The sequence below is a fragment of the Canis lupus genome, chromosome 27 (genome assembly GCF_011100685.1).
Source record: "Canis lupus familiaris isolate Mischka breed German Shepherd chromosome 27, alternate assembly UU_Cfam_GSD_1.0, whole genome shotgun sequence".
Taxonomy (NCBI): Eukaryota; Metazoa; Chordata; class Mammalia; order Carnivora; family Canidae; genus Canis; species Canis lupus.
In genome coordinates, this window is record NC_049248.1 from 11074545 (window position 1) to 11146633 (window position 72089).

A 72089-nucleotide genomic window follows, 5' to 3' on the forward strand; every position below is an offset into this window, starting at 1 on the left:
CCCGGGCTGCCCCTGAGTTAGTTATATTTACAGCACAACATTGTTCCCGCACACCTGGAACGCTCTACATCGGCTATTGCTGCCACAAGCCTTTGCCCCACAATTATGTGCAGATATAGGTTACAATTCTCAGCCAGTGAAATATAATTCTCTGGTGCCATCCCTGGGTGTGACCTTGACAGAGTAACACCCAAAGGATTATGGCCTATTAGAGTGGAGGGAAGGCTAAGGATAATTCTGAAATGATTTCACTCTGACCACCAGTTGAAACCACCAAATCACACAACTCCTTTCCTTTCAGGCAAAGACACTGAGATCATGATGTTGAGTGGGTAGCTGGAGGTTAAAAATTGTGAGAGCTTTGGACTTGAGCCTAGACCTACTCATTTCCAGGCTTTTCTCTCTGTGGTCTCCATTTCTGTGGGTTTGAGCCTTATAATAAATTTATGTGACCTGGATCCATGACACCTTTACTTACTAAATGGCAACAAAAGGTGCTAGGGAGGGCAGCCTGGGTGGCTCAGCAGTTTAGCGCCGCCTTCAGCTCAGGGCATGATTCTGGGGACTCAGGATCGAGTCCCACGTCTGGCTCCCTGCATGGAGCCTGCTTTACCTTCTGCCTGTGTTTGTGTGTGTGTGTCTCTCTCTCATGAATAAATAAAATCTTAAAAAAAAAAAAAAAAAAGGTGCTGGGGAGCAGATACCTAACTACTGGCTCAGTCGGTAGAGCACATGACCTTTTTTTAAATCTTATTTATTTATTCATGAGAGACAGAGAGGGAGGGGCACAGGCACAGGCAGAGGGAGAAGCAGGCTCTATGCAGGGAGCCTGACGTGGGACTCGATCCTGGATCTACCAGGATCTAGCCCTGAGCTGAAGGCGGCACTAAACCGCTGAGCCACCCCGGCTGCCCTAGAGCACATGACTCTTGATATCAGGATCATGAGTGCAAGCCCCATGTGAGTTCCGGAGCCTACCCTAGAATGATGCCACAATTGTTGTGAAGATCTAAAACAATGAGAACATTGGTACTTAACATATTCTTCATTTGCACCAGAAACTTTAAAGTTTCTAAGTTAGCGGCACTTGTATGGTTCAGATGATTAAGCATCTGCCTTCAGTTCAGGTCATGATCTCAAGGTTCTGGGATTAAGCCCCACATTGGGCTCCCTGCTTGGCAGGGAGTCTACTTCTTTCACTCCTTCTACTCCTCTACCTGCTAATGTTCTGTCTTGGTATCTCTGTCTCAAATGAATAAATAAAATCTTTAAAATAAAATTGTTTCTAAGTTAATGATACCATAATTTCTTTTTTTTCCACAAAATTTTTATAATCTCGTATTTCGTCCCACCCAATTCCTTAAACTTTTGAAGGCGTTAACAGAGGTTCAAGTTAGGTCTACATGAGTCCACAATAGAGGTTTCAAAGTAGGAGAGGTGCTAAGCCTGTGCCCTTACTTCACAAGGGCTGGCTCAAACTAGGTCTTTTGACAAACTCAGTATAGAGCCCCAGATTTCTTCCATACCCCCCAAACTCAGCAGTATCATGTTCATGGAGCAGAGACCACTGGGCCCAGACAGTTAATTAGATGCTCCCTCAGTGTAAGAATATAGAAAAACTTAACACCACCATCAATCAACAGGATCTAATTGACATTTATAGAACACTCCACTCAAAAATAACAAAATTATTCTTAGAAACCCATAAAATATTCACTGACTATACCCTAGACCATAAACCAAAATAATACTCAACATATTTTAAAGTATTAAAATCCCACAGTTCTCTGACTATAATGGGTAAAATTAGAAATTAATATCAGAAATAAAATGGGGAAAAAAATCACTAAACACTTAGAAATTAAATCCCACTCTTCTAAATGGATCAATGAGAAAGTCCCAAGAGAAATTTAAAAATACATTGAACTGATTGAAAATGTAAATATATTTGAGATTTGTGAAGTACAGGTAAAGCAGTGCTAAGAAGGAAATTTATAGCAGTAAATGCTTATATTAAAATTGTAAAAAATTTAAAAATTAAAATAATAAAATAAAATTGAAAAGGGGTGACTGAGTGGCTCAGTTGGTTAAGCATCTGACTCTTAATCTCAGCTCAGAAAAAAAAAAAATCTCAGCTCAGGTCTTGATCCCAGGGTCGTGAGTTCAAGCCCCACACTGGGCTTCATACTGGGTACAGAGTCTACATTAAAAAAAAAAAAAAAAAGGATAAAAGTCTCAAATCAATAATCTGAAGAAATTAGATAAAGAACAAAGCAAATCCAAAGCAATCCAAAAGAAGAAAACAATATGGAGTAAAAGTGGAGGTCAATAAAATAAAAAATAGAAAACCAGGGGAAAAAAATCAATGAAACAAAAGCTGGTTTTTGAAAAGATCATTAAAGTTGAAAACCTCTGATGAGACTGACAAAAAAAGAGACAAGAAAATTATAAATATCAGGAATGAAACATCAGTACCATTTCTGCAGATACCAGACAATAAAGAAATAACTTAATAACTCTTCATACATACATTTGATGATTTAGATAAAATAGAGCAATTCTTCAAAAAGCACAAACTACCACAATTCACCCAATATGAAGTAATTTGGATAGGCCCATAACTATTCAATTAAATTTAGAGTTCAAATTTCTCAAAAAAGAAATCTCTAGAATCAGGTGGTTTCACTGAGGAATTCTACCAAATATTTGAAGAAAAATGAAGAATTCTATGCTGTCTTTCAGAAAATAAAAGGAGCCCTTCCCAGATCATTTTACAAGTCCCATGTTATCTTGATAGCACAACCAGAGGAATAACACAAAAAGAAAACTACATACCAATATCCCTGATGCACAGAGATGTAAAAATCTTCAACAAAATACTAGCAAATCACATCTAATAATATGCTTAAAAATTTATGCAGTATGAAAGTCTAGTCTGTTCAGAATCCTATTGCAAAATACCCCAAACTGGGTAGCTTAGAAGTCGATTTCCAACAGTTCTGGAGGCTGAGAGTTCAAGATTGATATGCCCATAGTGTCAAGTTCTGGTGAAGGCCCTCTTCCTGGCTTTTGGCCCACATCTTCTTCTCAGTATGTCCTCATACCAGGTAATAGGCAAGAGATCTCTGAGGCCTCTTTTTAGAAGAACATGAATCACATTCATAAAGGCTCCACCGTCATGACCAAAGCAGCTCCCAGTCTCCACTTCCTAATACCATTACATTGGCATTAGCATTTCAACATATTACTTTTGCAGGGGACACAAACATTTAGACCACAGCAATGACTGAGTGCATTTATTTTAGGAATAATACGCTGGTTTGAAAAGCAATCAATGTCATGCCCTATATTCATGGGCTAAAGAGACAGAATCATGATCAACTGATGCAAAAAAAGTATTAGACAAGATTCAACACCCAATCAGAATAAAAACTCCCAGCAAACTAGAAATAGAGCAATCTTCCTCAATTTGAGAGTGTCTAAAAAAATGGTACCATGACAAATTGAACTCCAATAAAAAAATACAATAAATAAAATTTTAAAACGCTACCAAAAATAAATAAAAATTTTAAAACTCTACCACTAACATGATACTTAATGTTCAACAACTGAATGCTCTCCCCCACTAATATTAGAAACAAGGCAAGAATATTCACTCTAACCATTCTTAGCCAATATAGTATTGGAAGTCCTAGCTAGCCAGTACAGTAAGGCAAGAAAAGGAAATAAAGGGGTACAGGTTAGAACGAAAGAAATAAAGTCCTGTTTTTGCAAATAACATAATAAAAATCTTGTTCCTAACTACATAGAAAATCCCAAAGAATCTACCAAAATAAACAAACAAACCCTGGAACTGACAAGTTCACTGAATTTGTAGGATAAAAAGTCTGCATCTAAAAATATATTGTGTTTCTATATACTAGTGATGAGGAAGAGAAAGCTGATAATAAGAACGATACTATTTGCAATTGCTAAAAACAAAATGAAACCCTTTGATACAGATCTAACAAAGCATGTACAGGACTTGTATGCTAAAATCTAAAATACTGACGAAAGAATCAAAGATCTGAAGCAATTAGACACATACCATGTTTATGGATTAGAAGACTCAATGTCAATCCTCTTCTTTTTTTTTTTTAAATCAGTGAAATTTTTTTTTTAAGATTTTATTTATTTATTCATAGACACACAGAGAGAGAGGCAGAGACACAGGCATAGGGAGAAGCAGGCTCCATGCAGGGAACCCAATGTGGGACTCGATCCCGGGTCTCCAGGATCACACCCCAGGCTGCAGGCGGTGCCAAACTGCTGCGCCACTGGGGCTGCCCTGTCAAATTGATCTATAGATGACAAAACTAATATAGTTTATCCACCTCTGCTGGATAAGACTACCTAATTTTTAGAGATTTATATCAGCCAGTCTCTTTCTAGATTTCTCCTATTAAACAAGAAAGACACTTATGGCATGATTTACAAAATCAGTCCTCTGGAGTCAAGAGATTACATTTATTTTCTCCTCAACTGAAACCAAGTACTAGCTCCCAGAAGTTTCAATCTGCATCAGCTCTACGATTTAAAGAACTTTATTACTTCAAAATCTCAAAGTATTGGTCTGTCTGAATACATTTTTCACTCATATGTGGAATATAAGAAATAGTGAAAGGGATTATAAGGGAAAGGAGGGAAACTGAGTGGAAAAAATTTAGCGAGGGAGACAAACCATGAGACTCTGGGAAACAAAGGGTTGTGGAAGGGGAGGTTGGGGTAACTGGGTGACAGGCACTAAGGATGGTACTTGATGGGATGAGCACTAGGTGTTATACTATATGTTGGCGAATTGAATTTAAATTTTAAAAATTAAAAAATACATATATACATACACACATTTTTCCATTCCACTGAGAGCAAAAGTACTTTCAAACATTGCACCTTTGCAATAAATGCAGAAGTTCCTTAGAATACTGTGCCAATTAAGCTATTTTGTGATCGAAAAGCAGAGCATCAAAAAAAAGAAAGAAAGAAAAGCAGAGCACCACTCTTGGCAAATAGTGGGCCTGCAAATATTTCCAGTTGTGTGGGGTTTTCTCTACAGGTGCTGTTCCGTCAGATATGCTGACTCATGAGCTTGCTACCAATCACAGCTAATATGTGATCATGGAACGACAGCCTTCTAGTTAATCTCTGGCTATGTTCCCATCCAGATAGCCTTTGTTTCTTGATACAGCAATTGAAGTCCCTGATCTCTTGCTGTAAAAAACAAAACAAACAAACAAAAAAAAACCAAGAACTTATTTCAGGCCCATCCTCACATCAATCCAACTCCTATTCTTTCTTGTGTACCTTCAATGAGTGTTTTAGGGTTGTACTTACACCCACTATCAAAGATTTTTTCCAACGCTTTGCATTTCATTGTTACATTGTTTTTTCTCTTCAAATAGATGAACTGTAAACCCAAAATAAGATAGAATTTAAAGGTAAGGATGTTGGCACTATAACATAAAGTGCTTCTAACTGCAATTTTTTAAAAGCCTCAATATCCAATAAAAGGGCTGACAAAATTATTGATAGCTATAAAATGGAAATGTTGTATAGTCAGTACCAATGATAAAGAGGATTCTACCTATGCTGGATAATTAGATGGACAAAAAATGTCTGCCAAGAAGTGTATGGTCTTAAGATATTTAAAAAATGTTTGAAAAACTTCACAAAAAAATTGTTTAAAATGAGCAGGGAAGAGGAAGGGGGGCAATTAGAGCACCAGCTGAGCAGTAAACCTACCTACAGGATTTTAAAATCAGATATAATGTTTGTTGTTAGAATAACAACAATTAAAACCTCTCCCCCACCTCCCCAAATTGCATGTTTGCCAAACACACACACACACACACACACACATATACCCAGGAACATAAAAGATCTGAAATACTTAAACAAACAAACAAACAAACCTGGTTGCCTTGAGGGAATCAGAACTAAGATGACATTTCTTCACAAAATACTTTATACCTTTGAATATTTTTGCCTTGTGTATATTACCAACTTTGTGTTTTTTTAAACTTGCAAGGCAATACAGGGTTCTTGAACAATCCATTTTCCCTTGCTTGCCATTTCTTGAACAGGCCAAGTACACTCCCTCCCTGCAGCAGTCTTTGCATCTGCTCTCTCTGCCTGGAATGTTCTTCTCTCTAGCTATTCAAATGATTCTGAACTTCCACCTCATGAATCCATTTATTTATTGTTATCATTTAGAGACCCCCTCCCATTTAAAATGAACATATAAAAATAAATAAATAAAATAAAATGAACATATCTCTTACAATTATGCCCATCTTTATCCCTTTACCATGTTTTCTTTGTAATACTTATTGACATTTGACATTAAACTTCACATTTGTTTATTCTCGATATTCATTCACTAAAATGCAAGCTCATTGGGACTAGAATCCTTTGTTGGTTTGTTCCCTCCCAGCCACTAGAATAATGCTTGGCACAGACCCAGGGGTCAGTATGTACCTGATTTCAAGGATAAATAAATCTGAAAGGTGCAGTGCATCTGAGAAGTGACTACATAGCACTGACATATACTATAACATTTCTCAATTTGAGGGCACCATCTTCCCTGGCGAAAGAAATCTGTAGTGCAGTTGGAAAGGGGCCCCCCGCTTTCTTTTCTGAAAGACACACATGTAAACATACAAAACGGCAGTTGGTGTTGAAAATGTCAGGTTGGAAGTTCAAGAAGGTCAGAACTCCTAACTCCTTCATTTATATAAAGAAAACTGTTCATCTGAAGGCCATTGAGTCACCTCAGCGAAGATTATTCAAGAGATACAGAGTACCCAACAAAGCACACCTACTGACAAACTCAGACAAGCGCTTGGCTCATTCCCTCTTCCAAGAGGAATCCCACGGTCTCAAACTCATCTGCCTGCATTTATCAAAGAGCACAAATGCACCTTTACAACATTTGGCTCTGAGTTTACTTTTTATGTGAATAAAATGATGCGAAAAGACAAACCATATACTAAGATAGGAAAACATACTCCACAGTTATACACCTCTTCCTTTCAAGGGTAAAAATTTTATTTTTGAGGAACTTCATACTGCACATTTTTAAAGAGTCACATAAGAAAGCAAAAATGTTATCCTCCCCTCATCCTAGAAATAAATAAGAAGGGCATAAAATTTCTTTTTAAATCACGACACTTGGAAGTTTAGCACCAGCATCCAAAATGAACAAAAAAGGAAAAAAAAGCATTTACTATATATTTCAGGTTTCTTTGGTTGGGGTTCTCCCCATGTGGTATTAATATTTCTTTTTTCAATTCATATTACCAAAACAGTAAAAACCAGGAAAAAAATATAAACCTAGTGGTTGCTGAAACTGGGGAGGTTGCTCTCTTGTCTTTTGTGCAGGCATTCCCGGGATCTCAGCTTGCTAGAAATATTGGCTGACATTTTTCTTTTGTAGTTGTCTGTTTCATAAAGAATAATAGTAAACATTCTAATGTCCACATCTTGGTTATTAGTCTTCCACATTATTGCTTGGATGTTTCTTTGGTGTTGGTAAGGTCATGGTCTGCTTTATGCTTTATCTTTTCTAATGGTCATTAATTCTTTAGGTCACCTGGAAAAAAATTAAAACCAAACTTAGAATGACAAAATGACAAAGAGTTAAAGAATAAAAAGGCAAAAATATAATTCAAGAAGCTCTAAACAGAAATCTATAGATTTGTAAACTATACATTTAATAAAACATTTTTATAAACCAGAACATTTAGTACATGGTAGTATAAACTTTATAAAATTATATGAAAGAAAATTACCATCACTGAAGCCTTTTCAAATAAATGATACTACAGAATCAATAATTCTTCATATCATTTTAGTGGCTGCACAGTATCTCCTAATATGAATATACCCCCAAATTAAGCCCTTTCCCAATGTTAGAGTCTAAGTAGTAGAATATTTGTTTCTCTGCATTTTAGATTCTTTCCTTAGAAGACCTAGAAATAATACTACTAAGTAGAAGGTTACAGCCAAATGATGGAAACACAATTCTAAATCCGTTAATGCAAGCAGATTTAAAAGAGGGAGTTTAATTCTATGCCATATATTGTCCATGCAACCCAGAGATAAAATACAATATTCCTAGCACAGCAAATATGTCTACCTGATGGAAGGCTATGAATCTTCAACCTCTTTTAACTAAAACCGAATTATTTATTTAATGAAAAGGGCAAAAAAAAAAAAAAAAAAAAAAGAAAAGGGCAACAACCCAAGAAATACTCAAAAATTTTAAGTCCTAAAAAAAAAAAAATATTTTTAAGTCCTGGGGAAGCCCCTGTGGCTCAGCGGTTTAGCGCTGCCTTCAGCCCAGGGCCTTACCCTGGAGACCCAGGATCGAGTCCCATGTCGGGCTCCCTGCATGGAGCTTGCTTCTCCCTCTGCCTGTGTCTCTGCCTCTCTCTCGCTCTCTCTCTCTGTCTCTTATGCATAAATAAATAAAATCTTAAAAAAAAAAAAATTTAAGTCCTGGAAGTTACTAGGTAAAAAACTCAGAATGAAAACAACTATGCACTTCAAAATTCCTTCAAGAGTGGCTTCACAACTGGGCCAGTCTTTCTAGTTTGATTTCTGCCTACATAAAATGCCCACGGTCTACACTGAGAAAAGACAGCAGGAAACACCAATGAAGACGGCAAGCAAATTTACCATGCCCTGTTCAAGCGCTTCACACCTGTTCTTTCACTAAATCTCTACAACCCTAGTGAGTAAATCTAGGCAGTATCCCTGTCTTATCAGCAGCAGACACGGCTGAGGCAGGGGATACAAACTGCAGTATCACCCAGCAAGTGTGGAGTAGCAGGTCCTGCACTGAGTATATAAACCTCTTGGTTCCCACTTATACTGCCCTGCCTCAAAATAAATTATACTGGTTATCAAAGGGAAGAAAACAATCTCTGAATTTATTCTGTAGATCAGTCTCCTGTTCAAACTGGCCACTGGGTGTCACAGAAGTAAAACCTTCAAAGTTTTCTTAAGAGATACTAGTATTACAAATTATGTCTAGAAAGGGATGCCTAGGTGGCTGAGTGGTTGAGCATCTGTCTGCCTTCGGCTCAGAGTGTGGGTCCTGGGATCAAGTCCCCCATCAGGCTCCCTATGAGGAGCCTGCTTCTCCCTCTACCTGTGTCTCTCCCTTTCTGTCTCTCATGAATAAATAAAATCTTTAAAAAAAATTATGTCTAGAAAAAAAATGACTATCATTAACTGTCAAATGTTTACACTCTGAAAGCCTAGAAAAATAAGGTCAAATCCCATTTTTAACCACTAAAACTACTCTTTCTCCAGAATTCTAAAGGAGATGAGGGGTCGGCCCAGATGAATCACAAAACCAGTTCAGGCTAGAAGTTAACAATACTTAAGAGAAAATATCAACTTCGGCCTAGGGAGCTCTTACCTGGTGATGGTAAAGGTGCCTGGGGAGCCTGGTGTTACTCAGCACTGCTCTGCTCGGTGGCTGGAGCGGGGTTCTCAGATGGAACTTCACCTGCCTTGGTCTAAAACATGAAACAACACCATAAATCAGAAATTATTTCAGAGGACAATGGAATGTTCAAGACCAAAAGGTCTCAAAAGTTGGAATCTTGCTGCTTATGAAGGTAAATTACTGTGCAAAATTAACTATTCTGAAGCAGGAGTCAAAAATTGGTACCACAGAAGAAAGGCCCATAAATGGCAACTCAACACCACCCACCACTCTCCATAACAAAAAGTCTCCGATACCCAACTGCTTTCAGCACATGCTTAGTTAGAGAAAGGAACCTCTCTAAATGCCATCCTTTGTTCGGGGAGCACTAAACATTTTAATTCTGAATCCTTATTAGTATGCATAATTCTTTCAGAGAATGCTTTTTAGCTGAATTCGAAGATTTGGTTTGTGTTATGTATAGGCTATTCTCTCTCCCCATAATATATATCTAGTATTAGATATATAATATTATAGAATATATATTAAAACATTATCTTTCATATGCAATATATAATATTAGGTATAAAATACTTATAAATGTTATTATAAATAACACTTTATACAGAATGCTATATAACTGACAGTTACCAGGTTATCAAGCCACTCTTAGGACGAAGTATTAAATAAAGTCTGAGATGATTAAGGATGACCTGGCAACAACATTCCCTCTGGCTGTTTGGATTTACCTCTTTGCCATCTTGTGAAGGAGCATTAGGGGGGCGGGGGCGACGCCGATAGTTGTATGGGCGCCGGTATCCACGGCGAGCAGATGGCTGGTTTGGACCATTGGCTGCTTGTTGGTTCTCTTTATCTTCAGCCTCACCAACAGCTGGGGCAGGTCGGGGGCGAGGAGGGCCTCTAGAGCAGAGAACATGAAAGAGAACAACTGCAATGGGACAGGAGGCCTCAAGAATAATCTTTATTTTTGAAGACTAAGTTAAGTCAAGTGATCAGTATTTATTGCCAGGATTATACACAGGCTAATGCAGCAAATGGAACAGAGATTTTGTTAAAAAGACAAACAAAAAAAGCCCTATTTTCCCACCATTTACCCCCCTTCATCTGAACACCTATTTGTTGTGAATAAACCTACACTAGACACACTATGATCCTGACAGGCACCTGACAGGCAACAAGGACAGGAAAATTTCAAAAGAAAAGCGATGCCTGGTATCTGCCCTCCATGAACAGTTTAGTGGAGGCAACGGGGGTTAAAAGTGGCGGAAAACTAACATTACTTTGTGCCAGAGCCTGCACTGCCACATTTGTGTTAAATACTTAATTTCAATTTCAGTGCTAAATCTGGGAGTTGGATTTATAGTGAGAAAACCCGAGAGATGTGGTAGAGAGGGCAAGTATTGGTTGGACCATAGGGAATGCTGCTTTTTTATAGTTCGAAAAAGGTAAAATGTAGTTTTCCAAAGACTGCACAGCCAGGGATTGTCAGGGCTGGAATTTACATATACCACTGTCTCCTTTCTGTTTTCATTAAAGCATTTCTATGAAGTCTCTTATTTTAAAGGTCCTCAGTAATTGATCATTAGGAGTGATTATGTCGGGCAGCCCCGGTGGCACGTGGTTTAGCACCACCTGCAGCCCGGGGCGTGATCCTGGAGACCCTGGATCGAGTCCCACCTCGGGCTCTCTGCCATGGAGCCTGCTTCGCCCTCTGTCTGTGTCTCTGCCTCTCTCTCTGTCTCTCTGTGACTCCATGAATAGATAAATAAAAAATCTTAAAAAAAAAAAAAAGGAGTGATTATGTCTAAAACTGGAATGAATTTTTGTGAGGAATAAAGGATACAGAGTGGTACAATCCTTTCCCAAAATAAATATACCTCCTCTCTATTCAGGAAACCCATAGTGGCCAACCTAAATGTGGAAGAAATGTCAATCAGGAGTGAAGGTCTACTTTTTTCATTTACATCAAGGGAACAGGTGAAGGAACAGGAGGTTTATGATATAAAGAGCTTAAGATAAGGATCTTAAGAATTGTAGTCCAATTCAGCTTTCACAAGGGATAAAGCACAAATAACTTACTCCTTCAACTATATGAACATCACTGGTGTACTACTGCCTCGTACTTACTGAGGGCTTACTATGCCAGGGACCATTATCTCAGATCCATTAGTACTTTTAAAAATTATAAAATATTCCTTAACGTCCATCTTAGAAGAAACCTGAGAACTAAGTCTTAAGAATCCAGGAACCGGGATCCCTGGGTGGCTCAGCGGTTTAGTGCCTGCCTTTGGCCCAGGGCACGATCCTGGAGACCCGGGATCGAATCCCACGTCGGGCTCCCGGTGCATGGAGCCTGCTTCTCCCTCTGCCTATGTCTCTGCCTCTCTCTCTCTCTGTGACTACCATAAATAAATAAAAATTAAAAAAAAAAAAAAAAGAATCCAGGAACCTTCAAAAGGAGACACAGGTACTAACTGGAAGGTGGGAATTTAAAGACAACTTCATCTGTAGCCTGACTTAACATCTAAATTGCCTTGGTTATCAGAATATTCACTATCCCAAATACTCTCTCGGTGCTCACTTCTTCCTCCAGTTATTTGTAGCACCACTACCGAATTACCCATCAACTAATTTACTGTTTATTTCATTAAATATAATTTCAAATTAAGTATTAATTCATACCATATGAGAGCTAACAAATAACAATAGTTTGGTACAGAGATACCTAAATATTTTGTTAAGTAGGGGGGAAATGTCACATGGCCATCTGAAGACATACTGCAGAGTTCCCCCAAAACTTAGACATGTGGTCAAAGCAGCCACTTCTTCCAGTTACATAACAGATCCATCAAACAAACCCACAAGGGTCTCATCCACTATACTCTTGCTCACAAGCTCTGCAACTGGTCGTTAGTGAAAAACATCACATACCTCCGGTACCTTGGGCGGTAAGTTGGATTTCGATGAACCGGTCCCTGCAGCTGTGTCCCCTCTGGGACTCCCTCCTTCATCTCTCCAATCTCACCGGCCTACAAGAAGGCAGTGAGAGCTGAAAATGAATGTCATACTACCAGATATAAGAGACATAGAGCCCACAGTTGCATTCAGAAATTTTTTTTAAAGTAAAATAAAAAGAGGCTTTGTTATGAAGCCAAGAACCGTCAACTTTAACTGTTTACTGATTTAGATCTTCACAAGTGATAGCAAAGAAAAACTGATTTCCATTTGAACAGTCTTTTTGCCTATCACAGAGCACGTAATTTTATTTTTTAATACTAACTTAACCTTTTGAAGTGTTCCACTCATCTCTTACAAAACAGAACGAAACAAAGCCCCTACATTGCAAAACGAAATAAAATGAATGATACACATTTGAGCCAATAGGAATCTTTTCCACTTTTCAAACTCAGACCCACTAATTCTACAGAGTATCCATTCAACCATTAATGGTTTCTACATTCAAAGGTTTTCCCGGGATCCCTGGGTGGCGCAGCGGTTTGGCGCCTGCCTTTGGCCCAGGGCGTGATCCTGGAGACCCGGGATCGAATCCCACGTCGGGCTCCCGGTGCATGGAGCCTGCTTCTCCCTCTGCCTGTGTCTCTGCCTCTCTCTCTCTCTGTATGACTATCATAAATAAACAAAAATAAATTTTAAAAAATATCAAAGGTTTTCCTATACCTCTTAACCACACTTTCACCTCTGATTGCTTCCTCTCATCTCTTTGCATTATTTAATTATAATCTTTAAAGAAATCAAATTATACTTTCTTGATGATCAGTTTATTTTAAGCTGGGGGTATAAAATTCGTTTACTGTGGAGCCCCCAGAAAAAGAAACGACTAAAGACTAACAAGACAACCCACCAGACATCTCTGAAATTCTTTATATACAGCTGCATCTCAACCTTCTTTTTCAAAATACTAACATCCCTTGCCTCTCTGTATTTCACTAAGAAAAGAGAAGCAACTAGCAAAGAATTTCCACGTTCCTTCACTCAAAATCTGCCCCTGTACTGTACTCGTGTTTGCTGTCATTTTCTCCCCTCTCCTAACCCTGGGTGTGAGTGGTCCATGCTCCTATCCAAAGCCAACTCCTCTCTTACCTCCTAGAAGGCATCGACTCCCTATCCCTCCTCCCCATTTCACTGTATCCCCCCCTTCTCTAATCCCTCATTTCCATCCAGGCATATAAACATGCTGAAATACCATCCGTCCTTTGCAATTCTAAAAAAAAAAATCACAAATTTACATAAAGTTTGGAAATCCAGAACTTAATCCACAGTCCCCGTTCAAACATCACTTGTTCCACTAATGTCCTTGACAGCCAGAAGCCCCATTCAGAACCATGCACACCCTGAATTTAGCGGTCTCTTTGCCTGAAAAAGTTCTTCAATCTTTATACTTGGCTTGCATGACTGTGACACTTTTAAAGATTACAGGCCAGGCATTTTATAAAATATCCTTCAGTTTAGGGTTGTTTGGGGTTTCCCCATGATTTAGCTTATGCATCTTTGGCAGAGAAGCCAAAGTCGCACTGCATTCTTCTCATTGCATCCTGTTGGATGGCATATGGTTTCAATTTGTATCCTTACTGACAATGTTCACTTTCAGAAGTAGTTAAGGTGGTGTCTGCCAAGGTTGCTCAGCTGTAAATTTACTCTCTCCCTCTTTGTAATTAGTGAGGAATTTGAGAAGTACTCTCAAAGTCTCTAAGTATTTCATTCCTCATCAAATTCTCAATATATTCATTTCTGTATTTATATCTGTACAGATTCATGGTTTTCTATTTTATTCAATGAGTTATAATCTGTTACTATCCTTACTGGCCAATGGGAGTCCTTTCAAGCTGGCTCATGTCCCTCTGACATGTCTCCAACATTCTTTGAGTACTTTCTTGCTTTTTGGCACAACAAGATGTTCTGGGCTCATATTGTACTTTCTCTGGCCCAGCTCTGAAATCAGCCATTTATCCAAGAGTTTTTTCTTATTGGAGAATGGTATTAGGAAATGAAAAATTGCAGACCAGATATGCCCAATGTTATTAAGGAGCCCCTGTTTCCAGGCTATTTGTACAGACAGACATAAGAAACACATACACATCCTAATACCTATATATATACATACACACATACACACACATGTATACGGTATGAGTTACACATATATAAATGTGTGTATGTGTGTGCGAATGTATAGCATATTTGACTTGCCCCTCTATAATGGCTTTAGGAGTAAGTCGTTGGTGAGGGAACGGTTAGGGAGGCCAGGAGAGAACTCACTAAATGTAAAAACAAAATCAAAGCAAACAAAAAATCCTTCCCTGATCCTGATCCTATATCCTCCTCCATTTCTCTGACGTCTTCTACAGACATACAGACTAAATGAAAACCACTCGCACCACCACAGAAACCTCAAGGGAGAATCTTTTCTTCCTTGTCCTTTGCTGTCTTAAATTAACTCTAACCAGACTTTTGCCGTTACCAGAACCCTAACCTCAAGTTAGCAAACCCAGTAATCAATTCACAGCTCAACTTCCTCTGCTTAACAGCATCTAAAGCAGCATTTCCTTTTTGAAATATATTCTCCCTATCTGGTCCTTTATCTTCCTCATCTTGCACTGTCAGTGTGCCCCAGGACTCAGTCCTAGGATCAATTTTTCAACCTACACTCACTTTATAGTTAACACCATCTGTGCCAGGGCTTTTATTATGTCCTTATGGCTCCAAAGTTCGACATAGTATCATCTCTCTGCCTCGGACTCCCTTCAGCCAGTCCCTGACATTCCGTCTGCTGTTCCTGGCCTTTCCTGGTACCTAAATAACTCACTCCCTTCATTTCATTTAGGTCTCTCCTCAAATATGACCCCAAAGACTTTGTCAACTACCTTATCTAAAATGACACCTTCCTAACTCAAGCCATGTTCTCCCTCTCAACTGTGCTTTATTTTTCTGCCTAGTTCACATCTCCACTTGGAGATAAAATTTAATGTGAAGGAGGTGGAGGGAGAAAAGATCTCCAGATGATTTCCAACTTTCCTCCAAACCCAATCTTTCTTCAGTCTTCCTGTATTTGTTCAAATCAGAAATCACAGGGGTATCCTTTACTCTTCACACCACACATTCACTCCATTATCAAATGCTGTCACTTCTAGATTTAAAATATTTTCTAAATCTGGCCACTGAGCACACCTCCACTGCTAGCATTCTCATCCATGCCATGACTAACTCTACACAGGAAGATTATAGCAGCTGGTCTCCCTACGTCCACTTTCACCTCCTGTGGTCTAGCTTCCATAAATAGTCCAATGAGCTCCTTAATATGTGTCTTCCCTGTTTATATCCCTTTACTGGCTTTTCATCACATTTAGAGTAGGTCAGCAGTCCTTATCAGTCTACCAGGCAGGCTGGATATGCTCTAAGATACCGCCCTAGGGGCACCTGGGTGGCTCAGTGATTGAACGTCTGCCTTTGGCTCATGTGATCCCAGGCTCCTGGGAATGAGTCCCATAGCAGGCTCCCTGGAAGGAGCCTGTTGCTCCCTCTGCCTGTGTCTCTGCCTTTCTCTGGGTCTCTCATGAATAAATAAATAAATCTTAAAAAAAAAAAAAAGATCTCACCCTAATCTCATCTCTGACCCCTTACAGCCTCACTCTCACTGTCCAACCACAGGAGCCTTCCTTGAGTTCTCTAATAAGCCAAGCTCTTTCTTTCTTAGGGAACTTTGATGCACAAAAAGCAGAAAGAAACAGCAATTAACATGTATGAAGGATTAGAATTTACTAGAATGATAGGATGGGAAGAACGTCTGCAGAAACGGAGTTTAAATCAAGCTCTACAACTTCTTGCCCACACAACCTTAAGTAAAAGCCGCCAATTTTTAAAAATAATCAAATCTCTTCATTTATAACAACACCAACAAAAATACGGAAGCCATGCCAATTTTAAAAAGCTACAGAAGACAGAATGAGAGTTGATTTCAAACATCTGTCACTTAGTCAAAGCCAAATAATTTATACTCCCTTTCTCCATCATATAGCTCTTTTCTCAAAGACTGCAAATAGTAGCTATTAGCTCAGTAACCAGTTCTACTTAATTACCAAGTGAAAATTAAAGTTAAGCTAGAATATTATCTTTAAAAAAATAAAAGTCATTTGGTCACTGATGTACCATGCTATATTATGTCCTTTGTATATAAGGAAAAGACTATTGGCCTGTATATTATCATTTTTTCCCCTCTTGGTCCAATAATCTTCAATTTTTATGTAGTGGAAAATGTTTGCAAAGACTTTTCTATTTGACTTCAATAATTTTAACATCCTAGAGATCTCTCTATACTTTTATGCCGTTACACTAACAACTTTGAAGTAGCCTAGCTATATGAAAGAGTTTTAGGGATTTTCATTTGATGCAGTCAACTGTCTTAAGCAGACTTCTTTAGTCAATGAACATCCAAACATGGTATGTATTAGAAAGATAGTAAGGAAAAAATGTTGAAGGAAATCTAACGATAGCTTTTATTTCACATATGGAATGGGTAAGAAGTTCAGCTCAAGTTGGAACACCTCCGTGCAATTATCAGAATAAGCACATGTTTCTCAAAATCAGTTTTCAACCAGCTTGTGCAAATGTTGTTCTACATAGCATGGAAGAATCATCTTGCTCTGAACCTTCAATTCCTAAAATGAAACATACTTTATTCTAAACAATGTAAAAAAGAATCAAGTTCTCAAAAAAATGATACATATAGATGTGCTGGCTAAATACTAAGAAAGATTATTTCAGGAAAGCACAACTAATGCCCTAAAAATAAATGTGTATTACAACCTCACTGACTCTTCCTGTTCTCCACTTCCTAGAAGCCCAGAATGCTGCCCTAAAGAAACCTACTATGCCTCATGTACCCAATCTCTCCATATATGCAAGTCTACTCGTTATTTTTAGCACATTCGTCAGGGACAGCTGGTAAAGAGTGGAGGGGAAATAACAAACAGCAATGTAGAAAGAACATAGTCATGCATGATGGGACAGGAGAAGGGTAGCAAAGAACAGACCGAACATAGTGTTCAGTCAAAACACTTAGTGGAAAAACAGAAAACAAAAACCAAGGACACCAAGAGGAAAAAGTTGTAGCTAGTGATAACAAAAAAGATATCCTATCCGAAGTCTTCCAAGTTTCTTTGGAGCTGCCAAGGTAGTACAAAGTTTATTAATTATAGGTCAAGTTTGCAAAGGCTCTATCGGTATTTCTCAATGAAAAGGGAGAATCAATAACTAATCAACAATCTCCACATCTACATTAGGTTTTCTTAATAATCAAGGCCATCTCATTTAAATGAAGGACATAGATAGATAGATAGATAGATAGATAGATAGATAGATAGATAAAATGAAGGACTTTACTTAGAAATTTTATCTATCCTGAGGCAGTGTGCTACAATCTTCACCTTTGATTTAATCATCAGAAACCCATGGGAGAGGCACCATACTATTATCCCCATTTATGGATGAGGATTAAATTGGTTATCTTGAGAGCTCACAGATTCAAGCCGCAGAAACAAGATTCAAATCCAGGTCTGCTGACTTCAGAGTTCAAGCTCTTAATGCATAACCATCCATCTCTCTATTTTAAAATATACCCTGTTCACCAGGGTGCCCAACTAGAGGCACGCTTCTGTGGTTATGCTTTTGGTACTGCTACTAGAATGGCTGCTCTGAAAAAGCACACTCGAGGCCTTGCCTCAGCTTTTGCAGCATCAGGAAGCCACAAGCAAGATTTGATTCCCGGCGGCTGGTGTTGGAGGAGGAGGAGGAAGAGGAGGCAGAGGAAGGATGGAGGGGTGAGGACTGCTGAAGACAAGTCCCAGGTGCAATTTTACCTGCATTCTGTTGGGATGGGGAAAGACCCGTGAGCGACGGTCAAAGGTCTGTCCCACGTGGTAAGGCGGGAACCGCCTCCGGTACTGAGGGCGATACTGGGGGCGGCGCAGCTGACTCCGGGCCCCAGAGAACTGCCCGTCAGTGGCAGGGGGGTCAAATCCTTCACTGCTGCCGCTCCCTTCCTCCTCCTCCTCCCCAGCGTACTAGCAAGCAAAGAAACAGAGATTCAGAAGAAGTTTCAGCAAGAACAGAACCAAAGAATACCGCTTAGGATGAGTATCACCAAAAGAAAAAAAAAAAAAAAAACTCCCCCAAAAGAATAATCCCTTCTATTATACAGACAGAATGCATTTAACCCAGGGAATCATGTGATTACCTGGGATAAACTACATTGAGATCAAAGTAGATCTGTGCAGATAAAATATCAAAAAGCAGAAAGCAAAAGCAATCAACCAATTATGAATTTAGTAGCATCTAATTAGAATTAGTGACTCTCACATATCAACCACCCCCCCAAAAAAAAACAACTACAAGGCTGGTAATAGTTAGCTCTGCCTGCTGTGTGTGTCTCAATGTTTGTCATCCACTGGGGCGAAGTCAGGGCAGAGCAAGAAAAAAAAATATTTTGTGGAGTTCAACAGGTTTGTCCTAGGAGTCCTACCTTCCTGCAGCAGTTCCCAAAGTATGGACTAGGTCTCTGAAAACCTTTCAGGGTTGGGGGGAGATGGATACAGAATTCAAACATTCTTATATAACACTACTAGAACACTATTTGCCTTTTCCCCTCTTATTCTCTCATGGGTATGTGGAGGGTCATCAAAAAGTTACAATGACATAATAGCCTCTAAGCTTACTGAATGCAGAATGAGAGATAAAAATCCAGAAGGCTTCTATCAAACCAAGTATGAGAGATTTGCAAAAATATATAGCAACATCATTCTTCTCACTCAATTGAAAAACATAGTTTTCATAAAAATGGTGTTTATGTGTAAGGAGCTTATTTTAAATCAATTAAATATGTTTTAAATGGCTGCTCTAATTGTTAATACAGTATTAATAATAGATATAAACATACAAAAAAAATTCTGGGGTCATCAATAATATTTAAGCATACAAATGAGTCCAAAAACCAAAAAGTTTGAGAACCACTGATTCATGGAATGATTCTCCATACATGTTTTGGAATAAAGTATTTACTGCACTTTTATAGTAGTAAGTAATAGAAACAGTTTCTAAATATAGGCCTTAATAACAGCAGAAACTATTGACCTACATTTTTTCCTATATTTAAACTACCATATCACATACTAATATTTTATATTAAAAAACAAACAGCCAAAAATCCCTCAAGGAATTTATTTCAAATCTTAAAGGATATAGATATGCAAATACCAAAGATAGTCAAGAGAAATAATTATAGTTTTCAAAAATGAATAAATTTAAAACTAATAAAATAATAACCCATTTATTTTGGAGGTGAGTATATTTAAGATTTAGAACCCTCCAGGACCAGCCACATGGGCAACTAAATTCTGAAAGAGAACTTTCAACTATTGCCTCGACTAGTCTAATTTCAGAAAAATCAAGCCATTCTACATTTCATAAAACCTGTATGAGACACAATTTCCAACTATATAAAAACATATTAGCATAGAAAATATACACCAACTGTATAAATTATTCTTCCTTTTGGGCTTTTTTGCTTTTTTTGAGTTTTATATAGCCAAATCTTCCATTAAGAGTTTTACAAAATAAGAATAATGGTCCTGCCATTGCCAAACATGCTCTTTCCAGCTAAGGAGAAAAGTCTTTCAATAAAATTTCTCACTAAAGTTTTTCTACCATTTATACTTCTAAATTAACCTAGTAAAGTATAGTTGGCCCTTGAACAATATGAAGGTTCAGGATGCCAACCCCCATGCAGTCAAAAATCCATGTGTAACTTCTAACTTCTCAAAAACTTAACTAAAAGGCTATTGTTGAGACTCTTGGGTGGACCATCGGTTTAGCACCTTCAACTCAGGGCGTGATCCTGGAGTCCCGGATCGAGTCCCACATCAGGCTCCCTGCTTGGAGCCTGCTTCTCCCTCTGCCAATGTCTCTGCTTCTCTCTCTGTGTGTCTCTCATGAATAAATAAGCAGAATGTTTAAAATAATTTTTTTTAAAAAGCTTATTGTTGCCTGGAAGCCTAACAATAACATAGTCAATAAACACCCAGTTTCTATGTTATATATATGATATACTGCATTCTTACACTAAAGTAAGCTACAGAAAAGATAATGTTTTTAAGAAAATCATAATGGAAATACATTTACATTACAGTACTATATTCACCAAAAAATATCTGCAATTCAAACATGTGTTATCCAAGGGTCAACTGCCATCATAACTAGAGTTCCATGAATCTGATGAACTTGAAAAAGTTAACTTGGTATAATAAATGTTATAGTAGCTCATTCCTACTCCTCACCCCCTGCACAGGTTTTCATTAAAAATTGAATAGGATTGGGATGCCTGGGTTGCTCAGTGGTTGAGCATCTGCCTTTGGCTCAGGGCATGATCCCGGGATCCGGGATCGAGTCCCACATAGGGCGGGCTCCTTGCATGGAGCCTACTACTCCCTCTGCCTAGGTCTCTACCTCTCTCTCTCTCTCTCTCATGACTAAATAAATAAATAAAATCTTTTAAAGAAATTGAATAGGATGCCACTATATGGGAAAGAAAAATACAAAACTAGGGGATGGGGGTTGGGGGATAGGAGGGGGAAGATGGGTAAGATAGGTGATGGGGATTAAGGAGTGCGCACCTGTCATGTTGAATGCTGGGTGACATATGGAAGTGCTGAATCACTGTATTATGAAATAATGCATCTGAAACCAATATAATACTGTCTGTATGTTAACTAACTGGAATTAAAAAAATTTTTTAATTTTTTAAAAATAAAATAGACCAGTAAAATTTTTTAAAAAGAGAAAAGAAAAATGCAGAAACAGAAAAATAAGATGTCATCAGGTATCTGATAAAAATAAATTTGGGCAGAGTGTTAAGATAACAAAATGAAGAGGGAAAGCATTAAGGTAAGCAGAAAGATACAAACCTATCAAAGCAGAGGGATAAATCATTCTCATTCTGCAGACATATTATTCTGGTGAGATTTTTCAAAAGGTTTCCTTGGATAATAAACACAGCCACAATCTAGTGTGCACAAAGCATCTTCAGTTTTATCCTATAGTGCCAATCCCAAGGACTAATTCTAGAAACATCAAAAAATGACTCAAATTTAATGGGATCCTCATGAACACAAATAAATGGGATTCTCTTTGGATGCCTTGTGAGTAATTTAAATTGAGCCTTCTAAGTAAGCTGCAGACAATAGTCTTGGTTGTAAACCATTTCACTTTGGTAACCAATCTAAAGAACTAAAAATCTGGAGAATTACTTACTGCTTCTATATTTTAAAAAAAATGGGAAAATGCTATGCTAAATAAAATAGTTACTTAGTCAAGGTAAATTAATACTTCAGTGGTAGTACTGTTTTTTGCCTATTCCCAAGCTATTCCTCATTCTCCCTTGCCATCCAAACACTTATCTTCTTAGAGGTCAACAGTGTTAGTGCCAAGAGATGAATAACAGGTTTATACCAATCATGGAAATCCCATTCCCCTTTGCCAGTGCATGCCACATGACTAGGTTACGGCCAGATAAAAGAGCCAAATAAAGAGAAAGCCCTTTTGACAATCCTGGCACAGACTATCTTAATTAAGCCTTCTTGTTAAAAGATAATTGTCTGTTACTTGCAGCCAAATTTGTACAAACTGATACAACTTCTGAATGGCAAGTTTCCAAAGAGACCTTTGGCTATGGATAAATGCTGGGCACTAAAAATTTCTCATCAAAAAAAAAAGAAAAATCATTTTGTGCCTCCAAGAGAAAATATATCTACTTGCTCCAAGTGTGTACACTTAATTTAGATGTGAGAATTTTTTCAGTCACCGTTTAGGAAGAGAGCATACATTACGGGGAGGTCCACGGCGTCTGCCATAGTAACCACGTCTGTATCGACGCCGATCAGCAGCGTAACGGCTCCCTTCTACAGGAACTCCGTCTGGTCCAGTCACATTGGCTGCTTCTGCACCCTGAGAAAGAAAATTAACAAAGATGGCCACAAAAGCTGAACTAACCCTCCCCACCTCCAAAAAAAAGTGAGCCTTGTACAGTCAGAATGTTAAAGACAGGCAGAATGTACTCACGAATTCCTATGGTGACCTCCACAACACACCCAGGTATTAATAAGATGAGCAGGGTGCTTGGTGTACGGATTAAAATGTAGTTTCTTTGCTCACACAACCTAAACCTTTCCTTCTTGCTTGGTTATACTAAGTTCAAGAGCAGGATGTACTTCTTTAAGAACATAAACTAGTAAATGTAACACAATTATAAAAGAAGTAATAGTAGACCAGGAAGAATGTTCCTCAATGGAAAATAACTGAGGCCTTATCTTCTTAGGAAAATGTTGAAACCTGGCGCCTGGGTGGCTCAGTCAGTTAAGAGTCTGCCTTCAGCTCAGGTCATGACCCCGGAGTCCTGGGATGGAGCCCCACCTCCGGCTCCCTGCCTAGCAGGGAGCCTTTTCTCCCTCTACCTCTCCCCACTCCCCGTTTCTGTGGGGGTGCACGCTCTCTCAGTCAAATAAATAGTCCTTAAAAAAAATAAAAAGAAAAACGTTGAGACCTGTGTGATTCTAAGAGGCACTAGGGAATAGCGATTCACAGTCTCAAATGGCTCTGTCCAGCACTGAGTTATTATTGAGAGGGAAAACTTCTCTCCATCTTGGCAGCAACAGAAAAGATGGGTCCTTAACTTAGCCAAGATCTAGGTTCCACTAATGTAGTGCCACATTAGACTTTCTCATTACCCTTGAAACAGACTTAGCGTTCTTATTCTCAGATGGACAGATAAATAGTGCTCCAAAAATATAAACAATTCAGACAAAAGAGATTCGAAAGAGTCTATTTCACACTTTACGTCAATTTGTAGAATCTCCAGTTCTGAAAACATACACAGGTAAAAAGAGCTTGGCAATGCAAAATTTTAAGAGTTCGATGGGATGATAGAGATCATTACATATCAGCATTACATATCAGCATTTGATAATGTGAAACTCCAGATTTGCAACACAGCCTATGGATCACACTGGTAGAGAAACCATTTCAATCTCCCTATTAAATGTAGTAACCTTTCTTCTTTCAACAAAACAGTTGACAAACTCTTCAGAATGTGGACCATGGAATGGTGTATATGTATATGGAAAGAGCACGTGCATAGTAGTTAACTAGTCATTCACTCAGTGTATAACTCAGCTGCCACAATTAGCTACCATGGCAATTGTACCATATATGGTTTTTAAATGATTTTATTTTTATTCCATATTGTTTTAGTGATGTCTATAATAGACTACCGATTTTTTAAAAAGCATAAAAGGCATTACTAATATTGGAATAAATATATAATAGCATAAAAAGAGTTCTATAAATATAGTTCAAGATGATCCATTAGCTCCTTGCTGTTCTTCATCTGAACAAAGTTGTTACACAGTCTTTGAAGATGTCTCTGGCTTTCCAAAATCAAAGCCAAAGAGAAAACAAAATGATTATATTAAATTTGAATTTTTTTTTTTTTTGAATGCCTGGGTGGCTCAGTTAAGCGTCTGACTCAATTTCGGCTCTGGACACAATCTCAGGATTATGAGATTGAGCCCCACAATGGGCTCCATGCTCAGCAGGGAGTCTGCTTGACAATCTCTCTCTTTCCCTCTCTGCCCTCTGCTCCTTTGTACACTTGCTCTCTCTTTTTTTTTTAAAACATTTTTTTAATTTTTATTTATTTATGATAGTCACAGAGAGATAGAGGCAGAGACATAGGCAGAGGGAGAAGCAGGCTCCATGCACCGAGAGCCCGACGTGGGACTCGATCCCGGGTCTCCAGGATCGCGCCCTGGGCCAAAGGCAGGCGCCAAACCCCTGCGCCACCCAGGGATCCCACTTGCTCTCTCTCAAACACATGTATCTTTTAAAAATTTTTGAATCTTCTTGGAATACCTAGGTGGCTTAGTAGGGTAAACATCTGCCTTCAGCTCAGGTCATGCATGATCCCAGGATCCTGGGATCCAGTCCCACATGGAGCTCCCTACTTGGGAAGGAGTCTGCTTCTCTCTCTCCCTCTAGCCCTCCCACCCAACTCATGCTCTGTCTCTACGATTTCTATTAAATAAATAAATAAATAAATAAATAAATAAATAAATAAATAAATAAAATCTTCAAATAAATGAAATTCAAAAATCTGAATCTTCTATTGAGATTAAAACATTCTTTCTGTGTATTATTTGTCCAGAAGTGCTTACAAACCACAGCATGAAAACTTTATCCTTATAAAAGAACTCTTTTTCCCAAAGCAACTTTTATTTTTAATACTATGAAAGTTATGGGGCGTATGGTTGGTACAGCTTGTAGAGCATGCAACTCAATCTTGGGGTTTTGAGTTTGAGCCCCATGTTGGGTACAGAGATTACTTAAAAAAATACTATAAAAGTTAATTTTTTTTTAAAGATTTTATTTATTTGACAGAGAGAGAGCGCAAGTAGGGGAGTGACAGGGAGCAGCAGACTCCATGCTGAACAGGGAACCTAACTCAGGATTTGAAACAGGACCCTCAGATCATGACCTGAGCTGAAAGCAAACACAAAATAACTGACTGAGCCACCCAGGCACCGCTATAAAAGTTAAATTTTAATCTACGTTTAAATGTACATTTGGTGCCAAAATAAAATATGTCCTGTAAGTTTTAAAAAATTATCTTCTCCCTCCATACAAAGGGTTCATCATTTATTAAATGAGAAATTAAAATGTCCTTTTATAACAAGCCAAAGAATGTTTATAATGATATTTAATAATCCAAAATTTTCTACTTAAATGTCACTCCTTCCCATCAAAAAGGCAAGTTAATTCATAAGAGGCTGGGGACCATTTATTATGCAAGAAAACTATGTGCCTGCACACTTTGAGACCCACCACTATATTCCCTCACCTTCTCTCCTTCAACCACATCAAATTCTACAGTTTCTCCATCTCCTACACTGCGCAGGTATTTCCGTGGGTTATTCTTCTTGATGGCAGTCTGTCAAGAGAACAGAAAGTTCTAAATGAAGCAACATCAACAGTGGCCACAGATTTCATCTTTCAAGTTTGCCTGTATTATTACTTTTTTACATTATCATTCTCCCACTAACCTGGATCTCCAAAACAGTAACAAAACAAACAAACAAAAAAACACTGTAAATCTCTGTTCCACATCATTTTCTTGATTCAGGCTACCTTTGATAATTCTCCTTCATAGGTGGATTAAACAGAATGTTTGGTTACTTGATACTTCTGTTACAGCCTGAGGATGATATTCGATACTATTAGTTCCCTCAAACTATTCAGTATCTAAGATTCTGACTGTACCTCTATCACTGGTAGGGCAGTGGTGATGCTTTGATGAATTTTTGTAGAAACACACAAATACACATCTCAGGTAGAGATGTTTCTATAGACAAGAGAAACTGCTAACCTCAAAAAGAATTGTAAACTATGTGGAGGAGAGGAGGGATGATGAAAAATGGAAAAAGGGAATTTAAAAATGCCAGTCAGATAAATATTTCTGACGGGAATACACAAAATTACCTCAGGAATGAAACATTACTGATAATCATAATCTGGCCTCTTCCCCTTGACACCCCATTTTATGGATAAGGAAACATGCGGCTGGTAAGTGATTTAGCTGAAAATCTAAAGAAACAGTCTGGAAGTACATGGGGAATGGGTAAGGGAAATTCATCTCCCTGCAGTGTTATCTATGATTATTTATTCAGTATTTGCCCCATCACACCATTCATATCTCACTCATCCCTACACATTCCCTGATGACGCATTAAAAGGTTAATGAATGAAGATATTAGGCTGCATGAGACACCTGCACCTGAAGATATGCCTTCTCAGTCAGTGTGAGGCAGAGAATAATTTCTGCAATGAATTTCCATTTCTTTCCTTGGTCACTCTAAACAGTTAAAGGGGCTCTGAGTTTCTGTGGAACTAGGTCAACCTTATTTTATAAAGCGATTAGGCATGTGTAATCCAGCCCTTCCCTTACTCTGAGGAGGAGGGAAGAGGGAGGAGGGGAAAAAAATGAGCCAATAGGCCAGAGACCTCACCCACAGAGGAAGAAAGGCAGCTCGGGACAGGATATACACGCTGCAGTTAGAACATTGAGCCATTCCAAAAACAGCCCCTCCCTGCCGACTCCTTCCCTTTTTCCTGTGAAACTGGGCAGGCCTCAACACAGTGAGGTGACTCACCACACAGCCTCATGGGGGCTGGAATCAGGTCACAGACTTACAGGCTGATGATGCTGGCCACCGGTACCGAAACTTGTGAGGTCCTTTAACTCAGGCAGGCAACAAACCCAGAGTTCCCAATCCAAAAGGTCTATTAACCTCTAGCTATTATAAGCAACATTCTTTTTCAGTCTGTTACGACTTGAAAAGTCTCTGTATCCCAACAAAAAAAATCTATCCGGATTATCGAGGTACAACTGAATTATATCCAGTCTAGCGGAAACGTAAACAATAGAAACCACAACTAGAGAGTTTCATCTTAACTATCACTAGCTCATCACACCCACCCCAAAATCTTAACTTATCACTAGCTCATCACACCCACCCCAAAATCACACATACCCCTAAACATAAGGAAACCAAAGCACAGAAAACCAGATGCTTGACAGAACTCTGCAGGTAGGGGAGCCTTGATGGCGCAGCGGTTTAGTGCCGCCTGCAGCCCGGGGCCTGATCCTGGAGGCCCAGGATCGAGTCCCATGTCGGGCTCTCTGCATGGAGCCTGCTTCTCCCTGCCTGTGTCTCTGCCCCCCACCCCCTCTCTGTGTCTCTATGAATAAATAAATAAATAATCTTAAAAAAAAAAAAAAATCTCTGCAAGTAAATGTCCTAGTGTTAGTACCTGGCTCTAGACTTCTCCTGTTTACACTAAGAGCTACCCGCATATTGGAAACAATTTGCTGAAAAATAAATATACAAAAAGAACAAGAGGAGGCATTTCTTTTTTTAACCTAGAATGCGAAACAAGTCCAGGATACACAATGAAATAAATAGCATCCCAGGCCAGAGTTTAAAGAAAGACAGAGACACTGGTAGTAGAGAAGCCCATGTTTCCCATATTGTACCCATTTTCTACATTTCCTTCAAATCCAAGGGAATATGTACCTTTTGACCTGGACATGGTGCTCACTATGCCTCATTTTAATAGCAGTGAGGACCATCCTGGGAGTCAGGCCATTTTCTCATGCCTTGGACACACACATCCTGACCATCTGCTTCACTGTGCTTGACTTACTTCAAGTCAGAACTACTCTGCTAGAGGGCCCTTCACCAAAACCCACCCAGGCAAAAGCCAGATCAGTTCCAGCCAAATGTTAAGGAGGAACCACAAAGTCAGGAAAATAAGATGCTAACATGGAAACAAAGTCCTGTTAAGGACTCAAGGCTTTAAAAATTAGAAACTGGTGAACGGAATATTACTCCACCCAACTGCAAACCTAAAAGCAGTTAATATGAAGGGACAGAAGAGTTTATCTGCCAATCTTAGAATGTGGAAGTGAGATCCCTTGCCAAAATAAAAATCACAGGAAGAGTTTAGAGTAGAGTAATAGCTTACAGGACTTCATTTTGGAAAAGAGACAACCTGAGATTACAGAACAAATGTAACACATTTAGTATCCTTCTTACCTGATGTACAAATACATCTTCTTTGGTGTCATTTCTGTTGGAAGACAAAAAAGTTCATAAATAAAAAGTACTGGCTATACGGAAAAACTTAAAAGAACAGATGTTTTATGAGTTTAGATCCCAAGACTTCAAAAAGACAACACAAATTTTTGTTTATCCTCTCCACTTCATGCAGATGCCTACAATCAGTCCTTGTGAAAAACTTCCAAAGCTGTCCTACTCCTCCATATTATTAGAGTGCTTAGATCCAAGTGTATAGATTCTACAGAAATGGTCCCTCTCATCCCCTTCCCTCTCAACTCTTCCTAAATCACGTGGAATGTAATCAGAGCCCTAGATTTCCCTCCCAGTAAAAGCAAAGCAAGACAGTTAAAAGGACAGGGCACAGCTGTGAACTAGGCTCTCCTTACACTGAAACCTAAAACAGCACCCCCCCATCCTGCCCTAACTCACCCCCCCCACCCCACCAAATCAGATAAGGAAGAAATTAAAAGTATTTTTAAGGCACGGGGATGGGGGAGAGGCAAAGAAAATGACAATATATCATCATACTCCCAAGAGCCGATAGTTGTGTTCTTGTTTCTATTCAATTAGAAGTTATCGTCGTTTAAAGAAAACACTACACTTTCTACATGGGACTTGGGCCAGACCTTACAGATCCAGCTCAATTACTCACTAGTTGTGTGACCTTAGGAAAGTTGCTTAACCAGTCTAAGACTCCATTTCTCCATCTGTGAAATCATGGATATGGTCCCAATTATCCAAAGGCCCTTCCCATTTCTCATTTATCTCCCTCACCTTTTTTTTCTTTTAATGATTGAATTCTATAAAATACGTTACTTATCGGTATTCTGGAAATGTATTTTAATTAATATTTAATCAGCAGTAGCTTAGAAATAAGAATGTTTGCAGTGCTTATAACCTTAAAACTTACTCCAGCCATCAATTAAAAACAAAACAAAACAATAAACTTGCATAAGCCATTTAAAAAGCATAGTAAAGGATTTATGAACTGCTGGTGCCATAAAGCAAGCATGCATTTCAAACATGTACAGAGATACACACACATACCGATTTATAAATCCATATCCATTTCTGACGTTGAACCATTTGACAGTGCCAAGGACTTTGGTGGCTAAAATAAGATTAAGCAGATAAATTAGTATCTGACCTACAAAGAGATAAAGCTCATATCACTAAGGTCTTGATAGCATTATATAAAGCCTAAACATACCTGAGGAAGCCATTAAAGGCTTAATTCTAAAACACAGGAAAAGAACGTGGTACAAGGGAAGATCTCATAGGAAAATATTTTTCAGAAGGGTAAACCTCTCTTGTTAAACTTTTCAGTAAAGTCATAAGATAACCAGTGGTCATAAGTCTATACAAGTCTGCAATAATTAAAATTGGCAAACATTGTTTAAAGGAAAAAGACACACACACACACACACACAAATACTCTTTAAGATGAAGCTTTAATGCTGAAAAATTATAAGTGCAAAAGAAGGGTCACAGTGAAAGAGAAGGTAGATAGATAAACAAGGTTAAGTCCCAATGACCCTAACACATCACTCTCACACTTTGACACCTTAAGCAAACTTTACTAGTGAAACAGCAGCTCCTACAAAGCTACTGTTTTGTAGCTAATCTACAAAGACATAAAGTAACTTGTCTAGTTGCCAGATGGGGGCCCATCAGAGGAGTCAAGAGTAATAATAGAACTGATGCTGTCTCAATCCCAGTCTGTACTCACCACCCCGAGACATGATGTAACAGGCCTTTCCAAACCATAGTGATGAATCTGGGCTTCTGTTTCATTGTTTACCCTATCTATCTCCACAGTTGGGGAGAGTCAAACTCAGCATTTTTTTTTTTTTTTTTTTTTTACAAAATCCCCCTCTTACACCTGATTGTCTCGACTTTCTATCAAGAATAGGACAATCTCTGTACAACACCACACTTCACCAGAATTCAACAGAAAGAATCTAAATAATATAGTCATATAACCTCAACTTCATAGATGCATATTTCAGCCATCAAGGATGATTTGAGAAGACTCCTTTGAATCAATTCTGAGTGCTAAATTCAGAACCTCTAGGAAAGGCCTACATCTAAGTTCAGGAAATGCATAAAACAATTAAAGACTCAATGAAACAGGAAATATGACAGTAAGTATACCTTAAAAAAAAAAAGGCACAGCAAGAGAAGGAAAGTAACAACGTTAATCCATGTTCTAGGAGAGATGCAAAGTCTGTAACTTCCAAGGATAAACAGTAAGGATTCAGTTTTTAAATTCAAGACTAAAATATTAATTAGGACAGCTTTGTTGTGGGCATAGTTCTGAGTTTTGCTATACTGATATGTTTAAGGAAATATTCTAGCTCTCTTTGTAAGAAGAAAAATAAGAACAACTCGTTATGCCTCCAAAATCATTCACCCCACCACTGACTGAGCAATCTCCAGCTCTATGGCCCAGTAACAAAGATCTCTCTACTGAAGACACTGAACCATTGGAATCTTAATTTTAGGCCACTGTCATCAGAGCAGGTCAAGAAAGAAAAACAAAAAACAAAAAACAAAAAACAAAAAACAAAAAACACCACCACCTTTTAGATCTAAAGGTACACAGAAGACACTCATTTTCCATAAACCTTACTTTTAAGTCACATGTTATTTCAAAGGGTAGGTTTTATTTTGTTTTAATTTTATTTAAATACAATTTGCCAACATAAAGTAGCTCATCGTGTGTCAAAGGATAGGCTTTTTGAAAAAAAAAAAAAAAAAAAAAGGATAGGCTTTTTGTGCCACCGTTTGTTTGCCCCAAAATTAATGAAAATATAAAGACAGGAAATCTTTGATTCATTGTCACATAGATAATGTCAAACAAATAATCTTGATTAGAAAGGCAACACTGATATAACAGAAACAAAGCTGAAAATTAACTTTTTATAAATTTATTTTTTATTGGTGTTCAATTTGCCAACATATAGAATAACACCCAGTGCTCATCCATCAAGTGCCCCCCTCAGTGCCCATCACCCAGTCACCCCCACTCCCCACCCACCTCCCTTTCCACCACCCCTAGTTCGTTTCCCAGAGTTAGGAGTCCCTCATGTTCTGTCTTCCTCTCTGACATTTCCCACTCATTTTTCTCCTTTTCCCTTTATTCCTTTTCACTTGAAAATTACTTTCAAGTCTAACTTCATCCCAGGCTGAAGTTACTCCCCAACGTAGTATTTTTTTTTAAATTTCCCGATTCCACAAATATTCCCAACGATGTATGATCAAACATTCACACACACACCTCTTGCTTTAAAACCAGACTCAGAGGAGGAAGTGAGAAGGTGCAGGAGGAAGACCACGTAGAAGCAGGAGGCTTCCACCGGGCTTCTTGGGAGAGTTTTCTTTCACTTAGGTCAACTACTCCCCTGGCCCAGGGCTACCCACTCAAGTCAAAGGTTGTGTGAAGGAAGGAGAATGGGAGAACCCAAGAGCAGAATTCCATTTCAGTCAGCACTGTGCCTGGCCCATCTGAGGCACCCGTGTGTTTGTCTGGCAAAGGAGAGGAGATAGCAGGACACACTGGACAGGGACAAGCAGTATTGAAATGTCATGGAGAAGGTCGTCCTCCATTTAAGAGTTGGAGTTACAGCAGGGAGATGAAAGACCTCCCAAATCCTCTCCTGCAATGAGGTAGAGGCTTAACAGCACCATGGAAATGTTAAGGAAATGTTAAGGAAATTTATCTGCTCCCTTCATCTTTCAAGAAACCTGCGTTTCAGTTTACAATCCAGCAGTCTGGGCACCGGGGTGGGGGTGGGGGGGGGTGCTCAGGGGCTGAGCCTCTGCCCTCTGCCCAGGGGGTGATCCTGGAGTCCCAGGATGGAGTCCCATATAGGGCTCCCTGCATGGGGCCTGCTTCCTCCAAGTCTCTGCCTTTCTGTCTCTCATGAATAAATAAATAAAATCATAAATAAATAAATAAATAAAATCATAAATAAATAAATAAATAAATGCCAGTTTAGTTTAGATCCAGAAGGGTCCAAGGATCAAGTGAAAACATGCAAACACTCCTGTATACAAGAACAAGTCAGCATCAAGAATATACCCTAACGGGATCCCTGGGTGGCGCAGCGGTTTGGCGCCTGCCTTTGGCCCAGGGCGCGATCCTGGAGACCCGGGATCGAATCCCACATCGGGCTCCCGGTGCATGGAGCCTGCTTCTCCCTCTGCCTGTGTCTCTGGCCTCTCTCTCTCTCTCTCTGTAACTATCATAAATGAATAAAAATTAAAAAAAAAAATTAAAAAAAAAAAAAAAAAGAATATACCCTAACACTGCTCTGGAAAACCCAAGGTGGTCTCTCTCCCACCTCTCCCTTGGTGGTGTTCCAAGACACACTTGTTGGAAACAGGCTCACAAGACAACACTGACCTGACTTAAGTAACTTCTAGTCCAGCAAAATGAGGGCAATTTTGTTTCCAAACCTACGCAGGTTCCACTTAGCATGTTGCCCTCCTCAAAGAACTCAGCAAAAGCCAAGAAAACAGGCCTCTCCCGGTGGGGAACATGGAATCGTTTTATACTTTGTTCACATTCTCTCTTCACTTTTTCTTCCTAGGAAATTGGGGAGGCAAGGCTCAGAGAGCTCAAACATGCCCCACCCAAAGTACTGGAAATTGTTCAGAAGCATCCTCCACCACCTCCTAACTTTCCTATTTAAAAAAAAAAAAAAAAAAAGAGTGAATGCCTTAGACACCCTTCAGAATGTTTATTCACCGCCCACCTGCTTCGCAAACCCGCTCCACGCCTCCCCGAGGGCGTTGCTTCTGCCCGCCCCGCGCTCCAACAGGCGACAAAACCCACAGGGACCCCAGGGACCCCAGGGACCCTTTCTGCTGCTCCGCCCCGCACCCCTGAGCGGCTCCGGTTCCCGCGTGTCTCCCGAAGTTGCAAGTCCCAGAGGAGGAGGAGGCTTCGAACCGGCGTCACTCGCACGCACCCGACCCACCAAGGTTTTTCAGCCGCTGCGCCAGGCGCGCTCCCGCAGCCCGGGAAGAGGGACGCGCGTACGCGGTGGGAAGGCACCGCCTGGCTCTTCGCGGCCGCGGGCACCGGGAGCGCAGGACGTGGGACCCACATCCAAGTTCCCGGACGGGATTGCAACACCTCCCGGCCGGCATGTGGCCGCCAGGGCATGGCGTCTTTCCCGTGCCCATGCGGGAAGGGCGTCCGGGACAGACACCTGAGCCTGCTCCGCCTCGCCCTCCCGGCGCCCGGCCCCCCCCCCCCCCGACTGCTCCCCGAGGGCACTGCTCTGCTCGCCCGGACCCCAGGCGAGGGCTCGACGGTGCCCGTCCCACGTGTCCGTCCCCCCACCCCGGCCCGCCGCTCGCTCCTCTCCCCTTGGGGCCGAGGTGTTCGCCACTCCTGGGACGCGGGACAGTGCCCGCGCGGGGGGACCGGGGCGAGGAGGAGCCCAGCCCGCCGACCCGGGAGCGGGAGCCGGAGCGGGAGCCGGAGCCGGAGCCGGAGCCGGAGCGGAGCCGCGCGCGCGGGGCAGCCCGGAGCGCAGGGCTGCGCGCGCCCGGGAGCCTCCGCAGGGCGGGCTGGGGACCCCGACTGTCACTCTGCGGCCCCGGGGGTCCCGCACCGCAGCTGCCCGCACGTGCTCGGCCGCCCCCGCCCCCGCCCCCGCCCCCGCCCGCCGCCGGACTCACCGAGAACTTTCTTCTCCGCGTCCTCACCGCCGGCGGGGGCCGAAGAGGCGGGGGCCGCGGTGCCCGTGGCTGCGGGGGCCGCGTCCCCACCGGGGTTTCCCGCGGCGAGCGCGGCGGGCGGCGGGGCCGCGGCCTGGGGCGCGCCGCTGCCCCCCGGGCTCTTGGGCGCGGGGTCCTGGGGCGCCGCGGGGGCCGCCTCCGCCGGAGCCTGCGGGAGGCTGCTGCTGCTGCTGCTGGTGGTGCCGGTGGCCTCGCCCGCCTCGCTCATGCCGCCTCGTCTGCTCTCGCTCGGGCGCTCGGTGGCGGTTGGTGGGCGGTTAGCGCGGCTGGCGGTCGCGGCTCCGGGGCTCGCTCTCGGGAGGCCGGTGCGGATCGCGCGGCGCAGGCGGCGGCCGGGGGCGTCTCGCGGCGGAGGCGGCTCGAGCTCTCGGGCTGCGCGCTCGCTCTTGGGCTCCTCGCTCGATCTTACTGCCCCAAAAATGGCCCCGCACAAGTTTTTCTAGGCGGCGCACCGGCCCGGGAGGGAAGGGCGGGCGAGGGAAGAGGGTGGGGAAACTTGGCTTCGGAGCTGGGCACGGCGCTCATTAGCATTTAAAGGCGCCCGAAGCCCTTTCCGAGCCGCCGGGGCGGGGGCCTGGAGCGCAGGGGCCCGGGCGGAGGTCGGGGAAAGCGGCGCCTGGGCCGTGCCCCGCGGCCTGGAGCTTCCCGGGCAGCCCGCGCTGCGCGTCCTTTGTTGCAGGGGCGGCGGGGCTCCCTCCTCGCGACCTCGTGACCCCCGACGCCGACCTGGGGGCGAAGCAACCGAGGGGAGCCCCGTTACGTGGCGCTTCTCTCTCCCAAAGCCCTATGTAGTCTTCCGACGAGTAAGAAGTACCAGAAACTTTTTTTTTTTTAAGATTTTATTTATTTATTCATGAGAGACGCACACAGAGAGAGAGAGAGAGAGGGAGAAGCAGGCTCCATGCAGGGAGCCCGATGTGGGACTCGATCCCGGGTCTCCAGCATCACACCCCGTACCCCCCCCCCCCCCCCCCCGGCTGAGGGCGGCGCTAAACCGCTGAGCCACCCGGGCTGCCCACCAGAAGCTGTTTTTGACACAATTACAAATGAGACAAAAATCTAACCTCTAACTTGGCTGCTTATTCCTAGGAGGTAAACTTACGGATGATTTCATCTATAACTCACAGGTAAGGAAACTGAGGTGCAAACGTCAGAGGATCCATGTAAATACCAGACTGTACGCCAAGTTCACGGTGCCAGCTAATGGGCTGTTAATGTGTATTAAATGCTGTACTTGGGGAAGAAAACTGGATAACTTCACATCCTCCCTTCTGCCTCAGTTGCATTGCTCAGCTGATAAAACCTTAAGCAACTGAGCCCTCTTAACCTCAGAGATGAGAGGTGCAGAGAAACAGATCACCCAATAGACGATATTCCCAGTTTGAAGGGTCCACGTGGCCTTTACAGAGTGCACTGGATTATGCTAGACGCACATGGCCAGAGGGGCTGCTTAGGACCCTTACCCAGTGGCTATTTGGAATTTAGGAGTATTCGGTATTCTTTGCCTAAACGGTCCAGACAGACCTAGGTATAAATTCTAGTATTGTTGTTTATTGAGGGAGTTTATTTAAGCTAAGTGTGCAATGTCAGGGAGAGTGTTTCCTCTTTTATTTTTTATTTATTTTTATTTTTATTTTTTTATTTTTTGTTTCCTCTTTTATGAGAGTTTCTCAAAGGTGCTATGGAAAGGAGATGAGATTGTCATATGTAACGTCAGGGTCTGGTCCAGCCAAAGCTCATTTTCTTCTTGTCCTAGACTCCTGAATCATTTACCTATTTTCTTCCCCTGGAATTGTCCGTTTTGTAGCTGCCTCCAGTGGGATGCCATCAAGTGTATCTCATCATTGTATCCCCACTGGCTAACACACTACCTAGCATAGACCTAGAACACAGTAAATGTTTACTAAATTGAAACAAATCAACAAAAAGGCCAAAATTTTCCAAACTTATCAACACATTCGTTATCAATAATTATGAAACTATCCAGCCTTATTACTTACTCCAATCATGAAAAAATATTAGTTAAAGAAAGTAAGTTCTCAGGCACCCGGGCTGGCTCAAGGGCTTAGCGCCACCTCCAGCCCAGGGCCTGATCCCAAGGGATTGAGTCCCACATTGGGCTCCCGGCATGGAGCCTGCTTCTCCCTCTGCCTGTGTCTCTGCCTCTCTTTCTCTCTCTCTCTCTCTGTCTTTCTTGAATAAATAAAATCTTAAAAAAAAAAAAAAAAAGATTTTAAGAAAGTAAGTTCTCAGAAAAAAATAACCAAATATGGATTTTTTTCCTTTTCCATGTGCTTCTGTATTTTAAAAATTACAAACATCTATCTTTAAAAAAAATTACAAACATCTAAATGTTAGGTTTATATTTTAGTTTGACTTCAATATGGAGAGTGTGGTAATGTTCATGTGCATATATTTTAAAATCCTGGTCAAATACTAAGCACGATTAATATATTTCTTGATTTTTTTTTAATTTTTATTTATTTATGATAGTTACACAGAGAGAGAGAGAGAGGCAGAGACACAGGCAGAGGGAGAAGCAGGCTCCATGCACCGGGAGCCCGACGTGGGACTCGATCCTGGGTCTCCAGGATCATGCCCTGGGCCAAAGGCAGGCGCTAAACCGCTGCGCCACCCAGGGATCCCCTATTTCTTGATTTTAAAGATTCTAGTCTTTAAGTTATAAGCATGATTGATTCTGGTATGAACTGGTCATTGACTTTCTTATCCAACAAAATGATTATCACTGCTGTTTACCATGTAGAATTGGATTGCAAGAAAAAAGATGAGAGGGCTTGAACTCTTCAAATTCCAATCTAATTAATACTCAAGCCCTTTATAAAAATATATGCAGGTACCCCTCTGCTTTTCAACAGTTCTTGTCAAGCCATTTCACTTTCACAAAAGACCTACATTAGTACCTGTTTTCACCTAACAGAAAGAAATTGAGAGAGGATTTCGCTTCTATGAAAAATGCAGGGGGAAAAAAAGTGTTCAGCATTTGTTTGGGAGCAAGTCCTTGGAGAGCAGTGTGCACCCGGAGCAGTGAGAGTGGCCCTGCCAAGCTCCTGCCCCAGGAAGCACACTCAGCATCTCAGTTTGGATCTGCCATAGTTTTGAACTGTGTCTGTGAGCATCTGTGTTTTATCTTGATTTATTTTGTGCATCTGTTAGCAAGATGTATCCTAAGGTATCATAAAAGCCCAAGAGAGGTTATTTTTTGGGTCTGGGAATGCTCAGAAATGTTTCCATATAAATAAATGATAATTGTGTCTTGCTACCACTTTAGGTTCGTGGAAACACTCTACATTCCAATAGCAAGGGAAACCTGTGTATATATTCACCCTTGGAAAATATTTCCTAATTAACAGGTGTGGTCTCCAACCTCTGGAAGATCCTAAAATACTTACAGATGCATCCTGGGATTTCCTAGAATTTTGTGCTGGAATGGCTCCCAAAGCTACTCATCATTTTCATCCAAGAAAAAAGCAGTGAGCAGCTGGTAATTCTTGGTATTGTGCTAAATAAATCCAGAGATAATTAGTTAGAACAAACAAAATCTATGTTGTTTTATTTTTTTAAGATTTTTATTTATTTATTTTAGAGAGAGAGAGTGCATAGGCGCATGTGAGTGCACAGGCATGCAAGAGGGGAAGGAAGGTCAGAGGGAGAGGGAGAGAGAGAATCTCAGGCCGACTCCACCCTGAGCACAGAGCCCAACACAGGCTCTATCTCACCTCCCTGAGACCATGACCAGAGCTGAAATAAAGAGTTGGATGTTTAACCCACTGAGTCACCCAGGCAGCCTAAGGTCTTAATTATCATAACTAGAGAGCAACTTGGATAGGAACATAGAAAGTCTTTTTCATTCACTCACTAACTCACACACCCACTTAGCAGGTATTTACCAAGCGCACACTATGTGCCAAAATGCTATACTATGAGTTTCCAGTGTGTACTAAACTGAAGTTTGCACTACGATTTTCTTTTTTTTTTCATGTGATGTTAAATAAATTTTTTCACTATCATTTCCATTGTAAAAGAATGTCATTAAAAAAAAAAAAGAAAAAGAGGGGCAGCCCCGGTTGTTCAACAGTTTAGCACCGCTTTCAGCCCAGGGCCTGATCCTGGAGACCTGGGATCAAGTCCCATGTCAGGCTCCCTGCATGGAGCCTGCTTCTCCCTCTCCCTGTGTCTCTGCCTCTCTCTGTGTGTCTCTCATGAGTAAATAAATAAAAATCTTTAAATAAACAAACAAACAAATAAATAAATAAATAAATAAGTTATTTCCTAACTTTGAGATTAAATGCAACAACAAAAAATGAGTTGTAACCTGATTGTTGGCAGAAATCATTTTTTTACGGATTTTATTTATTTATTCATGAGACACACAGAGAGAGAGAGAGAGAGAGAGAGAGAGAGAGACAGGCCAAGGACTAAGCAGACTCCTTGCAAGGAGCCCGATGTGGGACTCGATCCCGGATCCCAGGATCATGTCCTGAGCCGAAGGCAGATGCTCAACTACTGAGCCACCCAGGCATCCCTGGATCAATCATTTTTAAGCAATGATTGACTCCATTATGAAAGTAAAAGCCACTCTTCCTAGTGTGAAGGGACTTAGAGCTTCTACAACTTCCAGAAGGTCTGTAGTGGGGTGGGGGTGAGAGAGAAAAATCCAAGAGGACCATTGAAGATCTTGGAATCCAGCTCCAGAGCCAGTGGTTCTCGAGAACTCTCCCAAAGCCACCAGAGTCACAGGATCTCTCTAGGAGGCTCTCAACCATTCAAAGCTACAGCCTGGTTTAGGGAGACTTAAAGCTTATGTAATTTACATAGCTCTCTTTAAGAAAAAAATAATGAGGGGCAGACCGGGTGGCTCAGCGGTTTAGCGCCTGCCTTCAGCCCAGAGTGTGTGATCCTGGAGACCTGGGATTGAGTCCCACGTCGGGCTCCCTGCATGGAACCTGCTTCTCCCTCTGCCTGTGTCTCTGACTCTCTCTCTGTGTGTGTCTCTCATGAATAAATAAAATCTTTAAAAAAAAAAAAGAAAGAAAGAAAGAAAGAAAGAAAGAAAGAAAGAAAGAAAGAAAAAATGAATACAAAATTGTCAAGTCACTTTCCCAGTCTTAGAAGTCAAGAAAGGAGCCCTTAAATCACGACTTTATTAGCTTCAACATATCACCCATATCAGCTATCTTAATGAGCAACATGGATGCTAGAATTCCTCAAGAAGTTTATCTGTACGCAGCTTTGAACCTTCATCTGTCCATGCGTCTTCCAGTAACTAACTCTGGAAAACAATGACATCCTTCTCTTCTGCCTTCTAAATCTTGAACTAGTTTCGTTGACAGAATCCAACCTGGAATCCTACAGGGAAGGAGATTCTGGAAGTACAGTTCCTGCCTTTAAAGAGGTTAAGGATGATGCTGAGTTGTCAAGAGACTATCCAGCATATCACATTAGGGAGGAAAATACAATTAATTGACTGAAGGAGATTAAGGGGAGTTTAAGCCATTCATGGAACTAGATCTTTAAAGTAAGCAAGCATTGCTATATTAGCATATCTGAGACTGAAAATCGGCACTCATCTAAACCTGATTGATCCTAAAACAACAGAGGGGGGGAAATGGGCAGTTTGGGATTGAAAAAAAAACAAACAAACTGGAAAAATAAGAGAGCAAAGATTTATCATTGTCTACAGGAATGTTCTTCTCCTTCCAGGGGAGGAGATAACCTGACTATAAGTCTGTCATTGGTATTCAGTAATTATGCCAACACTTTTATTGGCCATTCAAATTAGATGCTAAAGATATCATGCATATCAAGACCAGAATGGTCCCTGCATTAAAGGAACTTTTGGTCTAGACAAGCACTGTATAACCAAAATATAACTAGAGCCCCAAATATGAGACATATGTATATAATTTTAACATTTGTGGCAGCCATAATAAGCAAGGAAAAAGAAATGGATTAAATAATTGATTTTAATGTTTTCCTTAACCTGATATATCCAAAATATGTATTATCATTTCAATATTTAACCAATATAAAGTTACTAATTATCTATTTTACATTCTCTCTTATTTCCTTTGGTAATGTCTTTAAACTCTGGTGTTTATTTTAAGCTTACAGCACCTCTTAATTTGGACTTGCTGCACTTAAAGTGCTCAGTGTGGCAAGTGGCTACCACATTGAGTCGTACAAATCCTCTTGACAATTCTGGTTGAAAAAAATCCCCATTGCTCTGACATTTAATCTAGCAGTGTTTCAACTCTCCTCTTTGATTAAGCACATAAGAATTGGAATCTGGTAAAATGTAAGAAACATGCATAGAAATCTGTGAACACTCTGAAACTCACCTCAGATTAAAATCAGCTGATGGGACACCTAGCTGGCTCAATTGGTAGTGCATTCAACTCTTGAACTCACCCCTTCTAAGTTGAAGGAAGAAGAAGAAGGAGAAGGAGAAGAAAGAAGAAGAAGAAGAAGAATCCACTGAGCAAGACCCTCTAGCCACTAGAAGATGTTCATGTTTCCAGTGAGGACCCCTGGAGAGGAAATCAAACAGCTGTGTGCAATTTTAGTTTATAGCATTTGGAACTAATTCTCTAAAACAATGCATAACATATATTCTCTTCTTCCTGAAAAAGCTTTCCTCTGTCTCTTTCTACACAGATTAATTCTCTTGTTTTTTTCTTGTTCTAATCCACTGTCTATATTCCTTTTCATCTTCATTACCTCCCTTTATATCTTTACTTGGTCAAAAATTAAATATAATTGGATCTCTAATCTAAACTCTTGTCTGGGAGATCTAATGCCTTACGAGTTTGTTTGTTTGTTTGTTTGTTTGTTTGTTTTGGAGGGGGGCAGGTAGATAAGCTATTCTGCGAAATAATTCCTCAACCCACAAAAGAAAAAAGAGAAAGCATTCAAGAGATCTCTTGTCAGGGATCCCTGGGTGGCTAAGCGGTTGAGTGCCTGCCTTCAACCTGGGGCGTGATCCTGGAGACCTAGGATCGAGTCCCATGTCGGGCTCCCTGCGTGGAGCCTGCTTCTCCCTCTGCCTGTGTCTCTCATGAATAAATAAATAGTATCTTTTAAAAAAGATCTCTTGTCAATTTTTGCTCTTCAAAATTCTTTCTCCTCTCCTCCCCCCCCCCCCCATCTGAGAGATGAGCTTTATTAGCATCTCTAACTGCTCTCTGTAGTCATCTATTTTGTTTTTGGAGACACATGTTTACTTTGTGATACTCCCCCAACAGGGGAACTTTGGAGTAGAAACTGAGAATGAGAAAATTTGTGAGGGTAAGGAGAAAACTAGCTCATAATAAAACCACAGGAGGGAAAGATTAGTTAAGTACCATCAGGATTTTGACTTCCATATGATAAATTCACAATGTCAAAGAAAAACATTATTATGAAGTAGCAAATTTTTCTAGTGTAGTATGAGAGTGTACCTAATTTGATACTATGAATTAAAAGTAAACAAGGGGAGTAATAGCTACCTCTTTCTGTTGTGCCCAAGATTGCGAATCTGAGAAACCACCAAGGAGCCGACACCGATGCAAGCACACGAGGGTTTATTAGCAAGCTCGAGCTTGGGACCAAGTATACCGGACACAGCGGAGCAGGGACTTGGACCCCGAAGTGGGTTACAGCTGGGTTTTTTATAGGCTGGTCTAGGAGATTTTCAGAAGGGATGGAGGAATTTCTCAAGTTCTGTGTACATTTTGATATGGGGCTTTCAAGGGCATTGAGCTCTGTTCTCATTCTAATATGGAACTTTCTACCACGGATGTGTGGTCTGTTGTCTTTCTGATATGGGATTCCCTGCGAGGACATTGAGGACATTCAGCAGTTTTTCCTATAAAGTTCAGCTCTTATTCATAGGGGCCTAAGATGGCTGTACTTGTGCTAATGCTAAACTTGAGGTGGAATGGCCTTAATTTTTCTCGGCCTCCAGACTTTCAAGTGTTTAGATCTCTAGAACTCACTGCACTCTGAGCAAACTATTTCTAGTCCTCTTTTTTTTTTTTTTGAAGGTAACCTCTACACCCAATGTGGGGCTCACACTCTCAGCCCCAAGATCAAGAGTTACATGCTCTACCAACTAAGCCAGCCAGGTGCCCCACATAGTCCTCTTTTTGTTTGTTTGTTTTTTTAAAGATTTTATTTATATATTCATGACAGACAAAGAGAGGCAGAGACACAGGCAGAGGAAGAAGCAGGCCCCATGCAAGGAGCCCGATGTGGGACTGGATCCTGCAACTCCAGGATCATGCCCTGAGGGGAAGGCAGACACTCAACTACTGAGCTACCCAGGCATCCCCCTAGTCCTCTTCTTTTTATTAGGCGTTTACCTGAATCCTTTGTTCCAATTGGTCTTGGTCTTCTAATAGACTGTTGAAGAATTTGAATTTGAATGATAACAAAGAGTTGAGTGATGGAATGAAGTATGTAACACCCTCCAGAGCAGACTTCTGCTCCTGTCAAATCCGGATAATAGAATACCAATTAAGCACATCCCTCTAAGCCTTTCACAGTAAGTCAAGAGTATCCCACACCAACTTCCTGCCCACAAAGATTGTCTTTAGAACCTTCCCAAATAGGGATACCTCAAAGTCATTTTGTCACATGATTGAATTTAAACAAAAATAAGTATTATGTGTCCTAACTAGATTGTATTTTACTACAATTTATAATTACATATAAATGTGTTGCAAATTTCCACAAATACATCCACCTAATACTGTTTGCTTTGAGACATGAAATATATTTTCAAAAATTGTTTTAGTAAAATAATCTTTCCTTTAATTGCAATCCTGGTTAGGCATCTTACAGTGATTTTCAACATCTTGACTCTCCCAGCCAATTTTTTCTTCTTTGACTTATTATGCTATTCATCCTGAAAAGGAGTCAATTATAAAAGAGTAGTCTCACCGGTAAAAATGGAACGAATTTAGTCTTGGTCTCAAAGGCAGAAAGGAGATGATGAAGGGGATGTCATCACTTGGAAAGCATCACAATAAGGCACCCTAGTTGTGTCACTGCTGTGGCTCTAAGGCCTATTGCCTTCAGAAGTTGATCTGTGGCAAATGTGGCTAAAATACCACTGGGATTGATGAAATGAAGCACCTAAAAATTGTATACCGCAGATTCAGGCCTGCATTCCATGAAGGAACAACACCTAAACCCAAGAGGGCAGCTGTTGCAACATCTGGTTTATCTGAAGGATTTCAAGGATTAGTCACACGATAAATATTCTGTTTTTTTTTTTTTTTAATGGAACAGTTCTAGAGTTCTTTAAAAAATTTTTTGAAGATTTTATTTATTTATTTATTTATTTATTTATTTATTTATTTATTTATTTTGTGAGGGAGAAAGAGAGAGAGCATATGGGGAGCAGGGGGAGGTGCAGAGGGAGAGAGAGAATCTCAAGCAGACTCCCCACTGAGCAGGAGCTGACCAAGGGGCTTGATCTCATGGCCCTGAGATCATGATCTGAGCCCAAATCAAGAGTTGGCTACTTAACTGTCTGAGCCACCCAAGTGCCCTGCTCTTTTAGAATTTTTAAAGATGACAGCAGGGATGCCTTGGTAGCTCAGTGGTTGAGTGTCTGCCTTCAGCTCAGGCGTGATCCCAGGTCCGGGGATTGAGTCCTGCATAGGGCTCCCTGCAAAGAGCCTACCTCTCCCTCTCCCTATGTCTCTGCCTCTGTCTGTGTCTCTCATGAACAAATCTTAAACATCTTAAAAAAATAATAATAAAAAGTAAAGATGAAAGCAGAAATTTTTAAATTTAGAGTATTACCATCCTAGGAGTCTGCACAATGAGAGTTTACATGGAAAATGAAAAAAAAACTCAGAGTTATGAAATATTAGCAGGAAAAACTTAAATTCAGATAGGCTAATTTTTAAAGCCAAATTGAAAGAATGAAGTAGAATGGTTTCATTTGTATTCTGAGGAGGTTACTTTGTTTTTGTTTTAGTAGTCGTTGAGGGTCATGATTTGTGTGTGTATGAGGGTAAATGTATTAAAATTATTATTATTCTGCCATTGTGGGAAAAAAAAACCCACTAAGCTAAAAACATCTCTTTGTGATGATTGTCAAGGTGAAGAAGTATGTTATAATAAAGGTATATGTTATGCTGTTTAGCTATGGCTACTCCTATTCTCCTGTATCTTAATGCTAGGAGTTTCTATTCAATCTCAATCTCCCCTCTGCTATTGTACCCAATACAATTTAAATTTCCAATATGATTTATGTAAGTCAGGCTATGTTACTTATGTGGCAATAGAAGAACCAGAATTCTGAACAACTGGTTTTTTCCTGTGATTTTCTTCTTCCTTGTTCCAAGATTTTGGTGGTTAGTAGTTGGCAAGACTGGCAACAAAAGCTGCTCAAGAAGCCCTCTCTTATATTATAAAGACCCAAATCCAGGGTGCCTGGGCAGCTCAGTCAGTTAAGCATCCTTCTCTTGATTTTGGCTCAGGTCATAATCTCAGGGTCCTGGGATCTAGCTCTGGATCAGGCTCTATGCTCAACAGGGAGTCGGCTTTTCCCTCTCCTTACTCTCTCAACCTCTCTCTCCCACTCTCTCTCCTCTCTCTTTTTCCCTAAAATAAATAAATTAAAAAATATATATATTTTAAAAAGCCTCACAAATCCACTAAAGATAATATGTGGGGATCCCTGGGTGGCGCAGCGGTTTGGCGCCTGCCTTTGGCCCAGGGCGCGATCCTGGAGACCCGGGATCGAATCCCACGTGGGGCTCCCGGTGCATGGAGTCTGCTTCTCCCTCTGCCTGTGTCTCTGCCTCTCTCTCTCTCTCTCTCTCTGTGTGACTATCATAAATAAATTTTAAAAATTAAAAAAAAAAGATAATATGTGAAGATGTTTTGAGTGGAAGGGGAGAAGACCTAGTGTCCTTGTAAAAAGATATGTAAAAGCAGGAGCCAACACAAGATTCTCAAGACTGGGAAGAGGACAGTAGTGAACTATGGATAACTGGGACTGGGACCTGCTCCCTCTAGAGCCCCCTGGAAGGACTTCATAGTGTGGAAGCTGTCTGGATGGTGGGCATATGTGGGTAGCATCATGTCCCTCTGTGTTCTCAACTCTGGTAAAAACTGCCATGAATTCCATAATTCAATCACAGAAGTTGGACTTTCTTGCAAGCTTGGATAATGCCCATCTCAGCAGCAATCATGAATACAGTGTAGACTAGTTTACTCTAATAAAGGTCTTAGATGGATGGGACATGGGTGAGAAGAGAAAGCAGATTAATGTATGAACTTCTGTATGAGTTCCACTAGTGACTGAACTTCTTACAACTTTGATGGGATAGGTTCTTCAAATAATATTACTTGTATTTGTGTTTGTCTCTTAGATCCATTCTCCACCTTTTTCTTCCCTGTTCTGTACCACAGGGGGCTAACCTTTCTGGGAAGCTTCTGCAGACTTCTTTGCCCCTGGATTCCACTTGTATCCAGCCAATAGGAGGCCCTGGCAGGAGATCAGAAGAAGGGAGATCAGAGGAGATTGAATTGGGGCATTTATTTCCAAGGATCTTTTCTTATGGGTTGACTGGGTCACTTTACTAAAGGCAGCAGATCCTATCTAGTGGCCCTGACTTATAGCTAATCCCTCTAGGTTGAGTTCTGGTAACCATTTCTTCTCTTTACCTCCTCAAGCCCAAGATGTTTAGAAATTTCCCCATTCTTCTTAGCCCGAGGTGAATGCAGGGGTGGGGGTAAAGTGAGAGGGTACTGAACTATTTCTAGTTGATTTCCCTTAATCCTATCTATTCCTTTTAAGAAGTTTCTAGTTAGGTCCTCCTCAATTAATTATTTTTTATCATGCCATATTTTTCCTACCAGGACCCTTAATAATGCATCATATTACTTTTCCCCCTTATACCTAAATATGGACTCATAATCCTTGTATGTTGCTCCACCTCCCACCCCCTCCCAAATTACCTTTTGTGGCCCAAATCAGATCTGTGGTATATTATAATTCCTAGCACTGAAACCAGATTATTTTAATATTTTAGCAGTGGAAGTCCCACATTCTGAGAAATACCTCAGTACCAGGCAATCAGATGGTTGATCAACCTAGGTATTACTCTGGTGTACAGTTGGGTGAGCAATCTCAGAAGTCCCTGGTGATTTGTGTCTAGTGGACTAGAATGAGACAGTTTGAAAATTACATGTAAGATTGTCCAGAAGGAGATGAAAGAAACATACAACTCTGTTCAACAATCATTTGAAGAATATTCTTTGGTGGGTCTTGAATATAAGACTTTCATTTCAGAAAAAAAGTGTGAAAATTAAAGCACTTCTTGAAGATGGAGGAGCAGTATTGTCAGAATCTTGGATACAAGGTTAAAATTATTCTCCAAACCTGGACCTGCCATCTGAGCCATTGTTTAACATGTTAGAGTAGGTGATAGAGCTAAGGAATGGCCATTTAGCTAGTGATGGAAATAATTACCAGAAAATGAGAGTGTTTTTAGGAGATACAATTTTGATCCCAAGAGGAAAGACAATTCTATCCTTCACAAAACTAATATTAAGATGTCAGGGAACTGAGAACAAGAACATAATCTACGGAATGTCTGAGGAGGTCACTAGTGCTCGCAATTAAATGTGTCAGGTGGCTGTGGTTGAAGGTGCTTGAGAGTTGGTTCCAGGGGCTTAAATACAGAGACTATAGTAGGCAAACCACCTAAGTATTGCCAGAAAGTTAGGGAAAGCCGACTATATTTATACTAAGTTTATAGACTTTGTTATAAAGATCTGCCCTGAAACCCTGAGGAAAAGTAAAACTGACCTACTTAGCATAAGAGTGGTCAGAAGAAAAGATGAGCATTTCTCCCTGTGCAAAGCTTAACCTGACTGAACTCAATGACTCTCCAAACTTCTCCCAAATAGTGAAGCTAGTGAAAAAGGAGAAATAAGAAAAAGCTTTTTGCCTCCACAGCAGGGAGGTAGAGTTCAGGAAGACATGCCCTTTTCAGTTGACTTGCCCAAACCAGGCAAGAGTAGACGGGTAATTAAAATGGCAGTTAAAGTCTTCTGAATGCTAGCCACTTCTCAGAGTTTTAGATAAGGAGTGGTTACCTTTCTCCAGTTCTCCCTGAGGACAAACTTCTTCAATGAGTGAAATCTGATACTCCCATCAAATTTCTGTAGACTTTAAGCTGCCATCAATATGGTGACCTGAGACACCCGCAGAGAACCTGTGACTGGGAAAGGGGTGAAGCTACCATTGTCCTTCATGCTGGAGTTCAGAATGGAGATCTGAAGCCATATTGCCTTAGTTTTAATCTTACAAGCTGTACAACTTCGGGAAAGTTTATATCTCCTCACTTAAGTTTCCTTATCTGTAAAATGAGGGTAACGATAGTACTTCTTTTATAAAGTTGTTGTGATGATTTAATGAGATATCATCTATAAAATCTTAGAATAATACCTGTCACATGGAAAGTATTCAGGAAGTGTCTATCCTCCTCATCATCAGAAGAAACACATTTATGAGATAACTATTTACACTTTGGGGTGCACACTCAATCTTTTTTTTTTTTTATTGTGCTTTTGAGGAAGATGACCATTCCATGATTGACTACTCAATGAATGCTTGTGAAGGAAAGCTACAGTATGCTTTGAAGTTCCAAAGGGAGAACCAATTGGGCCACTGTCATCTCAGTAGAGGTCACACTCAATTGGCACCTCTTTTGCTTGACTCATAGCCCCTTAACTCAACCCTTTTGTGACCTACTTTATGTACCCATGTTCAAATAGCAGTAGCTCTACACAGTATTTTCAAAATGGGTTATTAGTTGTTACCAGAAAATTTCTCTCCACTGGAGAACTTTCTGTGCTATATTTGGGGAAGAATTTTAGGAAATAATAAATATACCAGAATTTGAAAGGGGTGGGAGGTACAATCTCAACATGGAAGAATGTGAGTGGGAGACTGACCAAGAGGGTAAAAGGAAAAAGAGGGAGATGGTGTCTCAAAAGTCGAGGAGGCTTGGCTGAAGATTTGATTTGGGTGAGCAACCCACATTTCTTCTCACCAATAGCCCCCATGTTTCTGTCCTAACCCCCTGTCAAATTAATTAAGCAAGGAGACTATTAGGCTGGAGTGGCTTTAATGCCTTAGTAATCTATGGAAGCATACCAAAATCTAAGCTTGTAATGCCTCAAGGTTAAGAAACTAAAACCCAAGGACAACCAATCACCAAGAGCCACCTAAGCTTTCCCAAATAATGCAACAACTAAACCTATAGCCAGTCAATTTCCTGGCTTTGCTTCCTGTCTTCTGTATACCAGTCTTTCCCCTAGTTCCTGTTGGTGGAGTACTCCCAATGTTTTTTGGTTCGGGCAATTTGAGTCCATTTTTGTTCAAATAAACTTTTAGAATTGTTAATATGCCTCTGTTAAACTTTTTACAATTCTGGTGTCAGTAGTGAGAATCCTCTTCCCGGAGCTGCTCCCCGCACCAACCCAATCCTTGAGAACAATGAAACATAGGTGCACACAGAGCTCACTGTGCTCATTGCTTTCTTGCTGCATCTGGGGGTCACGAGTAAGTCCCTCTGAGATCTATGAGCTCCAAAGCTTTTGTATTATGAGCTCCCAGAATATTTTGACCATTCCTTTTATCAGACTGGTTGCAACTTAAACCAGATTGGGTCTCACCTAAACCAAACTGGTTCAGTGTCAGACCTCAGGTAAATAAAATTTTCTTTTAAGGGAAAAGAAAAAAGGAGGGAGAAAGAGAGGAAAGCTTGCTTCCAAGTCCAAAGAGTCTAGGACCCCAGCTAGTCATAAGTATAAAAACTATGAACACAGAACTTACGTTTGTCTGAACAAGTAGGTTAACTTTGTGAGATAATCTTGAATAACGATTTACACAGTGGGAGACTTTTAATGGAGATAAGCTTATGCATTTATAAGGTGCCCTAGAGAAAAAGGAGTCTCAGCCAAGAACTCAGAAGGGTAGAGGAAACATTATTTTTCCTCTCCTACAGTTTCTGATGATCCAGATGGGACCTGCTGGGACACCCCACTCCTTCTGGAACCTGCAGATGGGATCCTGGGAAAACTAGCAGAAGCTGGCAAAGGGCAGGAATTCGTACCAAAGTCAGCTCTCTTTCCTCTCTCTCTTTCTTTCTCCCTCCCTTTTGTTCCCCCCCCCCCTTAAAAGAAAATTTTATTTACCTGAGGTCTGACACTGAACCAGTTTGGTTTAGGTGAGATCCAATCTGGTTTAAGTTGCAACCAGTCTGATAAAAGGAATGGTCAAAATATTCTGGGAGCTCATAATACAAAAGGCAGATGCTCAACCTCTGAGCTATCCAGGCGTCCCAGAGCTATCCAGGTGTCCCTGATTTTGGTTTTAGATCATTTTAAAATATACCTTTCATTTGAAAGAAAAAACATTCTGAAGTCATTGTGGAAGGATTTACTAAAACAATCCTAAGACATGCAGCTCTAAAGCTTTTGATTTCCATCTTAGTTGGAAATCTTCTCCCTGATATGAAGAAACAGTTTAGGGGCACCTAGATGGCTTAGCCAGTTAAGTGTCTGCCTTTGGCTCAGGTCAGGATCCTGGATTCCTGAGATCAAGCCACACAGCATTGCTCCTGACTCAGCGGGAAGCCTGCTTCTCCTCTTCCCTCTGCCCTACCCTCACTCCCCTTCCAATTCTCTTTCCCTCTCGCTTTCTCCCAAATAAATAAATGCATTCTTTTAAAAATAAAATAAAATAAAATAAAATAAAATAAAATAAAATAAAATAACAATTAAGATGGATCTGTCAGCCCCTTGATGTCTTTCAGGTCACAACCCAATTCTCTAAGGAATTAAAAAAACAAAACAAAACTGTGCTTGTTTTATAATAATAGAAATGCAGCACTAGAAGCAATTCAAAGCCTATCAATCCTTTTTCATAATCCCCAAACCTTCCCTATTCATCTCAAAAAGTTTGTAGGTGTTGTAAAACATCCAGACATTGGAAATATAACACCTTCTTAGAGAAAACTTACATCCTTTCTCTGTGCCTTTGAGATGTAAATTTTTGACCTAGTCTCCTCTAGGAACCCAAAGCCATCTCTTTGAAATGCAAACTGCAGGGAGATAATTCTTATCTGAAGAGGGGAGCTGGAAGATGAATCAAATTAGAAGTTACGCAAATAAAAAAAAAATCTTAAAAGTCTTCATAAATATTAGTATAAAGCTTATGCTAGATGAGTAAGTAAACTTATTTCTTCTGCCAGAAACACAGGTTGCATCTCTTCTTTCATAAACTATAAATTTCTGTATCAGTGAACCTGTCTCATGCCTAAAAGTTTTAAATACAAGTTATAAGATCTGTTTGTGTCTGTCTGTATGTTGATGTATGTCTAGTTATGGATGTATAGATTTGTGATTTCTCTGCCTCCAGATGGTATTGCCAAAATTAATTTGTAAAAGAACTCTTTTTAACTAGCATGAAGTAAAATACGGGTTTATATCCATCAATTATTTTTTTCAGAAATAAGGAAAAAACTCAAATGTCTTTCAAGTTCAAGTGATGTAGGATAATGTTCAGTTAATGAAAGCTACTATGTTTTATTACTTTAGTAAAAACTGGCATGTCTTCTGAGTTATCAGCATTAAGTACAATACAGACACACAAACTTTATGCTACCTGGCTTCACTAAAAGTCTAAGTTAGCTCTTGTTCTCTTGTTACAGAATTTGTCAGCAAAGAGAATAACATCAGAAAATAGCTGTTTAACGTCTTCTGAAATTTTCATGACTAATCTATACATAATTGTTTAAAAATCACTTCCAACATCTTTTTGGTAACTTGAAACCTTAAAGTGATACTGTCAAGGTAAATGATGGATAGTCATGGACTATCTAGATCATTTCCAAATAAGATAAAACTCTGAAAGGTTAATTACTGAACATAGTAATTTCTATGGATAAGGAATTCCTTAGGATAAGGAAATGTATAAAGGACATGCTTTTGTTAAGAGAAAAAGGGAGTCATTTTGTCCTAAAGTAGAATGACTGATTGTTCCAAACTGAGAATGAAAATATATAGGACAAAACTGTAATGGATGCAAAAACATTGTAGAAAGTTTGTAGAAAAGAAATTCTGAAAAGACATTTTATGTGTGGTCAATTGGCCATGATTGGAGTAGATTTGTTTATGTTTTTAAAGAATGAACCCTAATATAAAACAGTACACTAGTGCAAAATTAGAATTTGCTTTTCTGTCTATAAAGATGACAGATTTTTTCCTTTTTTTAAATAATTTTATGTATTTATTTATTTACTTACTTATTTTTATTAAAGATTTCGTTTATTCATGAGAGACACACACACACACAGAGAGAGGCAGAGACAGGCAGAGGGAGAAACAGGCTCCATGCAAGGAGCCTGACCTGGGACTCCATCCCAGGCCTCCAGGATCACACCCTGGGCTGAAGGTGGCGCTAAACCGCTGAGCTACACGAGCTGTCTTTTTTTTTAGATGACAGTTTTCTTGGAAAGAGATCTTGACAGGTTTTTCTGTGTGTGTGTGTGTGTGTGTGTAACTGTCTGGAAAGCAAAGATTTTGCGTCTTGACAAAATAATTTCCTGTGCTTCGTGTTGTCTTTATCAGGTCTTTGATTATGACAGAACTGAATCTTTTCAGTATTAAAAAGAGCTAAGTTTTGTTCACAATGTAACCTTCTGTATTTGCCTTTAAAACCTTCCCTCAACACTTTTGGTAAATAGGTAAATATTATTTCATAATGACTTGTGATCCTATTTGATCAAACTTTTTTTTTTAAAGATTTATTTATATTTGATCAAACTTTAAATCTTTTGGCATTCTTTACAACTTCCCAAAATCAAATCAAAATGAAATATTTTTTGTCCCTCAAACCTACTTTGAGATTTCCTCTGGGGTCTCTGAAAGAAATTTCAAAAGATTTGTTTCTCACCTTGTGAAGGAGATGTTAAACTAATTAGGCCTATTTGGCATGTTAACTATGTGGGAAGGATTGTCAAGAAAGAAGTGATAGAAACACACAGAACAAACTCTTGGTTAACAGAGGGAAAAGGAGTAGAGATAAGAGCAAGATACGTGAAGGGGATTGAGAGGTACAAACTTCTAGTTATAAAATAAAATAAAGAAGTCACAGGATGAAAAGTACAGTATCGGGAATACAATCCAACTCCGAGGGGACAGATGCTCCTGTGCTCAGGACGCTTTGGAACTACATCCTATGTATCTCTTCATCTAACTGTTCACACATATCCTTTGTAATAACTGGTAATCTAGTAAGTGAACTTCCTGAGTTCTGTATACCACTCTAGCAAATTAATCAAACATGAGGGGATCATGGGAGCCTCAGATCTATAGCTGATGGATCAGAAGCACAGGTTGCAATCTGAACAGGTGATTCACATCTAAAGCGTGTCTGTTGGGGAAGGGAGACAAAGGAAGTCTTTCCTCTATAATTGCCCACATATCCAGGCATCATTGATTTTTCAGGCAGTTCCTATCATTGAATAACCTCTCATTCCAGTCAAACAAAAAAATTATATTAAAAGGACAACAGAATAGAGGTAAATTTTTTTTACAGAAATGTATGAATTCATAGTGAGAATGGTATGGAATAATATATTAAAATATAAACATGAAATTGGGGCACCTGGCTGGCTCTGACAGAGCATCTGACTCATGATCTTGGGGTTGTGAGTTTGAGCCCCATGTTGGGTATAGAGATTACTTAAAATTTAAATTATATATATATATATATATATATATATATATATATATATATATATAGCAAATGGGGTAAATGGGGTGCCTGAGTGGCTCAGGCAGTTGAGGATCTGACACTTGGTTTCAGCCCAGGTCATAATCTCAGGGTCATGCAGTTGAGTCCTTCATCAGGCTCTCTGCTTAGCAGGGAGTCTGCTTGAGAGTCTCTCCTTCTCCCTCTGTGTGTCCCACTGCCCTACAATTTGCATGTGTTTTTGTGTGTGTACCTGTGTGTGCATGCTGTCTCTAAAATAAATCTTTTAGGGCAGCCCCGGTGGCTGAGCGGATTAGCGCCGCCTTCAGCCCAGGGCGTGATCCTGGAGACCCGGGATCGAGTCCCGCGTCGGGCTCCCTGCATGGAGCCTGCTTCTCCCTCTGCCTGTGTCTCTGCCTCTCTCTCTCTCTGTGTGTCTCTAATGAATAAATAAATAAAATCTTAAAAAAAAAATAAAAATAAAAAAATAAAAAATAATAAAATAAATCTTTTAAAAATGAATAAATAAAATTATATATATGTGTATACATGGATATAAATATAATGCAAGTATATGTATTTTTGCCAGTCTTTTGAGTGAGATTGTATTTATCGAAAGTAAGATAATCATTATAAGACAATTCTTAAATATCAACTTTGTGAAGATTCATGTCCTTTTATTATTTTTTCCTCAAAACCTTCTTAAAACCACCCCAAATTCTCTAACAGGTAAATATTTTTTTTGAGATATCTTGATAACAGTTAATTTAGCTTCAAACATTTCTTTCTTTTTTTTTTTTTTATTTTAGTTCCAGTATACAGTATTATATTAGTTTCAGGTACACAATATAGTGATTCAGCAACTCTATACATCACCCAGTGGTCACCAGACAAGTGCCCTCCTTGATCCCCATCACCTATTTAATCCCTCCCCACACACCGTCCCCTCTGGTAACAACCATTTTGTTCTCTAAAGTTAAGAATCTGTTTCTTGGTTTCATTATCTCTCTCTCTCTATTTCCTTTCCTTGTTTGTTTTCTTTCTTAAATTCCACATATGAGTGAAATCATGTGGTATTGTCTTTTTCTGACTGGCTTATTTCACTTAGCATTATACTCTCTAGCTCTATACATGTCATATAAATGGCAAGATTTCATTATTTCCTGTGGCTGAATATATGGAATATTATATAATACATATGGAATATTATATATATACATGTATATATACATGCATATATGTATATATATATCATCTTCTTTATCCATTCATCTGTCAGTGGACACTTGGATTGCTTCCATAATTTCTCTATTGTAAATAGTGCTTCAATAATCATAGGGATGCATGTATCCCTTTGAATTAGTGTTTCTGTATTTTTTTTTATAAATATCCAGTGGAATTACTGAATCATAAAGTAGTTCTTTTTTAACTTTTTGAGGAACCTTTATACTGTTTTCCACAATGTCTGCACCAGGTTGCACCTCCAGCATTTCTTAAGCAATGTGCTATAGAACCAATTCTAACTGGTTCACTTGTACACCCAGTCAATTGATTGCAAGGTTAGTTTAGAGGCCATGAATCATCAGTGCAAATTCATTACTACTACTGGAATTTCAGTTCCAGAAATTTACTTTGTTTTGTTTGCTACTTATATAAGAAACAGAGCATTTGGAGTGCTCACCTTGTCAAAGCCATGACATGGTGACTCTAGAGGTCCCTAAGGAAATTTTCTCTCTTACAGCTTTCTTGTGTTTCTATTTGATTGTTTTAAAAAAGGAATAATATGTAATACTTATATTAAAAAGTATAAACTTTTAAAACTTTCTCCATATATCCAACTCATCAGAGATAACCACTATTAAGTCTGTTTTATGTAATTCAGTACAGCAATAAATTATAGCTCATTGAAAAAAAATAGGAGTTCATGAGTTATACTGATAAAAATAAATAAGTGGAGAAAAAGGCGTGACTTGCTTAACAACAAGATGCTAAGTATTGATGGAGATGGTGGAGGACGTGCTGGATTCAAATCAGCATTCTGTAACTGTCATGGTACAAACTGGATCAGGTAAGATTCATCCATAGATACTATGTAGAAGAGTCATCTGAGGTATTCACTCTAGAAGCGTCTCCTACTGTAAAATATTAGGCTCCCTAGACGGAAATTCTACCAAATAGAAGTTCCTACACTTCAGGTAGGGAAGTTTTGGCAGATAGGTTTCATAGTCTGTGGAAACTTCAGTTGATGGCAGTGGCCTCATGGACCAACTTGCTAGGAAGGAATCTGAGATAGCTGAGCTCAGTATAAAGGAAGAGAACCCTGATAGGTCAGTGATGTCAAGAACAGTGGAATAAGGGACTAGTGGGGGCATTTCTGAGTCAGATCTGTTTTTATAGGTAAATGGATTGTATCCTCTAGAAATCCTTTCTACTCACACGCTGTCACATCTCTGTGCATTTTTGCAGATTCATTCACATGTCTCCAATATACACTTCTGCACTTCTGAGAGCTTTCATTATTCCTTCAGACTCTGTTCAAACTTTACTTTCTTTATGAAGTGTTCTCTAGCTTCTCCAAGGATATTCTGAGATGAGCAGATTGTGTGCCTCTGGAAATCTGATTCTTGGTCTCTCTTACCATACAGTCTCTGCAGCAGCAGTGCAGTGACTGACTAGAAGAAAGCATCAAAAGTATGATGAATAAGTAACTAAATGATTAGTCTCAAGAATGTTATAATCTGGGGTGACTGGGTGTCTCAGGTGGTGACGCCTGTGCCCTCTGTTCAGGTCAGGATCTGCTGGGGGTTTGACCCTGCATATTGCCCTATGTGATCTAGGGATTCTATTTTCTTGTTTGCAAAATGGGAATGATGATGGTTACAATGATGATGACCATACTGGAGGGGGTTTCATGAGTACGACACAAGCTAACACATCCAGTGGGCTCCCACCCACACAGTAGGACTCTTCTATATGGTGGCTTTTACTTGTGAATGCATAGTATGTGTCCCCACTTTTTAACGTGTTACCTCGTAGTGTTCTCTACAGTCACTTTTATTGGGTATGATAAAATCCAATACAAACATTTCCATACTTGGTAAGTGGCGGTGTAGGATATAACCCGGATTGGCCTGATAACAAATTCTGTAAAGATTCCATTATACTAGCATCCTTCACAGACATGTGACAATCTGAACACACAGAGCGTGGCTTCTCATTTTGTCTAGTACTAGCCCTGTTGCCAGCTTTTGAGCTTTCATTTATCTCTGAGAAGATATGGGATGTTATTTGTGAATGTGTGTATATGTATTTAACTCTGCTGACTGCCATGATCCCTATGTCCAAATTGGGTCAACCAGGATCCTGAGAAGTATGGCAGTAACGTTTTGCTGTATGTTTGTTGGCTTAGAGCTCTGAGTGCATTTGGTTGTGTTTGGTATAACTGTATGAGCCCAGGAAAATATCAGTTAGAAATGGTCCTTCTGTCCTGAGCTGTTTATAGGAGTTCTTAAAGTTCTCAAAGTTCCTCGACATTAGTCTTGATGAGGACTCTTTGGATTTGACGACAAAAAGGAAGGCCAATATAAACAAGTGAGACTACATCACTCTGAAATGCATCTGCACAGTAAAGGAAACCATCAACAAGATGAAAAGGCAACCTCTAGGATGGGAGAAAACAGAGTAGTAGAAAAGTGGTTACCAGTGACTGGAGGGTAGAAGAAATAAGGAAAGGTTGGTAAAGGGGCACAAACTCTCAGCTACACATGAATAAAGTCTCAGGATCCAAAATAGAACATGGGGACCTGATGCATCTTTATTCCACTGAATATTTTTCTCTTTTTTTTAGATTTTATTTTGTTATTTGACAGAGAAAGAGTGGGCAAGCCAGGGGAAGCCAGAGAGGGAGAAGCAGACTCCTCACTGAGCAGGAGCCTACCATTAGGCTCCATCACAAGGTCCCAGGACAATGACCCAACCGAATACAGATGCTTAACTGACTGAGTCACACAGGTGCCCCAAAACACATCTTTTTTTTTTTTTCTTTAAGTTTCAATGAAATTCTTAAAGTGCCTCAAGATGACAGCCAATGAAAAAATGTTCCTGAGCACATGGGTGGCTCATTTTGTTAAGCATGTGAGTGTGACTCGTCATGATCCTGGCTTCTTGGAATGGAGCCTTGAGTTGGGCTCCCTACTCAGGGAGGAGTCTGTTTCTCTTTCTCCCTCTGCCAACCCCTCCCCCCCCATCATGTTCTCTCTTTCTCTCTCATTCTCTCAAATAAACAAATAAATAAAAACAAAAGACATTTCCTCTTCCATTTAAGAAGCAGGAAAGAATGTGAGTGATCCTGACATAAACCCTAAAGTGAAATTGCTATAGCAATGAAACCGTTATTTAATAGTGGTTGTGAAAGTTATTTGTATTTTCCCATCCTAAAAAGTGAATCAAATCTTTTAAGCATCTCTTCTGTTATAAAGAAAATAGGCAACATCTCATTTCTATAGCAATGAGGAAATTGGTTAGGAGGAAGGAAGGTAACCCTGTGTTAGTCAAATTGGTTGTTTTTGTTTTTGTTTTCCCCAGCTCTCTTTTTTTTAAATTTTATTATTTTAAAAGATTTTATTTATTTGTTCATAGACACAGAGAAAGAGAGGCAGAGACACAGACAGAGGGAAAAGAAGGCTCCATGCAGGGAGCCCGATGTGGGACTCGATGCCGGTTCTCCAGGATCACACCCCAGGCTGCAGGCGGCGCCAAACCGCTGCGCCACCGGGGCTGCCCTCCCCCGCTCTCAAGTGTGGTGGAAGGACCATGGACTTTGACCAGAGCCACTAACTTTTGAATTCTGGCTCCATCATTTCCTCTCCATCCCCTTTGAGAATTTACTTAGTTTCTCCCTGCTTTCTTTCTTCTGCAAAATAAGGGTGAGGATGGTGAAGTCTCCTTTACTGTGAGGAAGGCAGGAAGTCTGGAGGGCACTTGGTCCCACGGTGCGAGTCCTCCCCATCCTGCTGTGTGTGCAGCCTCCTTCTCACAGCTCCTCTGGCCTGGGTGACGTCATCAGAACCGGGGAAGAGAAATCTGGACACATGAGCCATTGAAGAAACCTGCTTCTTAGAACTCAGCTTTGAATTTAGTTTTAGTTCAGGGCTCCTGCTGCCCTGTGGATGTCTTGGGTAGTGAAACAGTCTGGGAAATTAAAAGGGGGACTGCTGTCCCTGTAATCTTCCTGAGAGTCCCCTTGTGAGCATCGGAGGACTGAGCACAGGCAGCCTTCCAGTGTGGTCTGTGAGGTGGGATGTCTGTAGAGCAGGGTCAGGGAATGAAATCCTTAAAGCATCCATCCTCCTCTGTGCACCTGGCTCCTCCTCAGTTTAGACTCGAATGCTCAACCCTAAGGAATCTGAATGTCCAGGAGTCAACTCAGAAAGAGAATTTTAGGCCTCCTGACTTCCAATTGAACACTCTTCCCACTTACACAATTGGATAGGAGAAGTTTAGAGCTGCAGTTAGCTGAGGGTTATTTTTCCTTTATATTATTATATGGGCTGCAGTTTGTTCATCAGTTAATTAATTTGCCTTATGGCACTGTATTTACAGGCTCTCTTCTAGTTATTTCCTGGGTGCTGCCAATTTCTTATCTTTCTAATCATTTTCTTGTCGTGTGTGTGTGTGTGTGTGTGTGTGTGCTTGAGTGTATAACTTTTGGGTAAAGGTTTAATACCCTGTCCAGGTGGGCTGAAGATCCTTTGCAAATTTCGACTTCTGTGGATTCCTCCTGCTTTCTGAAATATCCCTCCCCATCTCCCATGCATGCAAATGTTATTTTTTAAGGTACATTTCAAGATCTGCTACTTCTTTTGAGACCTTCAGGCCACCATAGCTAGGGCTTCTCCTTTGGGGACTCATATCACTGACATATGTTATTGAAACATGGATATTATCACTCCTTTAGCTTCTCTATGCCCTCTTTGAAAGCAAAGTCTAGGTCTTAATTGTGTTCCTATGAGCACTTGAATACCCAGCCTATAGATGATTAATACGTATTGCCTGATTCATTGGCATGTCCCTGCTTTCATTTCCCTTTTCATTCACATTTCCACCTTTCCAAGGAAGCGGGGGAAGAAACCTCTAATCTGTTTAAGATGAATGCTTTTTGTTTCCACTGTTTTCGTGTCACCTGGGTCCTCATTTGTGCACATTGCTTTATTAGCAGACAAGTGAGCCCAAGACAGAGGTAGAGAGCTTGACTTCTCCCATGTATTCCAGTTCCCAGCAGTTTTCCTATGAGTTGGGATCTCTGTTCAAGCGCTTTCTCCAATAAAGGGTTTCTTTTTTTCCTTCTCTGAGTCAACTGATGGTATCACTCTAAATTCTCAGGTGGAGTTTTGGAGAACTAAATGTGACAACATGTTTGAAGACTGATTTCTGGTTATGAATTTTCAGTGCAGATTCTTTTTCTTTCTCCCCTTATTTCCAAGGTTCAAACCTATAGTTTACTATTTCTTTTTCTGAGGAGAGGAGTGGTTTGTTGTTGTGTTGCTGTTCCTTTAATATGTCTGTTTTTTTGCAGTGCCCCTTACCATGAGAGTGTAGCTTTATCTGTTCCATGTGCATGCGTGTGTGTGGAGGGATTCATGCCCATGAATTATCATCCAGCTGAATAATGATTGTTGATTATTAGGGATCTTGAGTGAGTACTCAGTTTTTTGTTTGTTCTTTTTTCTCATGGGCTATTATCTGGTTGGGCAGATTCCCTTAGGGGGGATCACAATGTCAGGCTTTAATTCCCTCTGTAGGTTGTTCCTTTTGTTTAATTTTGTTGCATCTATGAGCATTTCCTTTGATATTGTCCAGCTGGGGAATGCACTGAAAAATATTTTTTTTTCATATCATACCTGGAATTCTAGTTGTTGGAATTGCAATGGTTGCTCTCCATGTGCACAGTGATGGCTCATTAATTTGTTTATTTCACAGAGCAGTTCTATTCTGATTTTTGACTGAGATTACACTGAGTTGATTGAAGAATTCATGAAGCCTTAATATGTTTCCAAAAACTTACTATTTTTAAGATTTTATTTATTTATTCATGAGAGACACAGAGAGAGAGAAGCAGAGACATAGGCAGAGGGAGAAACATGCAGGGAGCCTGATGTGGGACTCAATCCTGGATCCGGGTTCAAAGCCTGAACCAAAGGCGGACACCCAACCGCTAAGCCATCCAGGTGTTCCTCCAATAACTTATTCTTGCCATTCTTTTTTTTTTTTTATTCTTGCCATTCTTAAGCATGGCAAGCATCTTTCCATTTCTTTACATCTTTGTTATGTCTTTCAGGGACTTTTATCTTTTCCTTTTAAAGCTTTTACAATTTAAGTTTTTGTAATAGTTTCTTCTCAAACTTGTAATTTTTTTTAAAGATCTTATTTGTATATACACAAAAGACAGAGAAAGAGAGAGAGAGAGGCAGAGACACAGGCAGAGGGAGAAGCAGGCTCCATGCAGGGAGCCGATATGGGACTCGATCCCATGACTCCAGGATCATGGGCTGACCCTAAGGCAAATGCTTAACTGCTGAGCCACCCAGGCATCCCAAACAAACTTGCAATTTTGATTAGTTACTGCAATAGAAATAGTTAACAATTAGATTGTACATACTATGTGCCAGACATTCGTTCAAATCCTTTAGTAATCTTTTACCTGGCAAGTCTGTTTACTACCTTGAAGTTTCCTGTCATTAGATTTCTCTTGCATTTCCAGTAAATGCAATTATATCACCATTGTTATTTGACTCTTTCCTTGCTTTCTTTTTAAATACTTATGCCTATTTTTTGTTTAATCATTTATTTTTATTTTTATTTATTTATTTTTAAATGTTTAATCATTTTTTAAATTGCTGTCTTATTTGGTGCCTCCCTTTAAGGAAATTGTTTTTTTCCTGTGTGTTTCATTAGTCTTGATTGTAAGTTTATCTTTGCATTTGAGAATTCTCCTTTTCCTGACTGTGGACACTTTTCAAATTCACTGTCACCTACCCCCAGTGTTGGAGTAGAGACACTTGGAATTGACCAGCATAAAATTTTCCTATTATTCCTACTAGGATTTTCTATTCCTTTTGAGTGTTGCCAGCCACCTGGAACCTATAATGACTCTGTGACCCAGTTTTTCATACTGGTTTCTTCAGTCTGGAGCAGTTGCTGAACTGTGGACTGTTTGATTCTGTGTGTGTGTGTGTGTGTGTGCGCGCGCGCGCGTGCAGGAGGTGTGGTATCAGGGCCAACCTGCCGGACTGCTTTACATTCCTTCTCTTTGTAGTCACCCTACTGATTGTCCTTGGCTCCCCTATCCTCTTTATTTTCATTAGTTATGAGTTAGAGAAATCTTTATAAGTAATGCAACTTTTCTGTTTTCCTTATGACATTCTTTTTTCCGGTAGTTACAGATTTATTCCTTATTTTTTGTTAATTTTCAAGATTTGTTGTGAAGTGAATTTTGTTTTTACACATTCTGTTACTAATATCCACCTACTAATTATTAATGCCACTTATTAATTGTTTTTTCTCATTCCTAGCTATTTTTTATTGTCTCAACTGTTAGGAAACCACACTAACAATAGCAGTAGTGAAAGGATATTTGTAACCAGTAATCTCTGATGAATACATAGATCTGGGAAATGCTGGGCTGAGTAAAACTGAATAATTATCAGAGATCATCCTATAAATTGACTTCATCTTGCACTTTCTAAAAGTGCAATTTACAATTATTTCACCTATTTCTCTCCACAAGTAGATAATAATCAGTAGAACTTCAAGTTGAGAAAAATATGTTCAAGTATTACCTGGGATTTACATTATTGGTACACAGCAGAGTAACACTCAATGCCCAAGGTAACACAGCTAGTAAAAGCACAAAATCTACAGCCAGACAGTGGGTACAAGTTCCCTTCACTTACACACAAGTTGTATCATTTTTGGAATCCTTTTAATTTCCCCATCTCTTACTTTCTCACCTGCAAAATGTTATTAATTAGATTACAGTCCTCAAATATTTACTGATAGATAGAGCTTAGAAATGTTACAAGCATATAATATGGGCTCAATAAATCATCATTGTCCATATGATTGTGAACTATTTTGAAGTCACAGCCAGAGTATTTTACGATTTTTTATTTATTTGAAAGAGAGGAAGAGAGAAAACAAGAGCTGGGTGAGGGGCAATGGCAGAGAGAAAAGCAGCACCTCCATAAGCAGGGAGCCCAACGTGGGGCTTCATCACGGGACCCTGGTATCATGACCTGAGCCGAAGGCAGCAACTTAACTGCCTGAGCCACCTAGCCACTCCACATCCGGCATCTTTTAACATTGTATCGTTATATGTATGACTAATTGTTTTTTGAGAGAGAGTGAGAGAACAAGACAGACAGTGCACAGGTGGGCAGCAGTGGGAGAAGGGGCAGATGGAGAAGGGGAGAGAGAAGCCTAAGCAGGATCCATGGCCAGCACGGTATTGTAGGGCTTGATCCAAAACCCTAAGATCATGACCCAAACTGGATCAAGAGTAAGACACTAATTGACTGAGCCACCCAGGTACCCTAGACTAATTTTAAAGTTCCTTTTGAATTTAGGCATAAGGTCAAAAGAAAAAACGAGAACCCTCCTAAGTGCAAATATACACACAGTACATAAGTATTGTCTAAGCATTTGCAGTGCTAACTTAACCTAGATTCTAGACAATATAAAATGTGGCAGGAGAGCAGTGTTGAAGAAGAAAGATTCTGCTATCTCTCATAGAGCTTACATACGGAAAAGGAGACAAGTGATAAAATATAATTATACTAGTGGCCCCTGGAGGGCTCAATTGGAAGAACATGTAACTCTGGAGCACCTGACTCTTGATTCGGCTCAGGTCATGATCTCAGGATTGTGAGTAAAAGCCCCATGTTGAGTGTAGAGATTACTTACAAGTAAAATCTTAAAAAAAACAATTATACCAAAACAAAGTCATTAGAGTTGTACTAAGGGCTTTAATGCATGACATCATTTAGTAATGTACTACTCATAAAACTGAAATATTCATGGTCAATTGCAGTGACTAGAATTTTATTTTCCCAAATGCATATCTGGAATATGACTGCCTTTATTTTTAAAGACTTATTTATTTGAGAGAGAGAGTGGGGCAGCCCAGGTGGCTCAGCAGTTTAGTGCCACCTTCAGCCCAGAGATGGGTTTGGAGACCCAGGATTGAGTCCTGCGTCAGGCTCCCTGCTTGGAGCCTGCTTCTCCCTCTGCCTGTGTCTCTGCCTCTCTCTCTGTGTGTCTCTCATGAATAAATAAATAAAAAACCTTTTTTAAAAAAAGCTCAAAAAATAAAAAATAAATAAAATAAAAAGAGAGAGAGAGTGAATGAGTGTTGGGAAGGGTAGATGGAGAGGGAGAAAAAGAATCTAAAGCAGACTCCCCGCTGAGCACCCAATCTAATATTGGGCTGGATACCAAGACTTCAAGAACATGACCTTAGCTGAAATTAAGAGTCAGATGCTCAACCAATTGAAGCACCCAGGCACCCTAATAAATGCCTTTGGAAATGTTGAAAGATGTTATAGCAGAATATCCATGGTTTCTATTAAGAGAGTCAAAAACAAAACTTTATCATTTTTATCTTTTACTATTCAAGTGAGGAAAACAAAGCATCTGACAGGTGAAAGGTCAGCTCTTTGGAGACATGTTCTCAATTGTGAAAAGAAGGACAGATCTTCTGTCTGCTTTTGTTGTTGCAAGTTTCCAGAGGGAGATGCCTGAGACAGAACAAATATGCATCATTGTGTTCATGGACTACAGGTAGGATGTTACTAAATGGCTGTATTTTGAGTGCTGTGTTCCTTCAAATTCCTATCTTGAAATCCTAATCCCAAAGATGATGGTATTAGGAGGTAGGGCCTCAAGGAGATGCTAAGGTCATCAAGATGGTTCCTTTGTGAATGGGAAAAGTGTTCTTCTGAGAGATCCTTCAGAGGTCGCTCCTCCCTCCCCTCTTTCACTGAGTGAGGATACAGGGAGAGGTTGGCAGTGTGCAATTGCAAGAAGGCCTTTGCCCAACCACACTGGCAAAATTGGACTGCTAGTGCCACCCTGCAGCTGGACATCCAGCCCCCAGAATTGTGAGAAATAGATTTCTGTTGTTCTTAAGTTGCCCAGTCTGTGGTATTTTGTTATGGGCAGACTGAATGGCCTATGACAAATAAAAAATTAATACTTCCTGTGTATTGATCAGAGATCACTGACTATAAAAATTCTTTCATTACTTGTGTTAACTTTGTGATTTATTCCCATGTGGCCCAATAAGAAATATCCTTCAGTCTTTGCTGAGGGTCACATTGAGCTGCGAGGTGCTGCAGGGGTGTCTTTAGAGTCAGCACCATGGCAGAAGACATCAAGTCCAAAATCAAGAACTACCAGACTGCCCCTTTTGACAGCCGCTTCCCCAACCAGAACCAGACTAGGAACTGCTGGCAGAACTACCTGGACTTCCACCGCTGTGAGAAGGCAATGACTGCTAAAGGGGGTGATGTCTCTGTGTGCGAATGGTACCGGCGAGTGTACAAGTCTCTCTGCCCCATATCCTGGGTGTCGGCCTGGGATGACCGCCAGGCAGAAGGCACATTTCCTGGGAAGATCTGAATTGGCTCCTCCCACCTCTCCTCTGTCCTCCATCCTTCTCCCAGGGTGGTGAAGGGGGACCTGGGTACATGGTGATCCCCACCCTGGGATCCTGAATCATGGCTTAACTAATAATAAATACTCATTGGAAAAGTGTAAAAAAAAAAAAAAAGAAATATCCTTCAGGTTCTAAGGATTTGTTAATATATAAATAATATAATAACATATAAATATATATTTATATATAAACAGTAAATAAGTATATTAATATGTTATTATATAGTTTTAAATATGTAAATTACAAGTATTGATATTGGTGGAATCAATAAATTAGCAATTAATATATAAATAATATCTACCATTTCAGATATATACTGACTGCTCACTATGTCCTAGGCACATTTCTAGGCATTTGGGGACATATCAGTGAGAAAAATGGGCCAGGATATCTGATTTTGGTTACTTTAAGTAAGGCAACAGAAAATACCCTCTGTTCTCTATGTGGGGAAAGATGAGGGAGGGTCAGGTCCCTGCTACTGAGGGAAGAATAAAGACACCTGAGCTCCAATCAAGGCAAGGGACCTCTGAAATGTATCTCTTGTCTCGAGGTTTGCTGGCCTGAGGTATTTTCACAGGTTACCCTCCTTAGGGTGTGCGCTGTGGGCTCACTGGTAGCCACGGATGTTCTCTCAGTGGTCACTTACTATGCCAAGCATTACAGGGCCTCTCTATCTGCAGGCAGAGCGTTCAGGGCACATGGAGAGGATGGTGACCTTTCCAGAGTCATGCGACAGAGTAATGGGAGTTGAAGCCAGGACAAAGGATGAGGAAGGAAAGGATTTTTAAGGAAGCATTGCTAAAAGAATGAGATTTGAAGCTTTAGATACATTAAAACAGTCACCTGGGATCCTTTCCATTAGATTTTTGCCTTAGGAGTCCTCCCTGAGAAGATTCTATGAAAAGAAGAGTGGACAAAAGAAGAGCACACTGCCGTGGAGCAGCCTCTAACACAGAATGCAGAAGCCAGGTCTGAACACAAGGTGAAAAATCATGTAGTGATACAAATACCCATGAACATCTTGTAATTGACTCAAGTGAAAGGACTTCACATGTGTCATGTTTACAACTATGCATAAGTTCCTATCACTCTTTGTTACTCACTTTTCTTTGTGCCTTTACTCAACTCTTCAATCTTTGTCTCAGGAAGATTAACAAATCCAGCACCAGCCACACATCTGGCCACATGATCCACACATTTCTTTTCCTATTTATTTCTATATCAAAAATCCTTGGGCAGCCTGGGTGGCTCAGCGGTTTAGCACTGCCTTCAGCCCAGGGCATGATCCTTGAGACCCGGGATTGAGTTCCACGTCAGGCTCTCTGCATGGAGCCTGCTTCTCCCTCTGCCTGTGTCTTTGCCTCTCTCTCTCTCTCTCTCTCTCTCTCTGCGTCTCTCATGAATAAATAAATAAAATCTTTAAAAAAAATCCTTCACATCAATTGCACCAATGTCCTTAGTCAATATACATTGACTCTCTTCAGCTTGACTGGACTTAGTCTAAGTGATGATCAATGTATATCCAATATTTTAATAAATTAAATGTGTGTATGAAAACTTTCTTTGTGGGATCCCTGGGTGGCGCAGCGGTTTGGCGCCTGCCTTTGGCCCAGGGCGCGATCCTGGAGACCCGGGATCAAATCCCACATCGGGCTCCGAGGTGCATGGAGCCTGCTTCTCCCTCTGCCTGTGTCTCTGCCTCTCTCTCTCTCTGTGACTATCATAAATAAATAAATAAAAAATTAAAAAAAGAAAAAGAAAACTTTCTTTGTAACATTGGAAATCATCTGGGTGAGCAGTAGGTAGTGCAGGACTCTTTGGGATAAACTGGATTGGAAGTCTGGAGGTTTAAGTGAGGCCTCTGGCCCTCTTTATCTCTCTGTGTATATCTCACAAAGGCTGAGCCCAAGAGGGACCCTCGAGTCCTTACCGACCTAGCCACATGATGGGGAGACAATGATCAGTCTGCCTTAAGGGAACAAGGCCAGCTAGGATTTACTCCAGGAAGCGCATGAACAAGAAAGTGTACTCTCATGGTATTGGCCAGATCATGCCCTGATATTTTTGTTGCTGAACGAAAATATTAGTAAATCCTTTCCTCCCCTGAGAGGGAGCAGCAAGAGAGGTGGGCAGAGGGTGAGAGGAAGGACTAGAGACATAGGAGGAAGGACACAAGTGTATTTAGCAGGGTAAACAAGCCTTTCTCTCCATAAACCCCATTACAAACCAATTATGCTTATAGCGACATAAGGAACCCAAGCTTCTAATGAAAAACACCACCAAAGGAAAAATGCCTCATATTATTACTTTTTCAAAGAGAAGTTCCAATGCCTTCTACAGTAGAATGTAAAAAAACAAAACAACAACAAAAAAAAAAACAAAAAACAAAAAACAAAAAACAAAAAGCAAAAGACCCTGGAGTCCAACATTGCCTCTTCTGCAAATTCAACTTCTGTGTATCTTCCCTGAGCCATTCAGGTACCTAGTTGGAGTTTACCTTCCTTTTGTTGTAACTGAGCTTCAGCCCTCTGTCATTTGAATAATTATAGATCCATGAATCACTAAAGTTGAAAACTATCCCATTTATTGTCCAACTGCAGCATCTCATATGTTCTATTTCCTGAAGAAAAAACTTGCACGTAAAAAATTAGAAAAATATCTTTGTACTTAAGTTCAGGATTTTCCTTGAGTAATAACATTTAATTAGCAAAACCAATTTTCCCTCATTATTGCCAGTCACAGAAATAGGAAAATGGAAAAAGAAAAAAAACTGAAAAGATATTGTTTTGACCTTCAACTATCAAATTCTACCAGAAGTGCATAGTCCACACATCATGAGCCAAAAAATCAACTGGAAAAACGAAATCAATTGGAAGAAGTCTCTCCTTTAAGCAGTGAGCAGCGATCTTATGCTGTCTCTATAAATTCTCTATCAGGGAGCGGAATGCACACCTCTGTCTTCTTTAAAACTTCATAAATATTGTCTACGGTTTCCTTTAGAAATTTCTCTTTCCCATTAGTTTATGAGAAGCCTCTGAATTCCCATTTCCTTGTTGAATCTCATGTTCCTAGCATCACAATGTTAAGTGGGGTTTGAGTTCTTCCACAAGAATTTTTTAAAGGTTTCTTCATTTATTTTAGGGAGAGACAGAGAGAGCACTGGAGCAAGGGGGCGGGGCGGAGGGAGAGAAGCTCAAGCTGCTGAGCACAGAGCCCCCCAAGGTGGCTGGATCTCATGACCAAGGGATCATGCCCTGAGCTGAAATCAGGAGTCAGATTCTTCACAGACGGAGCCCCTAGGGGCCCCCACAGGATTGTTTTAAACACGACTCCGTTATGTGTAGTAGGGACATCTAAGCAAACTTATACTAAATTCATTTCTTCTGCTTTGAACGATGTATGTCTTCATCCCCAGCAGGAGCCTCAAACCTCTCAGCCAATTACTGTGTCTGTCACTGTTATTTCCTAGAGTGAAATTCTTTAGGCCTATGAATCTTGTCCCTAAAGGAGGCTTCTTTCTTGTGCTCAAGCTTACTTCAGCTGGAGAATTACTCTTACCTTATGCTTTCAACTAACTGCCCTTTTTATTGAGGAGTAACTTATACACAGTCTAGTGCACAGATCTTAGTCTATAGCTGATACCATTGTACATTTGAATATACTTGCTTGATTGCCTCCGCAATCAAGCTAAAGGACTTGTCAGTTGATTCAAAAATGAAACTCTTTTTTTTTTTTTTTAATTTTTATTTATTCATGATAGGCACACAGTGAGAGAGAGAGAGAGAGAGGCAGAGACACAGGCAGAGGGAGAAGCAGGCTCCATGCATCAGAAGCCCGACGTGGGATTCGATCCCGGGTCTCCAGGATCGCGCCCTGGGCCAAAGGCAGGCGCCAAACCGCTGCGCCACCCAGGGATCCCCAAAAATGAAACTCTTGATGTATGGGGAGCCAAATCAGTGCCTCTAGGTCTAGATGAGAAATAGGAGATCCCTTCCTGTAAGCCCTTTCCTTTCACCAAGCATGCTTTTCTCTAGCTTCTGATATTTTTCAGGTCATAAGTGTATTTTAAAATTTAAATTTTAAATTTGAGGATTCAGAGTTGAAATGGAAGAGTCTCATTTCCACAAAATTTCCCATTCTTACCTTCCCAAAAGGCTGTTTCTTGGAGTGATGGGATCTTTTAAGTTGTTCTTGGATAAACAGGGTGTTAAGCTAGACTTGTATTTCTGGGTTTATTTATACTATTTGGATGTTAACTAAAGAGCAGTTACAATTTTCTAAAGAAGTTTTAACTAATTTTTTAATCAAATTGTGTCAAACCCCCACAGACGAACACTGAGTATTTTCTTTCAGAAACATGAGGTGAGGGGTGCTTGGCTGCCTTAGTATGGGAGCATGAGACTCTTGATCTGGGAGTGGTGAGTTTGAGCCCCACATGGGTGTACAGATTACATACATACATACATACATAAACAAACAAACAAACAAACTAAATAAATAAAATTGAAGGGATTAAGAATTATCTCTTACGAAAGCCGTGAGGGTTTATACAGGAGGAGTAGGAAGATTAATGAACCACAAGTATCTTGGATTCTTTTTTCTGTTTTTCCTGTAGTGATGCCCACATCACATCTTTGGACTATTCTGAGCTTCAGTTCAGAGAATGTTCTCCTTACCCATTAAATGGGGATCATTTGACTGAGTTGCTGTGGTTTTTACCAGGCCTATGTGAGATAGCAGTGCTTTGCACATAGTAGCTGCTTAATAAATGTTAGTTTTCTTTTTCCTATGGTTTTCTGGCTTATCTTCTATTCATTGTATTCAAGTAGTTCAAGGACCCATAACCAGAATAAGAGCTAAGATGCTTAAGGGTCTCTCTTTTTTTTTTTTTTCAGAGAGATCTTATTTATTTATTCATGAGAGACACAGAGAGAAAGGCAGTTACAAAGGCAGAGGGAGAAGCAGGCTTCAAGCAGGGAGCCCAATGTGGGACTGATCCCAGGACCTGAGGATTAGGCCCTGAGCCAAAGGCAGACACTTAATCACTGAGCCATCCAGGCATCCCTGCTTGCAGGTCTTGAAATGGACTGCCAGGGTCCCACTAATCCTTAGCTGTGTGACCTTACTTACATAGGTTTTAGTATTTTATTTGCAAAATGCAAAAAAATAATAGTAAATACTTATGATGTTTTGGTAGGGATTGAATGAGACAAACTTATAAAGTCCTTCACACAGTGCATGGCACATGTAATACTAAATAAATGTTGCCATGTAAAACAGCAAAGGAAATGAAAAGGTAGAAATAGGTATTTCTATTAAGCTTTAAGGTAGCCATAGGAATTCACCTAAAGGGCCACATCAATATAAGAATGCAGAATTTAAGGAAAGATGGTAGGGAAACCACAGTGTGCAATGGGTCTATGTTTCTAATAACTGTTCTTCAGTTACCTACTGGGGCTACTTTTCTGTTACTTGAAACATACCAACATGTTCATATGGTCACTGATCTTTAAAGCTCTCCAGTCACCCCTGCAGTTGTCCCTGTGACCTACCACCAGCTGCCCACCTCACCTCAATAATGACTGCCGTGAACACACTTCTTGACCCTGACCAGCTTGTTCTCTAATTTCTACCCTTATTTCGTGTAAAAAATAGAAAAAGAAAGACAGTTGGCTGTGTAGGACCAGGGAAGACACCCCAAGAGAACATCTTTGACATGAACATTATCTTTGAGTTAAAAAGCAATCAAGACTCAGCAGATTCAGGAAGAGCTTTTTACCTCCCCCTCGGGGATCCCTGGGGGGCGCAGCGGTTTAGCGCCTGCCTTTGGCCCAGGGCGCGACCCTGAGACCTGGGATCGAATCCCACGTCAGGCTCCCGGTGCATAGAGCCTGCTTCTCCCTCTGCCTGTGTCTCTGCCTCTCTCTCTCTCTCTCTCACTGTGTGCCTATCATAAATAAATAAATAAAAATTAAAAAAAAATGATTTACCTCCCCATCAACTGCCTAAGAAAAAATTGAGATAGAGGACTTGTTCCAGCAGGAGAGCTATCACGTGAGTTAGATAAGTACATACCTAGCTATGGTAGACAGAGAGGAACCCCAGAGGCCTGCTTGATCAAAGTCCTGTATGTCCCATTGTTTCTGAGGGGCCCAAACATTTGTTTGCCAAACACTTACTCTTCTTCATCTTCCTGTAACTTGAACTCTGTCCCTTTGAAGTCCCAGACACCTACTCCCTTCCTTTTAGTTCGGAATGCCCTGTATATCTCATTTTGCCTGTCTTTGGAACTCTCCTGTCTGTGTAGATTCCCCATATGCAGAAAAAAAAAATTATTTTCTCCTGCTAATCTGTCTCATGTTGATAGAAGACTTTACCTAAATTTTGACCATAATCTGTATTTTCTAACTGATTTAATTCTTCTTTAAGCATATCTTTTAATTCAGGCAAGAGACTATGTACGCAAAGCATCCTGTGATGAGAACAGAAATTACCCCCAACCCTGATGCTAGAAAGACCCTGATGATTGACCACAAGACAACGATTGAGCTGACCTTTTACTGTCTACATGCATGACTTCTGACCTTTGTTTCACATTTGCCTCCTATGTACCAAGAAATAGTTTCAGCACCTGGAGACAGTTTCTGAGACATTAGCCTGTGTCTTCTCAGTGTTGGCTCCACTGAAATAAATTCCTTTCTTATTTCATCACCACATGTTTCTCTGCCTTTGGATTTTGTCAGTGGCAAGTTTCCAAACCTGATCTGTTTGGAGCCCCTACAGCCATGTGCTCTTGCACACTGGGGCCTGAGTTACAACATATATTTAATTCTTAGTTGTGCTAGAAGGATGCTGAAGGGCAGAGGAAATTCTTCCTCCCCAACAACTGCAGTGTCACTTCCTTTAGGAGATAGTTCTGATTGTTCTCTGCCAATATCACCACTACCCTCAACACATGTCTTTATTGCCTTGGCTCACATCCACCTTTAGTTTTCTCCATGACTTTTTTATTTTTTTATTTATTTTTATTTTTATTTTTAATTTTTATTTATTTATGATAGTCACACACACACACACACAGAGAGAGAGGCAGAGACATAGGCAGAGGGAGAAGCAGGCTCCATGCACCGGGAGCCCGACGTGGAATTCGATTCCGGGTCTCCAGGATCGCGTCCTGGGCCAAAGGCAGGCGCTAAACCGCTGCGACACCCAGGGTTCCCTATTTTTTTATTTTTTAAAAAGATTTATTTATTTATAATAGACATAGAGAGAGAGAGAGAGAGACAGAGACACAGGCAGAGGAATAAGCAGGCTCCAAGCTGGGAGCCTGACACGGGACTCGATCCCGGGACCCAAGGATCGCTCCCTGGGCCAAAGGCAGGCGCCAAACCGCTGAGCCACCCAGGGACCCCTCCATGACTTTTTTAACAACTCAACTCCCCACTCACCCATCCCCACCTCTCACATACCTTATAATATGTTATATGCTCAGTAGATGAGAGGTAATCTTCTCTTTCATCCAGCTGTTCACACCAAAAGACAGAATTCATATGATCTAAGAAACATCATGTCACTATCGTCCTCCTCCTCATCAGTCATACT

The 72089-nt window shown here is 40.3% G+C and overlaps 2 protein-coding genes across 2 annotated transcripts; one reads left to right on the plus strand and one right to left on the minus strand.

The window, feature by feature from the left end:
- Positions 1-7065: 7065 nt before the first annotated feature.
- YBX3 (Y-box binding protein 3) lies at positions 7066-34435 on the minus strand. Its single transcript, NM_001003127.1, is given in 9 exon segments — positions 7066-7627; positions 9464-9563; positions 10222-10393; positions 12425-12522; positions 22382-22504; positions 25452-25541; positions 28207-28240; positions 29278-29341; positions 33925-34435. Coding segments are annotated over 8 exon segments (915 nt in total). The 5' UTR covers positions 34193-34435; the 3' UTR covers positions 7066-7627; positions 9464-9497.
- Positions 34436-64125: 29690 nt separating this feature from the next.
- Positions 64126-64585, plus strand: LOC119866325 (cytochrome c oxidase subunit 6B1-like). Its single transcript, XM_038576134.1, has one exon. It carries the CDS (start codon positions 64190-64192, stop codon positions 64448-64450), a length of 261 nt encoding a protein of 86 aa, XP_038432062.1. The 5' UTR covers positions 64126-64189; the 3' UTR covers positions 64451-64585.
- The last annotated feature ends 7504 nt before the right edge of the window (positions 64586-72089 follow it).

What these genes read in the sequence shown, in the direction of transcription:
- LOC119866325 (XM_038576134.1), top strand. Translation starts at nt 64,190, where the DNA reads ATGGCAGAAGACATCAAGTCCAAAATCAAGAACTACCAGACTGCCCCT.